The following is a 66,011-nucleotide window of genomic DNA, read 5'->3' as shown; positions in this document are numbered from 1 at the left end:
TTTGACCTGCTGGATCTCAGCCTCCTGACCATCAGGCCTCATGGCTCAAACTCATGCTGGGGCTGGAGCCTCTGAGAGGCTGCAGATCTTCCTGGGCTGCTGTTCTCGGCTGCCCAGGCCTGTGGCAACATCCAACAGGCCCAGTCCTGGGCATCTCCCCTTTTGCTGTGGGCCTCTGGCTTGTCTCCCTCTTTCCATCTGCTCCCTCCTCCCCTCTCTCCCTCGTGCCCGCCTCTGTCTCCCTCCTTTCCTTTTACACCCCCTTTCCTGCTTTCCTTAACTTTCCTCTTCTCTTAACCCAGTAACTAGCATTGCTATCTGTAGCCACCAGATGGCACCAGCGTACCATATGTCCCATCCTAGATGAGGGTACACCGTGTTCCATGTCCCTAGCCCAGGGTGATTAACCACCCTTAACCCTTCACAACATCCACACCTTGCCCAACACCTTCCTGAGACTTTAAACATGGAGGAAAACAGATGCAGCAAAATATGGGCAGGGCCAGGGTAGGGGCCAGGAGCTCCTTGGAGAGGCTCTAATGCCCCTTAGGGTAACACCTATCTCACAAAGGGTATTCGCACACATCACAGGGTTTCCGCCTCAAACCCGTGACCTCCTGGGTAGTGTGCACTGTATACACAAAGAGAATGAAACCCAAAAGAATGAAGTCAGTCACCCAGGGTGAGACGGCAAGTGTGTAGCGCAAGGGAGCTTGAACCTCAGCTTTGCAGGTTCCCAAACCTTGGGGTTCCTGGGCTGGCAGCAGTTGGGCAGGGGTCACCAAGAGCAGCTGGGCCCTTGAGCACTCTCTTCCATGCTGAGGCCCCTCCACTGTCTCTTTGGTGTCTCTTTCAAACCTGACACAGAACTTCACCAGGGAAGTACCCGCTTTTATTTTAGTCTCTGGGTCGTCTCAGAGTTTAGGCATCTTTACACGAACCAGTTTCTCCTTTTCCCTTTGGCCTCTCTATGTATGTTCACGCTCTGTCTCTTCTCGTAAGGCTGAAATGCAGAAGAGGCAGCCCCTCTCTGCCTTCGGGGAGCCCCCAGGATGGTGGGAAACACAACCTTACCCCAGGAGCCAATCGAAAGGTGGACACGGAGGGGCAGCTTTCTGGGAACCTCTCCTGCTATGGAGCCAGAGCCAGGTGAGGGTATTCAAGGCAGGCCTCCTGGAGGGGGCAGGGGTCAGGACGAGGGAAAGGTAGGCTGTGAAGGCAGCACCCTGGCAGCTGCTGAGTGATCCTCATGAATGAGGAGCAGCAGGGGTGGGCAGTCACAGCCCTGGAGTCAGGGGAGGGGACAGCACTGTCCCTAACTTGGGCTCAACTCCCCTACTGGCCCATCCCCCCACCACACCCCTCACCCCCCTGACCCACTGGGAGGCCTGTTGTGGGCTGGGGACAGGAGGCCCAGGGTGGGGTCCCTTCCCCGGGGCCGGAGCAGGATCCGGGGCCGGCTGTGGCAGTGCCCAGGAGCCAGAGAGGAGCCGCCGCCCCCCACCCCGTTGGGCCCCTCTGTAATTAGGGCTATTTTTAGGCCCTTCTTCCTTCCTATTTCAGGCCTCTGGACTGGGCCAGAGAGTGGGCTGTCCTGGGGCCGCGGGCTGGAGCCGCTAAACTGGGCCGTGGCGTGGGAGCTGCAGCCACAGCACAGACCACAGCCCGGGGCGGAGTCCTGGCAGGGGGAGGGAAGTGGGGACGTGGCCAGACCTGAGGCAGGGCTCAGTGGGGGCGTGTCCTTGGCTCATCTGACCCCTCCCCGGGGCCCCTCACTGATCTGTCCCCCCCCACCCCCCGGGTCCATCCTTCTGCCCCCTCCCTGCAGCCCTGCTGACTCGAGGCTGTTAGCCCTGGGCCTGTCCTACAGGGGAGCCCAGAGTGTGTATGATAGTTTACTGGGTGCTTACTGTGTACCAGGCACTGATCCAGCACTTTACCTGTATGAATTCACTTATTGTGTACAACAACACTACGCGGTCAGTGATGAATTATCCTTATTTTACAAATAGAAAGCCTGAGGCTTGGAAGGAGCCTGTTTTTTGTGTGCCGGGCTCAAGGAGCATCCTGTGGAAGGATGGGGGTTGGGGAAGGGTGCTTCATCCACTTCCTCGGATCCCAGTGCTCTCTCTGTCAGGCATGACTCCCAGGAAATGGCCTGCCGATCTACCGGTCCCAGCTCTGATGGCCCATGGCCTGTCCTGCAGGCGGAAGGGTGGGTCTTGCCCAGCTGGTTCCAGTTAGGCACAAGAAAGCTGGCGAGGGGTATATTTAGCCCTGGTTTCTGGAGGAGCCAGAGGTCTTTCATCCTTGGAGGCGCTGGCCACAGCGGGACTCAGCTTGCCAACACTGGGCTCCTGGGCTGCAGGGCAGACAGGCTTCGGGCAGGGAGCGGGGTCAGGGAGGAGAAGGGGTACATGTGACCCTGTGCATCTCTGTGGCTGGCGGGGGCAGTGTTAGTGCCAGTCAGGGCCTCTCAGTTCTGAATGCCACGCTCAGGATGTGTTTAGGTTTGCAGGCTCTGGAGACGTGGGCTACAGTCTATGGAGTCGCAAAGAATCGGACACGGCTTAGAAACAAAACAACAGCAGACATTGGAGGGCCGGCCTGGAGGTAGACCAGCTGCCTGCCCCCGTGAGCCTGGGTCCAGCTAAGGCCTCACGTGTCTGTGGCATGGGGTTAGCTGGGCCTGGGAGTCCAGGGGCCTGTACTTAAAATTAAGCAGCAGAGGTGTTCAGGGGGTAGAATTGCAGGGACAGGAGGAGGTGGCCCTTCCATTCTCTCTGAGGAGGCTGACATGTTTGGGCATTGATGTTTTGGAGAAGGTGGAGGGTTGTGGGGGCAGGTATATCTGTGTAAGAGAGAAACAGGCCCATGGAGAGGCAACTACATGGTGCCAAGTGGTGCTGGGGGTGAGGGTTTTGGGTGTGCGGAAGGGGTGCATGTGTTTGACTCACTGCCACGGGCTTTAGGCGGTGGGCACCCTCTGTGTGATGGGGCTGGTGGGCTGGGACCCGTGTGGTGTGGGTGACTGTGTTGCTGGGATCTGGTGGCGCCTGGGTGTGAGATGACACACCAGTGGCTATGGCATTGCTCCGCTGTAAGTGACTAGGACAACATGTGACCCCGTCGTGATGTTTCTGGGGGGCAGCCTATGAGGATGGTGGTAGATGAGGGCTGTTTTAAACTGTCCAACTTTGATCCTGTGGGGTTGTGTAATTATCCCCCTGCATGTTGGTCTCTGTGCGTGTGAGCCTGGGAGTAAACACATGTGTGGATGCAGAGTTTGGGACTCAGGCTGTGTGTGTGTGTGTGTGTGTGTGGGTGTGTGTGTAGGTTGTCATTCTGGGTGTGACTGGGTATATGAATGTAGCAGGGCTGCCAGCTTCCCACTCCACATGAGTCCTGCTCCCACTGCAGGTCATGGCCCACTGCCCTTCTGGGGACCCCTACCCCAAAGCCACAGGCCCTCTGGGCCGGAGGGAGGGAACCCTACAAGTCATAAGCGCCTGTCTCTCTCCTAATCCTCTCACCCCCGCTCCCTCCGACCATCCCCACAGACGGCAGGCTTCTACCTGCCCTGGGGCGGGAGGCAGGGGAGAGAAAGAGGAGCCTGCCCGCCTGCCCGCCGCCCCTCTGTCGTCTCTGCACTCAGACAAAGAGCTCACCCTGGTCTCTGTGGGCGTCTGGGAGACGCTGGGGGGATTAGCTGCCCGCGCCGCCCTCTCCCCACCTCATGCCAGCCCACCCGGCTGGCACCAACACACCTCAGAGCCCAGGGGCGGTGCCCTCACCATGGAAGCCTCTCCCGCCTGGAGTGTGTATGGGTGTATTTGTGTGTGTGTCCCCTGCCCCCACACCTTGGTGGGAGCAGAGGTGCACCCTGATGAGAAGTGGGGTACACACCTTCCATGCTGGTGGAGCCACCTTCTCCCCTGGGTTTCCACTTCTCTGTCACTGAGCATGTGCTTGGCAGGCCTACATCTGGGGCGTCACCCGTATGTCTTTGAACCTCTCATTCCTGGCTCTTGCACCCCTCCCCCACAGTTGACTGCAACTCCGACCTCCCATTCCTTCCCTCTGCATTCCTGGGGGAGGGTGTGATCTGGCCAGTAAGTGCTGAGAGCAAGAGAGAGAAGGCAGTGGGCGGTGGGCGCCCCTCTGGGGAGGGCTTGGCCCACCCTAGTGAGGTGAGAGCGAAAGTCACTCAGTTGTGTCCGACTCTTTGTGATGCCATGGACTATATAGTCCATGGAATTCTCCAGGCCAGAATCCTGGTGGTGTGGGTAGTCTTTCCCTCCTCCAGGGGATCTTCCCAACCCAGGGATCGAACCCAGGTCTCCTGCATTGCGGGTGGATTCTTTACCAGCTGAGCCACCAGGGAAGCCCAAGAATACGGGGGTGGGTAGCCTATCCTTTCTCCAGGGATCTTCCTGACCCAGGAATTGAACCGAGGTCTCCTGCATTGCAGGCGGATTCTTTACCAACTGAGCTACCAGGGAAGCCCTAGTGAGGCAAAACTGTGTTCAAAGGAGCTCAGTGCAGGAGACACGGGGATTACATTGGGTCTCCTCTTTCTGGAGAGCCACCTATGGCCTCTCCATCGGGAGGGTGACTGGTAGACTGGGCTGGTCGCACCACTTAATGTTGAGGCTTTAGGTCTAGCATTTTCTTTGTACTGTGCAAAATCAGAAATGATTTTCAAAGTTCTTCCACATTTACTCTCAAGGATTTTCTCAATAGGTAGGGCAGGTATTGGGGTTTCCCTGGTGGCTCAGTGGTAAAGAATTGGCCTGCCAATGCAGGAGATGTGGTTTCGATCCCTAGATTGGGAAGATCCCCTGGAGAAGGGCATGGCAACCCACTCCAGTATTCTTGCCTGGGAAATCTCATGGACAGAGGAGCCTGACTACAGGCTACAGTCGGGTTGTAAAGAGTCAGACTCAACTTAGTGACTAGACAATAACAGCAAAGGATGGCTATGGCTACGTTTCCCAATTCAGAGGTGTTTAGATTGAGGCTCTGAGAAGTTAAAGGATTTACTCAAAGTTACACAACTGGTGAGCAATAGATACAGCCAAGATCTTGGTCTGTAAGTGTCAAGGGAGACCCTTTGGATCCCTCCTAATCCCTGTGGCTGGGCCTCTGCCTCCTCAGTCCCTGCCATCCCTGAAGACTGCTGCTTCGGGAGACTCTGGAATGGGGGCAGGCCAGTGGGAGCTGGTTGAGCTGACCTGGCTCCGCCCTGAGTCACACCCCATCCTGAAGAAATCGGGGGCTTGTGGCATGGACAGTCCTTGCATCCATCCTGGGATTTGCAGGTATTTGCGGATGCTCTCTTCCTCCTTTTGCCAAATGGGTTGGGATCTACTTTGTCCCATATTCTTCTTTTCTATCCAAATATTATTCCAAGGTTTAGTCCCCTCCTATCTCTTTTTATTCAGTCTTTAGTGGAGACAATGAGGCACCAGCCCCATTCTGTCCTTGGAAGGGAAGCTGCCAAGCATACCAAGAAGCTGGGATTTCCCAATAACTGCAAATGGTCATGGAGGTTAGGGATCTGGCTCCATGCCTTCAATATAAGAGATGATCAGTGTATGAAGATGGACATATAGTGGTGAGTGGGTGGATAAATATATAGAAGAGGATGAATGCACAGGTGAGTTGGGTGGGGGATGCATGTGTCAATTGGCAGGTAAATGGATGGACGGATAAGTGACCAAGTGGAATATGTGGATGGGTGAGTGGGTGGTGTTAAGATGGATGGGTGGGCAGGTATTTAGATAAATGGATATATGAGTGAATGGTTGAATGGATGGATTATTAGGTGGGTGGAGGATAGTTGGATGGATAGATGGATGGGAAAAGTAGGTGAATGGATGGATGCATGGAAGGATGGATAAATGGATAGAAGAGTGGATGGATGGATGGATAAATAGATGAATGTATGAAAAGGTAGAGATGGGAAGGTGGGTAGATATGTGTGTGTGGATTTGTGGTGAGATTTGAGAGCCTGAAGGAGCTTTTGAAAGACAGGCTATACATAGAAAATGAATTTTTCACAAGTATTTTGGTTTCGGTCAGCCCTCAATCATCTGAACTGATGAAGAGAAATTATATTTAGAAAAATCTAGAATATGCTGGTTGGTTGCAACCTGATTTATATCACACTCAGGGGTAGGTTTTGTCTCCCTGCTCTGAAGTCTGAGGGTCTGAATGCTGGTGATGTGTCCGTCTTATGCACAGGTGTGGCTCAACTTGGGAGTCTAGACCTCACGTTCCTCTCAGCCTGCCATCATCTTTCTCCCTTCCTTGCTGGGCAGGACAGCATCTCCTCCCAGATGGTTACAGACTGCAGACAGGGTGGTGTGATTCTCCTGCACTCTCTGGGGGGCTCCTTCCTTCTCTAGGGACAGTGTCTGTACTTCCTGAGGGTCTAGGGCTGTTCCTCCCTGTTTCCCTGAGGTTTAGTCAGCACTGGAGGAGACCATGACCACAGAGATTAGCCTGGCATCTGCTGTGGTGGTGTGATGCTGACACGAACTTGACAGCGCAGTTCTGCTCTAACAATGGAAGGTGGACACTGACCCGCTTTCCCAAATGAGAGGAGGCAGACGGGAGCTGTAACAAGACATGTGTTAGTCAGATGCCAGGAGGGGGTGTGCTTGGTCGGGGGATAGGTGGAGTGGATGGTGCAATCATTTCTTTTCCCCTTCCCAGGTGTCAGGCCTCTTCTTGGCTTCAAGAGGATTCTCATTTGCCTTTCTCTTGGGGAAAATCTTCCCTCTGGGACCCTGGATGGCCTGACTTCCAGAATTATAGGAGCCTCATGCATCAAGTACCTGTTGGAGGCCAGGCACTTGACATACAGCATCATGTTCAATTCTCCCAGTGTGTTTTCAAGTGAGTATTTCTCGCATTTTATAGATGAGGAAACTGAGGTCCACAGAGATTAAAGAATGTGCCTGGTGTTGCCCATTTAGGAGGCTGTAAAATCAGGATTCCTATTCATGTTAGCCTGGCTTCTCTGCTTGGGCCACTTCTTATTCTGAGCCCACCACCACCCCCTGCATCCTGCTCTAGCTGGTTAGAACCAGTTTAAGGAACAGCAGCTGGGAAGACACACCAGAGGGATGTAGGTGATGCCCCAGAGAATGAGAAGGCTTGAGACCAAGGAGACGGTCTCTAGCAAGGACATTCATGTTGTGTGTCTAAGCCATTGTACAGAGACCTGCTAGCCTCTATCTGAAATATGAGGCAGCATGAAGGATTCGGGTGAGAACACCAGAAGGATTTTCTGGCCTAGAGGGCTGTAGAACTCTGGAAAAGAGCAGAAGAGAAAGGACAGAAACATACATTCTTTGGGGAAGGTGATGCATAGTGGTTCCAGCACAGCTGATTTGCTGACCTGAGACAAGGGGGTGGCCCAGAGGTCATTTTGGGACATCCTCTTGCAGCCAAAGAGGCCAGAATGACCTGGGTGGGCATTTCCCTGAGAGATTTCCCAGTTGAAGGTGAGACCAATCATGGAGACTGGTGCTGAGATGCCATAGCTGGCACGGTTTGGAACTCACCTTAGGATCCCAAAAGTGGGGGGCCCAAAAGATGCCAGGACATACTTTTTTGGGAGATAGGGAGGGGACAGCTGCAGGAGGAAGCCTGCCCCTCCCCAGTCCAGGCAGTCCCTGAGGCCAGAAACCTGCCCTGCCCCTGGGGATGCTGAGAAGGCAGCAGGGATTTGCAGGAGCCTGAGCCCCAGGCTGGTGACCAGGTGGTCGGACCTCTGGCCAGTCCTGAGCAGATGGGTGGCAGGGAGCTGGGGGCTGGGCAGGGCGGGGGGTGGAGACTGGGAGGTCCAGGTGGGCCCGAGCAGAGGGCGGCCCCTCCTGTGTCTCCCCCCCACCCCCCCCCCTCCCTGCTGGCCTCCCTCCTTTCCCTTTGATGCTTCTCACCACAGACTTCAAACAGGCTGCCCTCTGCTCCTGCCCGCCCGCCCATAATTAGAGCCTGGCTCAGGCTGCCTCTTGCCCTCACTCCCTTCCCTGCTCTCAGTCTGGCTCCAGCTCTCTGACTTGTCTTTTTCTCTCTTCTCTCTCTCTCTTTCTCCATCTCTCTTTTCCTGGTCCTCTGGCTCTCTGTGTCTCTGATCTTCTGTCCCAGGCTGGGTCCCCAGGTTGCAGTTCCCACGGATGCATGCTCTCTCCCTTGTGTGTGTGTGTGTGTGTGTGTGTGTGTGTGTGCACGTGTGAATTGACTTGGGTCTCTAATGTGAGAGGATCTATGTACACACATTTGTATATAAACGTGGTAAGAGCAGGAGGGAGCAGACAGGTGTGAGTCTGTGCACATGTGCATGTATGCGTGGGCTGCTGTGTGATCGGCGTCCTGCCTTCTCTGTCTCCTTCTGTGTGTTCTCACTCTGACTGGAGACTTGACTTCTCTGTCTTTATTGCCATGTCGTCTCTCCATCTCTATAAGCTCTGTTTCCATCTTTCTCTTTTTCCCTTCCTTCTTTTTTTTTTTTCTTTTTCCCTTCCTTCTAATGTGATCTGCATCCCCTCCCCACACTGAAGGCTGCCCTCCTCTGCGCCTTTCCCACCCGGAACCTGGGGTTCAGGCCCTACCCACTCGCTGGTGGAAACTGCTGCCAGGGCAAGACCACAGGGCAATGAGCTAGGTCAGTTCCAGGCTGCCCACCTCCTTCCTGGTCGTGCCCTCGGCTCCCAGCACAGTCTCCAGGCCTCCTGCCTCTCCCTGGACTTATCTCAGGCCTTCCCAGGGTCTGTTTGTTCTGGGCCGGGCTGACCTCCCACCCCATGAGCCCCCTTTGCAGCCCGGTGGCAGGTAGCACCATGTCATTCTCTTTCCCGGGGGGAAGGAGATCTTGCCAGGAGCCTCTCCATGACCTAATCTGGGAAGCAGGGGATCGAAACCCCTACAAGTCCCCGCCCCTCCAAGGCACTGGGCTCAGGCTGCACCTGGGCCCCTGCCAGAGCCTACAAATCTCAGTAGCATCTGCCCTCTGGTGTAAGGGCTTTATCCCCATCAGAGAAGAGGCCCTCTCCTCCCTGTTACCCCCGGGGCACCTGGTGGCACAGACCTGGGCCCTTTTGAAGAGACTGACCTTGAGCATTGAGTGGTCTGGGTGTGGATAGACCCCCAGGGCTGAGAAAGCCCTCCCTTCATGCTATAGCTCTGGACTAGCCTTGGGGCCTCTCTGGGCCTGTTTTGCAAGGATGCCATGAGGAGGGTGATACTACGAAAGAGATGACTAACCCGGAGGTTAAACTTGATGTTTTCCAGCTGACAGTGCCCTTTCCTGGTCACGTGGGAGCCTTGTGACTCCTGACAGGGGCGTGGAATGAGGTGACCCCATCTTTTTACAGGTGAGGACACTGAGGCACAAGGATGTTCTGTGCCCTAGCCAGGGTCCCTCCAGGGGGAGGCAAGTCTGCTGGGCTAGGGCTCAGGGCCCTGTGGGAGTCCAGGCTCCAGAGAGTCGGGGGAAAAGCAGGACACATGTCCCTGGCTGGGGCCTCACTTTCCTCTGGCCTCGGTAGTTCTGGCCAGTTTTAGGTTCTGGGCAAAGATGGGCACCCGTGGGTGGATGCGAGCTCGTGAGTCAAGGGCTTCAGCAGGGATTTCGATTTGGGGCATTTCTGGGCAGGACCCAGGAGATGCCATACCTCAGGGATGCTCAGGGGATCAGGAACTCCAGAGGCTGGGGGGCACCCCCTCTGAACTGACAGCCCAAGCATGTGTGATTGCGTGTGTGTGTGTGTGTGTGTGTACGCGCATGGCCGTGAGGGAGTGTGTGATGCTGAGTGTGTGTATGAGAGTGTGTACACAAGCTTGAGCGACTGTGGGTGTGTGTGCACACGTGGTGTGCCTGGGAGCGAGGGTTTGTGACTCTATAGACAAGTTTGTGAGAGGCTGTGGCTTGTGAGTGCCTGTAATCCTGTGAGGTCATTTCAAATGTGAATGAGGGAGAGGGTTGTGTCTGTGAGTCCTGAGCATGCGTGATGTGTGTGTGGATGTGAGAATTGACTTGGGTCTCTGATGTGAAAGGATCTATGTAGTTTCTATGTACACACATTTACACATAAACGTGAGCCAGAGCAGGAGGGAGCAGACAGGTATGAGTCCAGGCGCAAGTGTGTGTGGATGCGTGTGCCGCTGTGTAAGTGGTGTGATGCCCTGGCTTTCTCCGTCTTTAAGGTCGGCACCACCTCCTCCCTGCCTCCTCTGTCGTCCCTCCGTGTCCCCTTCTTTCTCCCTTTCCTACCTAGCCACCCTTTGGGGATCAAGTGCCAGGACCACTCCCTGATTCCAAAGGCACCTGGGGACACTCTTTTGTCCCTTTGCTGACAGGAAGTTGGTCCTCAGGGGCCAGGTGGGGGTGGTTGATTCACGATGGAGGACATGGCAGCCCCTGTCTCTAGGCCTGGTTCGAGGCAGAGTGGAGAAGCGCCTCCTGGCCTCTTCTCCCCACGTACCATCCCATGGGCCAGGGTGGGATGGGGATGAGAGTGATTGTCCAGTGTCAGCGTCTGGGTCCCAGTGGTTGGAGGTCGTGGAGGCAGCTCCCAGGCCTGGACACTGGCTCCAGCTCTGCCTGAGTGTCACCAGCCCGCGCGTCTCCGAGCCTCTGCTCCTCACCTGTGAATCTGCTCCTCCTGAGTTAGCACCTGGCTGCCTGGGTCTCACCCTCTCCCCCCCTGACAACTGTGGCCTGTTTCCCCAGCTCTGCCAACTTGGCAGAGCCCCCAGTCTGAGGTTCTTGGCTGAGGAGAAGCCTGGAGGAATGAGGGAGTTTTTTCTGCCCTAGAAACTGGAGATTTGGGCTGAGGTGGGCATGTTCTCCCGGGATAGACTTGTCCTAGCACACCTCTGCAGCAGGGAGGGACCCCGGGGGTGGCCATCTGAGGGAGACACTGCTGCACTGGCTCTGGGGAGCCCCAGTCTGAGAGGGGGGCCCTCAGTTTCATGGGAGCAACAAGATGCACTGGATACCCAGAGAGCTGGGCCCACACAGTGAAATAAGGACGCGATTCCCATCCACACAGAACTATAAGATCCACAGTACTTATGGAGGGCTGACTGAAGGCAGCCACTCCATTCTTTGAATAGATGAAAGGAGAGAAAGGAAGGAAGTGTGGGCCGACAGAGGACATCAGAGTGAGAGGGACGGAGGGACAGATGGAATTGAGCTCTGAGGCCCTGGGCAGCTTCCTGAAGGCTACAGGGATGCAGGGACAGCTGCGTCTTCACCCTGAAACTCTGGATGTTTAAAGCCTCTGGCATTTATTGTCAGCATCAAGGCCTCTCCAGGACCCTGGAGCCAGGACCTTGCTAGAGTCCCTGCTTCGTTCTTTTCCTGCTTCAGTCTCCCTCTAATACTCTGAAGAGACTCTCTCCTGGAAGTCCAGAATCAAAGGTTCCCTTTCTGCCCTTGCTAGGAAAGGAAGGGGGTCCATAGCAGGGGGTGGTGGGGTCAGCCTGGGTTCCCTACCTTCTCTGGGGCCGCTCACTCCCCCTGGCCCCACTCCCTCCCTCCCTCCTGAACCCAGGAAATCTCAGGGGCAGGCATCTCTGCCCTGACCCCCCACCGTGCCTGCCAGGGGGTGACTGCCAGGGGAAAGGGCCTCCAGCTCATCCCTGCAGGGGTCTCGTCTTGCAGAGCCCAGGAGGACAGAAGCCCCTGGGGTGTCTGGAACCCACTCATTCCCAGGTAGCCTGCTTGGTCACAGCCTCAAAAGCAGGCTCAGGGAACCCCAGAGATGAGTGGGAGGGTAGAAAGCAGGTCCCAGGCCACTCCCCGCCAGAACCATCCCACCCCCTATGCGGACCTGCTCTTTGCTTGGGGTCTGGTCTCCAGAATCAGGTGGTGGGAGCTAGTCCTGGGACCTGAGGCTGGCCCTGCCACATCAGCTAAGCATCTCGGAGAGCAGGGGTTGTGTGCCCTCATCTGACAGGTTCCAGTTTCAAGGAAGAGGAGGCGTGCGAGACCAAAGATAGGCAGATCTAGAACTGAATTGTGATGGCAGATCAGCCCGTTCTCTTCTTGATAGAAGATCAAAGTTCTGGAGGGCTGAGACTGGGCTCCCCTCCCCTTTGCCAATGTTGAAAGCTCTCCTGAAAAAAAAAAAGAAAGAAAGAAAGCTCTCCTGACCCAAACCAGCTTGTATAGCAGTAGCTCCAATAGCTATATTTGCAACTGACTGATGCAACCCATCTCAGACAGGAACTCCTTTAGTTTGTGATCATTTTACAGTCTGCACATTCACACACCTGATCTCATTTTGAGCCCCTGGCAACCCTGAGATGCAGGCAGGAGTTTTGTTGTGTCTCCCATTTTGCAGGTGAGGAAACGAGGAGGAGAGTCCTGCTCATTCAGAAAGTGTGCCAGGTTTTGGGAAGTCAGGCCCTCTCTTTCCCACTCTCTCATTACTTACCACGTTTGGGAAATAATTTGGTTCAGTCCTTGGAGCCAGGGAAGCCTTGGATCCCTTGTGGGTGGGCTGTGTATCTGGTTTAGGCCAGGGTGACAAGGCCAGGGGAGGTGGATGGGCTCACCCCCGCTGAGTGCAGACCCCTCCCATCCCAACACAGCTGTTAGCCCCTCAGAGCTGGGGCCACAGCAGTCTCAGAACTCAGGACCCCTTCTGGGGAAGTTGTGTGTGCTAGCTGCCCACTCTCCTCCAGGAACAGGGCCTTGTAGCCCCAGCCAGCATTCTGTGGGCTGCATCCTGGCTCTGGTCTTGCAGGGCTGGTGGGAGGCATGGGGTCCAGGCCTGGGCCCAGACTGGGTAGGCTGTTCCTCCTTGGGATTCGGTGCCTTCTTACCCTCGGAAAGGAATGCCAGAGTGGGTCCCTCCCCGACTGGCGGTGACCAGCCAGGCCACTGCAGAGCACCGGCTTTCTCTGGGTGATGTCCCTCTCTTTACCCCGGCCCCTGGCAAGAGACCCCTCCCCTTCACGCCCACCCAAGAGTCCAGCCACGTCAGCTCCCTCCCTCAGAACTCTCCGTCTTCCTCCTTCCTTCCTACTCTGGACGGAGCTCCTACCAGTGCCAGGCACCTAGTGGGTACATCATCCAGGTGGTCTCATTAACTCTGTCTGAGAAGAGATATCAGTAGCTCTCATTTTAGGGTTGAGGAGCTGAGGCCATAGAAGGTAGAGTGACTTGCCCAAGATCACACAGTTAGGGTGCTGGCAGAGATGGGATTCAGTTCTTCAAGCTCCACAGAGAGTGGAGGTGGAAGAAATGCTGCAGAGTGAGCTTGGAGCTTCAGAAGGGCTTGGACTACCTCTGTGGGGATCCCCAGCTTGATTTTGTGGGTGCAGGGCTTTTAAATAGGAAAGTTTCACAGAAGAGCAGAGACCCAGGCTTCCTGGGTCCAAATCCTGCTCTGAAACCTAGATGTGTGACTTTGGGCAAGTTACTTAACCTCTCTGTGCCGAGTTTTTCTCACTAGTACAAAGGAATTGGTAATAGTGCCTGTCTCGGAGGCTTGCTAGGAGGGTCGAGAGTCCCTGAACCTAAGGTTTTTTTGAGCAGAGAGCAGTGCAGGCTGCATGTTATGCACCGTGTGTTTGCATTAAAACAGGTAGCTCTTAGCTGGACCCCTTCCTTCTCCCTTTCTCACCACCTCGCCCTCCTCCCACCCATCATCCTCTCTGAGAACTGAGAGATGCTGCCCTGAGCAAAGAACTGAGCCCCTGACCTGCCATGGATACAGGCCACCGTGTGCCCTACCCATCTTTGCTATGGCTGCTAGGCGCCTGGTGGACAGAAGGTATGTGTACGTGACTCAGTTTGGGGAAGGGGAGCAACATGGAAGAGTCTGAAAGAGCCTCCCCAGTGACTGGGGGTGGCTGCCAGGGTATAGAAGGGGCTGCCTCCTTGTTCTGGCTGTGGGATGAGAGAGGGGCTTCAGGTGCTGGGTGAGGAGGACCTGGGGCTGGCTTCCAGCAGGAGGACAGGGGTAGCTGGGCTGAGAAGGAATGAAGTGGGGGTGAGGGAGAGGTGGGGCTGGGGTGGGAGATGGGGCAATGGAATAATGGGGGTGGCAGGGATCCGACTGAAACCCGCCCTGGAGCAAGGGGTTGAGGACAGGCCTGGAGGAGGAGGAGGCTTGGCGGAAGTGTCGGCCTGGTGTGTCCCCTGATTTCTGTTTGCGCCTCCAGAGGCTGGGGCATTCTCCCCAGAGCCTGACAGCTCCCTGGCAAGTCCTCTCTCATCTCTCAGGGGCACACCCCGCCCACCCCCAGCCGAAGCCAGGAATGGGGCTGTGGGCAAGGGGTTGGTCGTATGGGTGACACTGGCTGGAGAAGTGTCCCTGAGAGGCACCTGGCCTTTTCTGATGGTGGGCAGGGGCCACTGGGGTCAAGGGGTTTGGACACAACCTCAGCTGCAGAAAAAGTGTGCTCTCCTCAGTGGGAATCAATAGAAGAACACCTTTAGTTCAGTTCAGTAGCTTAGTAATGTCTGAGTCTTTGTGATTCCATGGATTGCAGCATGCCAGGCTTCCCTGTCCCTCACCAATTCCCGAGGCTTGCTCAAACTCATGTCCATTGAGCTGGTGATGCCATCCAACCATCTCATCCTCTGTTGTCCCCTTCTCCTGCCTTCAATCTTTCCCAGCATCAGGGTCTTTTCCAATGAGTCAGTTCTTAGCATTAGGTAGCCAAAGTATTGGAGCTTCAGCTTCAGCATCCATCCTTCCAATGTATATTCAGGATTGATTTCCTTTAGGATTGATTGCTTTGATCTCCTTGCAGTCCAAGGGACCCTTGTGCAAGTCTTCTCCAACACCACAGTTCAAAAGCATCAATTCTTCAGTGCTCAGCTTTCTTTATGGTCCAATTCTCACAACCATACATGACTACTGATAAAACCATAGCTTTGACTATACGGACCTTTTTTGGCAAAGTAATGTCTCTGCTTTTTAATATGCTATCTAAGTTTGTCATAGCTTTTCTTCCAAGGAGCAAGTGTCTTTTAATTTTATGGCTGCAGTCACCATAAGCAGTGATTTTGGAGCCCAAGAAACTAAAGTCTGTCACCGTATCCATTGTTTCCCCATCTATTTGCCATGAAGTGATGGGACCAGATGCCATGATCTTTGTTTTCTGAATGTTGAGTTTAAAGTCAGCTTTTCATTCTCTTTCACCTTCATCAAGAGGCTCTTCAGTCCCTCTTTGCTTTCTGTCATGAGGGTGGTGTCATCTGCATGTCTGAGGTTATTGATATTTTCCCCTGCAATCTTGATTCCAGCTTGTGCTTCATCCAGCCTGGCATTTCACATGATGTACTCTGCATGTAAGTTAAATAAGCAAGGTGACAATATACAGCCTTGATGTACTCCTTTCTCAATTTGGAACCAGTCCATTGTTCCATGTCCGGTTCTAACTGCTGCTTCTTGACCTGCATACAGATTTCTCAGAAGGCAGGTAAGGTGGTCTGGTATTCCCATCTCTAAGAATTTTCCAGTTTGTTGTGATCCATACAGTCAAAGGCTTTAGCATAGTCACTGAAACAGAAGTAGATGTTTTTATAGAATTCCCTTGCTTTTTCTATGATCCAACGGATGTTGGCAATTTGATCTCTGGTTCCTCTGCCTTTTTTAAGTGCAGCCTGAACATCTGGAAGTTCTTGGTTCACGTACTGCTGAAGCCTAGCTTAGAGAATTTTAAGCATTACTTTGCTAGTGTGTGAGATGAGTGAAATTGTGTGGTACTTTGAATGTTCTTTGACATTGCCTTTCTTTGGGATTGAAATGAAAACTGACTTTTTCTAGTCCTGTGGCAACTGTTGAGTTTTCCAAATTTACTGGCATATTGACTGTAGCACTTTCACAGCATCATCTTTTAGGATTTGAAATAGCTCAGCTGGAATTCCATCATCTCCACTAGCTTTGTTCATAGTGATGCTTCCTAAGGCCCACTTGACCTCACACTCCAGGATGTCTGGCTCCAGGTGAGTGATCACACCACTATGGCTATCTGGGTCATTAAGATCTTTTTTGTATAGTTCTTCTGTGTATTCTTGCCACCTCTTCTTAATATCTTCTGCTTCTGTTAGATCCGTATTGTTTCTGTCCTTTATTGTGCCCATATTTGTGTGAAATGTTTCCTTGGTATCTCTAATTTTCTTGAAGAGATGTCTAGTCTTTCCCATTTTATTGTTTTCCTTTATTTCTTTGCATTGATCACTGAGGAAGGCCTTCTTATGGCTCCTTGCTATTCTCTGAAACTCTGCATTCAGATGGGGTATATCTTTCCTTTTCTCCTTTGCTTTTAGCTTCTCTTCTTTTCTCATCTATTTGTAAGGCCTCCTCAGACAACTGTTTTGCTTTTTTGCATTTCTTTTTCTTGGGAATGGTTTTGATCACCACTTCCTGTACAATGTTACGAACCTCCGTCCATAGTTCTTCAGACATTCTATCAGATCTAATCCCTTGAATCTATTTGTCACTTCTACTGTATAATCGTAAAGGATTTGATTTAGATCATACCTGAATGGTCTAGTGGTTTTCCATATTTTCTTCAATTTAAGTCTGAATTTTGCAATAAGGAATTCATGATCTGAGCCACAGTCAGCTCCTGGTCTTGCTTTTGCTGACTGTATAGAGCTTCTCCATCTTCAGGGGCAAAGAATATAATCAATCTGATTTTGATATTGACCATCTGGTGATGTCCATGTGTAGAGTCATCTCTTGTGTTGTTGGAAGAGGGTGTTTGCTATGACCAGTGCATTCTCTTGGCAAAACTCTGTAAGCCTTTACCCTGCTTCACTTTGTACTCCAAGGCCAAATTTGCTTGTTACTCCAGGTATCTCCTGACTTCTTACTTTTGCATTCCAGTCCCTGATGATGAAAAGGACATCTTTTTTGGTGTTAGTTCTAAAATATCTTGTAGGTCATCATAGAACAGTTCAACTTCAGCTTCTTTGGCATTAGTGGTTGGGGCATAGACTTGGATTACTGTGATACTGAATGGTTTGTCTTGGAAACAAACAGAGATCAATCTGTTGTTTTTGAGATTACACCTAGGTACTGAATTTTGGACTCTTGTTGACTATGAGGACTACTCCATTTCTTGTAAGGGATTCTTGCCCACTGTAGTAGATATAATAGCCATCTGAATTAAATTCACCCATTCCGGCCCATTTTAGTTCACTGATTCCTAAAGTGTTGATGTTCACTCTTGTCATGTCCGGTTTGACCACTTCCAATTTACCTTGATTCATAGACCTAACATTCCAGGTTCCTATGCAATCCTATGCAATATTGTTCTTTATAGTAATGGACTTTACTTCCATCACCAGTCACACCCACAACTGGGCATTGTTTTTGCTTTAGCTCCATCTCTTCATTCTTTCTGGAATTATTTCTCCATTCTTCTCCAGTAGCACATTGGGCACCTACAGACCTGGGGAGTTCATCTTTCGGTGTCATATCTTTTTGCCTTTTCACACTGTGAATGAAACATGGATCACAGCATTGTCTAACTCAAAGAAACTATGAGCCATGACGTGTAGGGTCATCCAAGACAATGGGTCATGGTGGAGAGCTGACAAAATGTGGCCCACTGGAGAAGGGAATGGCAAACCATTTCAGTATTCTTGCCTTGAGAACCCCATGAACGGTATGAAAAGAAGAGCACCTGTCCTTCTCTTCTTCCCTCCCTCTCCCTCCTCCCTATATATTCTTGCTCTAGCTCTGGCATTCAGTAATTGTTTGAATTCATAAGCAGAGCTAAGGATGTGAATTCTATGGTTTCTGCTAATGACCTAATGCCAGGATCCAGTTCCTTGCGCTGTGAGGAAGGAAGTCAGGACAGGAATGGGGATGGAATTGCTGATGGGGAGGTAGGGATGTAGGAGTGAACTCTGGTTTGAGACCCAGCAAAAATGAATCACCTGTCCTGGATCTTTTCTCATCATCTGGGACTGGGCAGAGGAAAGCAAGGGACATGGGTGGAGATATGAATAAAAACATTCATTTATTTTTAAATTAATCTTCACAAACAATTAAACAGATACGTAATTGGACATAAAATCCCAATTATGTCCCTTGAATTCAGTGCTTCCCACACCTCAGCTGTGGGAATACTAGTGGCCTGACCTCTGCAGTGAGATCTTTCAAGTTGACTGATTTGATAACAACCCGCGTTTTAAACGTAGCTTCTCCACCAATTCCTAGCTTTGTGATTTGGGCAAGTCCCTTCTCTGTGCATTTTGTTTCCTCACCTGTGAAATGGGATAACAATGCACTTATCTCATGGGGTTATTGTGAGGATTAAATGAGTTAGTGTTTACAAAGCAATTGGAAGGGTGCCTGGCTCATGGAAAGCGCTGTTTGTCAAATAGAATGAGTAAATAAATACTTCTGAGCAATAACAGCTGTGAAGTGGTGACTTGGTGAGTTAGATTTTCTCACGTACATTAAAACAGAGAACTAACTTGAGTTCCCTGGCTGTCTGATAGTTAGAGGTTGGTGCTGTCACTGCTGAGGCACTGAGTTCAATCCCTGCTCAGGAAACTAAGATCCCGCAAGCTGCCAGCTGGGCCAAAATAAAAAAAGAAAAACCAACTAGAGAAAGCTAGGAACTGTTACTATAAAATTGTCTTTCATACTGCCAATGGGAAATTGTCCCAGGTGAATCTTCCACACTCTCTTGGTGCAAGTTCATTTTCCATGGTTTAATTCAATTCCAGTTGCAGCCCAGACTCTCTTCCTGGGGGCAGTGTCATTGGATCCGTATCAGCCTCTTTGTCACCATGGCTTTGCCAGAGCACCTCTGCCATGAGATGCCAGAGCTGTTTGGATCCCATGCTCACTGTGGCCCGGCTCCTCCACGGGAAGGCGCTGTTCCCAAGGAGGCACCGAAGCAGGTGGGCCATCTGTGTTGGGGACCTTTCCCAGGAGTACCTACTCTAGACCTCAGGATTCCATGTTCTGTCCCAACCGAGCTCCTCATTTCAACCTTCTACTTTTTATGAACCTGGGAGAAAAGGGAGCCTGGGAGTTGGGAAGGGAACAGGATAATTCTGAGGCCTGGGCAGGTTGCCTTCAATTTACCCTCTGGGCGCCTCCTATTTGATCAGCTTCAGGACTTTAATTTGCTTGTTGTTTGAGGTTAACCACCTTCTTTAATGAAGCTGGGGATGGAGAGAGCAGGTGGGGAGAGAAACCCCTGAAGGTGTGAGGGTGCGAGGGCTTCTCTTGGAGGCCCCCCGGTGGCTGTTGGGCTGTGAAGCAAGAGACGGTGCCTGCCAGCCCCCAACTTGTCCTCCCAGGTGTGATCCACGGAGGCACATCCTGACTCTCCTGGGGTGGGGAGGGGAGAAGGTCCTCTATCTTCTGGAAGCTCTGCCCAGTTGCACCAGGAAGATTCAGGGAAGACGTCCCACCAGACCAGGGTGGGCAGAGCGGTTGAGGAGGATTCTGAGGGGATGGGAATGTCTGTGTTGCTCAGACCTGGGTGGGAGTCTAGGTGGCCAGTCACACAGTGAGTCCTCAGGCTCTGCTGAGGCTTCAAGTCAGGAACTCAGAGTGGACGAGGGGACATCCGGGCTGCCTTCCTCAATCCGCAGCTGGAGGTCTGAGGCCCTGGTGTACAGGAGAGTCAGTTTCCACACTCAGGTCTACGTGTCCTGGTGTCTGTGTGTGTGTGGAGGGAGGAGAGAGCTGCCTCTTCCATCAGACCAGGGGCTCCCACGGCAGGGCGGTATTTCATCGGAAGATGGGGGCTTTCTGAGGGCAGAAGCGGTGCTGCCTCAGTGATCCGTTCCTGATTCCAGAGGGTGCTCACTGGCCCTGAGGCCCCCCACCAGCCATTCTCTGCCTGCCCACTCCCATCCCCCCCCTCCCTCCCTCCCAGCACACACACCATCAAGAGACTCCTTTGAAGTGCTGAGTGTGTTGTTCCTAGGACAGAGTAAACAGGCAGGCAGATCCGGGTGTGGAGCCCTGGTAATGAGGCTTTTCCGGGGAGAGGGGGCTCCCCTGGAGTGGAGCTCCCATCAGATAAGCAGTCCTTCATGGCTTTCCACTTACTATTCTAACGAGGGACGCTGCTGAGGGACAGGTGGGTCCAGGTCCCACGTGGCACCTGCCTTCTCACCTTGGCTGAGTTGAGCCCTGGGACTGTACGACCTCTGGGATCCCATGATGTCCTGTGTCCAAGAAGGCCTTTGGACAGTTCCTCTCACCTCCAAATGGAGGCAGGGACTGTGGTTGCCTTTCTTACCCCATGTAGAGCCTCAGCCATACTGTTCGAAAAGGCTTTGGGTCAGACGCCGGGAAGAACCTCCCAGGTCACAGAGGTACATGAAAATAAACCTACCAGGTTCGGGTCCGCGGGGAGGTAGAGTTAGAGAGTCAATCCCCTGCTTCAGGTTTTGGAGGGCCACCCTGCTGTTTGTGGCACTGGGTGATGTATGGGACAGGCAGGCAGTTGACAGCAGAGGGAAGGAGGCGCCCACGTTAGCGCCAAAAAAGACCCGAGGGTCATATACACACAGGAAAAGGAAGCCATTGGTCCTCTTCTGGCTTATTTTCCTCTCCCAGACATAAAAATCAGGTTCTGGAAAACACTGGGGAGAAAAAGGTCAATAGTGTGGTGAGCTGAGGCCTGGCACCTGCAGCAACGATTAGCTAGGTCCCCTCCAGACCTTGATGCTGGGAAAGATGGAATGCAAAAGGAGAAGAGGGTGGCAGAGGATGACTTGGCTGGATGGCATCACTGATTCAATGGACATGAACTTGGGCAAACTCCAGGAGATGGTGAGGGACAGGGAGGGCTGGTGTGATGCAGTCCATGGGGTCACAAAGAGTAGGACCGGACAGCAACTAAACCACCCTCCCCTCGATGGACACCTAAAGGTCATTCTACTGGCTCCTCCGGGAGGACTGACCGGAGGTCGCCCCAGGCATGCTTCTGCCTCCAGACTGACTGCTCTGTTGTTCCACCAAGAGGCTGCCCCTCACTCCCCCTTACTGAGCGGTCTCAGACAAGTGGTTGCCTCAGTTTCCCCATCTGTAAAGTGAGGATAAGAGAGTGGGAGAAGGGATGACATAGTCCCCATAAAGCTCTTGACACAGAATCTGGCATTCACTGGGTTTCTCCAAAGGCCCCTTTCAAGTGCCCTCCTGGAGGTTCTTTCTGCTGTCTGCCTGTTACCCCTCCCTGGCGAATGGAGTACGACATGGTGTCCCCTTCCCAGCCTACGTGGGGACACAGGGTAGGGGGCATGTTGGTCCCTTCTGTCCTCAGTTTCTCTTTCTTAAATGTGGCTCCCCCCTCTCCCCCCACTACCCACGGCGCCCCCCTCCCAGGCCTGCATGGTGAGATAATGTCTAAGAGATACTTGGAGTTACTTGGAGGAAGAGGCCAGACAGTGAGTGACCAGAGGTGATTATCTGGCGTGACTAAAGCAGCGGTTTCCCTCCCCCCCCCACCCCCAGCCCAGGCAGAAGGGAGGGGGACATCCAAGGTCACGCTCCAGAAGGAACTTCCCAAGAAGGGCTAGACCTGGGGAAGGCGACCTTGGGATAGGGGATACTCATCCCTTTTGGGAGGGGTTTTGAGGCAGGGGGCTGGCCAAAATGGCTCCATTCTCCCCTTGAACAACCACCCTATCTCCAGCTCTCAGCCTGTCTCCTCCATGGATGACACTGTTCACCCTGGCCCTTGGCTCCTGCCCTTCTCCTCTCTACCTCTCAAGGGGACCTGGCTCCCTCCTAGGACCTCCTCCTCATCCTGCCCGGGGTCCCCACTATGGCAGTCCAAGTTCAGACGCCTCTCTGAGCAGCAGAGCTTCCTCTGCAGGAGGAAGATCCATGTTCCTCTCTCCCTTCATCTCCTCTGCCCGCCCCAACCCCAGAGGCCTGCAGAGGACCCAAAGGCTGCCCACGGATAGTGGGGTTGGGCAGCAGGACTCCCATCCGTTCCCCCAGTCTCCTGTCCGTGGAGTGAGCCAGCAGGCAGGAGGGCTGCAGTTCCCGCCCAGACCTCTGGGTGCTGCCCAACTGCTGTGGTTGGCCCTCCCCTGAAGGACCTGGCAGGTACTCACCTTCACTCCAACCTTCCTCCTGCCCCCCCCCAAAAGGGGCCGCCTTCATTTGGAAAAGAGAAGCAGTCACTAATATGAAATATTTTCATAAACATCATCTCTTTGATCCTAGTTATTAGTATGGCCGACTCCCATTTTACACATGGGAAAACTGAGGCACAGCGAGGCCAAGTGGCTCACCCTGGGTCCCACGGAAGCGTGAGGAATCCTGACAAAGCCTTGGGAAGACAAGAATGAGCCTGCAGAGCCAGGCAGCCTCCAATGCCTGTGTGTGGGAAGCAGATACTCTGGCTTGCTCTGGTCTCCCAGTGCCGCAGAAAGGAGAGAGGAGGGTGTGCCTAGGGGACTGAGCCCAGTTGGGGGGTTCCAGTATAGCCTTTGCTGTGGTCTTACTGCTAAATACATACTTAGAATACAGAATTTCTGTAAGCAGTACCGAAGTCTGTAGAATACAAAGCGTGCCATAAACACATCAGGTAACTCTGGTTAACGGTGGTGTGTTTCCAGAACTTTGTAGCATTAAAAAAATTTTTTTCAACACAAATGGGACTTTATTAACAAAGAGTAAAGAACAAACAGTTCCCTGATTGGGTTTTCCATCATTCCTATCTCCATACACAAACAGCGATCTTTCAAACAGAGCGCCCACTGTGGACGAAATCTAACTTGGTGAACCTTTCTTGTCTGGAGGCATTGGGCAGTCCCATCACAGGAACAATCATCAAGGATGTCGGTCCCTTCACGTTGGTGGGAGCATACTGCTACAAAGCATTCGCTCCAGCCTGGGGTTCCTGAGAGATGCTCCCGAACGTGCTGTGTATGCATCACCATCCCTAGAGGAAGGCATCCTGGTCTCCTCCTTGGTGGTTTGATCCTGGGAGCAGGGTCTGCCTTTCAGGCAAGTCTGACCCAAATCCCGGTGGATGGATTGAGCTGTTTCCTCCTCGCATCTCCTGGGCAGGGCCTTCCTTGGCAGCCTGGCTCCCAGCTGGCTGGGGGCTAGGGCAGGCTCTGTTCCCCTATACAGCAGAGTGAGTGCACCGGCAGGAAAGAGCATTCCTTTCCTCTCCTTGTTGGAAGCTTCTTGCAGAAAAGAGGAGAAAGACCAAGGAAAGTCTGAGGAATCACTCCTGGTGTGTTCACTGAGAGCTGGGGTTGGTGGGCCCACGAGGCACCTTTTCACCTGCCAGTCTTCATGTCTGGGAAGTGCACAGAAGTCCTTTTAAGGCTAGAAATTTCAAAGCACTTCTCAGATACATACAAAAGCTTCTCTTGTGAGATGGGGTTGGGGGTGCTGACTGTCGCTTCCACAGTGGGGAGGTGGAAGGAAGCAGACCCAGGTATCCCTCTCTCCTTAGTTGTTTCTGGCGTTGGCTCCTGCCCCACCCCCTCTGGTCCAGCTGGAAGATTGGAGTCATCCTGTATGGTGTGTCTGTCTGAACACTCACCTGGCAACTTAGAATACGTGGCTCCTTGGGACTAAGCAGGTCAGAGGAGTCAGCATTAACCCTTCACATGTTAACCTGATCCACAGGTCTGTGAATTCTCAGTGAAAAACCTGCCGATAGATCTAATCAAAGGCAGAACCTTCGTGGCAACGCCCAACTCCTTCCAGAGGCTGTTGCTAATTTCACTCTTCGCACCCAGCACTCATTCACACAGCAAGCTCTTACTGCACACCCAGGTGCTGAGATCCAGTCTCATGTATGAGTTGTGTGTGTGTGTGCCCCAGAGACCACGCTCTCATGATGTGATAAGCGCTTTGACTGGAGAAGCTGCAACAGGAGAAATCAATGATTAGAAACTCACTCACTGATGTGCTATTAGCTCAATTATCCCTAATTGACACTGTTCCTGGCTCTCTAACAAGCCAGGGGAAGTCCCAGGTGGAAGAGCCAAAGCGCGCTGGCTGGTTTTCCCCAGGGAGCCAGAAGGCTGGATTTGAACTGCAGACCATCTGACTGCAAAGCCTTTGCTCTTTGCATCCTTCTACTGCAGGCAACAAAGCCAGCAGGTGGAAACAGTCAGGACCTTGTGAATGGTACATAGGTGGGTGAATGATTAACTGCCTGAACACCCTGGATCACAAGTGTGTTTCATGTGAGCCTCTCTTGATGGCACAGATTATGTCTTATCTGTGCTATAAGTCTGTTTGAGTCCTAGACTGGGACTGGAGCCTGGTGTATAAGTGAACGTGTGAATGGATGATGAAGCCATCAGTGAGTTCCACTTTGGTAGGAACATATCAGTGGGATATCAGACTACAGAGCCAGAGGCCCCTTCCCCTCCATGAGTCTCAGCACCTTCAGGAAATGTCACTTTTGTCTGGATGGGGCAGTGCTATGATGAGGCAGAGAGAAGACTGGCCCATCCTGAAAGCCGTTGTGGGAAAGCTGGGCAAGTATGCTTCTGGGTCTCCAGGGAATCTTAAGTGGTCATCTATTCATCCTCCAGCCTTACCCCTCCTTTGCCCCTCAGGCAAGCGAGCAGGACCTCTTCTGAGATGACCACTTAGTAGCTGACAACAGAGATTATTAAGTGAATATCAAGTGAAAGGACAGAGACACTGGGAAAAGGTCTTTCTTACTCAGGTCACCTGTCATGAGGAAATTTCTGCTCCAGTCACACTGTTCTCCCTGGGACAACAGAAGGCTTGAAGGCTACTGCCTACCTACTCTGAGTTCCCCCAAGTTCCACTCTCTAGGAACTGCTCATTGGGCTGGTCCTTTGCAGGAAGTTTTAAACTTCTCAGAATCATTGATGGACTTGGGGGTGGGGACCTTGATGGGGAAAGCATATAAAATACAAGTTCCTGGTCCAGTGAATTTCAGTGGGGAGATTGTGGGAACATTTTGAACAAGTTCTCCTTGATTCTGAGGCGGGTGGATGATCTGTGGCCTACACTCAGGAAAGGACCTTGAGCAGAAATTTGGTCTTTTTCACTCCAAGAGGGGCTGGGCTGGAAACCTCGGGCGCTTGGCCGTGGTCCATTAAAGCCCCCCCGACCCCACACACACACTGGGACTGCTCTGCCCCAGCATCACAACAGGCCTGAGGAAGGAAGGAGGTGGGGCTCCCACAGCCCAGACAGGGCTTGACATGTCCCTGGGCCAATCTGGGGACTTCGCTTTGGTCACCAGTTTCCCTCTCTGGGTCTACAGTAAATCTTTTGCTGCGAAGGATATTCTTAAAGAGGTAGTGCCAGGGGCTGGAGTTTTTCTTAGGTCTAATATGGTCTAGGGAGTGGCAGAAATCCATGAGGACAGTAGGACAGCCCCCCTACCCCATGGTAAGGAAGGAGTTGGTGAGGAGCCAGTCAGCTCATCCTCAGGTTGCACTTCCTGGGTTCATCCCAGGCTGAAAGCCATTCTCTCCTTTTCTTCTTAGAGAATACTTCACTCCTCTCTCACCACTATCCAGTTCATTCAGCGGGGAAGTTCTTGATGTCTATCCTCAAGCTCTCCTGCTTATAAGCAGGACATCTCCCCTGTCAGGCCGGGAGAGGGAAAGCCATCTAACCCTCATCCCATCCTGCTTTTGAATCTATTAAAATTGCCCCCACCATCCCATCAAGCCATGTTCCTCACAGGCGAGAAGGTCCTCTCATGCCCTCCCTGGTCCACAAGTGTGGAAAGGAGGAAAGCTCCAGTTCCTGTGACCCCCCTCTCCTGAATCCTCGAACTCCAGACTGGTGTGTGTTGGGGTTGGGGGGAGCAGGAAGACCAGTTTTTCCAGCCCTGAGACCAGCCTGCCCCTGGGGGTGCATGCGAGCCCAGTAGGACGGCAGCCTGGGCCTCTGTGGAATGTGGCCCATCCGGCTCTTGCTGCCTAAGTAAGGGAGGTCGGTGTAGCTGGAGTCCAGGGCTGGCTGGTCCAGAGACATCCCCTCCCACTCAGGCCAGGAATGAGTGCCAACAGCATCCCTCCCAGCAGCCTTTCAGATCCTATTCCATTTGGCCAGGCCATTCCCCCTTCCCTTCCCCCTGGTTGGGGGAGGTGCTCAGATTGGCCTGCTCTGCCCTCCCACATTACCTTCTCCAGCCCCTGCCTCCTTACTCTTCCTGTGTGTAGGAGGGCTTCTCTTCTCGGATTGAGGGGTCACTGCTCCCTCCAGGTTACAGGCTCCCCAGGCTCAGGGACCCTGACTGTCTCAGTCATTGCCTATACTTAGAACCTGGCAATCAGCGTTCAGTAAATAATGCCCACTTCCTTGCCAAACTGCTGAATTAAATGCATGGAGATGAATACACTCTGTAGAGGCAGAGGTTGCTTGAGAAGCCAGGCTTCCCCAACCTGACGCTAACATGGCTCATTGGTACCCAGCCTGTCCTAGCCAGTGTGGGGCCTGGAAAGAGCCAGGGTGAGGTGCTCTCCCCGCTCCCCTGTTTGCTGATCTCATCTCTCTATCCCCTTACACCCTGTTGTATTCCCCCAGCCCTCCCCGCTCCTAACCTTCTTTGTCTCCATCCTATCTCTGGCCCAGGATACACAGAACCACTTCCCTCCATTTATTCCCCCTGCTCTGGGAAGCTTTCTCCTCCTTGAGGCCTTCCTGGAACTTGATTGGCTAAGACTCTCTCTCCAGTGGCCTTTTCTCCCTCTGTGAGTCTTCACCATATGTAGCCCATAGCCACATGCCCCCACCGACCATTCCTGCCTCTGCCTGGGGCCTTGGAGGCCCTTCTGGTAGATAGCAGGGTCAGTCTGAATCCTGAGGGTTGTTACTCTGAGATGAGCTGCAGGTGGAATGGCAGTGCCGGGGCAAACACTGATTTGCACAAGGCCAGAACCCACTCAGCTGCAGAAGTCCAGACTGGCATATGTGGTTCTCCATGTGGTCTCCCCGAGTCCTGTTAATACTCATAGCAATGACACCTGCCATTTATTGAGCACTTACTCTATGCCAGGCTCTAAGAACTTTTACATGGTATTTCATCTACTTCTCACAACAGCCTTATGGTATGTACTATTATTATTTCCATTTTACTGATCAGCAAACTGAGGCTATTAGCTTCCTACAGGAGGGGAAAAAACCTTAGCCTTTTTTAAGCCCTTGCCCTAGATGGTCCTGAGCACCTGGTACTGAGCATAGGAAAGTGCAGATGTTCATCTGACATATAGTCTGGTTAGGCGGCGGAGGGCGCCATGAGAGGGTGTGTCTAGGACTTCTGTCTCAGGTTCAAGGGCCCCATAGTCCAGAGGAGCTGGTGCCAGCCTGGGGACTGTCCTACTCTGTGTTCATTTCCTCAGAATTTCAAACAAAGGATACACAGCTGGAAGTATTTTTGGACAAAGCTAAGTGTAGCCTCTGAGGCCCTGGACCTCATCTCTGTCCCTCTGTAGCCAAGAGCTCGGTGGGTGTGCACATGGGTGAATGGGTGTGTGGAGGCTCAGGGCGCTGGGGTGGGAGGATAGCTAGGATGACCTGCCAGGCCTCTGTGCCTCGAATCCGGGATCTTGTGTCTCAGGTCTTTTTCTCGGGAGGCCCTGGGGGAGTCTCTGATGGGTGGAGCTGCTGTCAGGTCTGTGTCGTGATGTTCTGGACAGAGGGCGGGGTGCAGTGCAAGCCCTGACCTGGTTGGGCAGGTTGGCCCACCCTGAGTGGCACCTGTGACCAGGCGCCAACCCCACCTACCGCCCTTTGAAGTCATCCAGCCTGCATTTAAGGCCCAGCCCCTCTTCTGGGTCAACTCCCTGAAAAGAATTGGGGTCCTCTTAGGAGAAAGCTCCTCTTGCCTGGGGCCAGCTCCAGCGAGGGAGGGGGAGACTTGCAGGCCTGGGCCTGGCTGGAGGAGGTGTTAGCCTCCTTGGATGGGTCTCTGCAGGGACCGGCAGGGGCCAGGGCAGAAGGGGCCATGTGAGGGGAGGCTGAGGCAGAGGGAGGGGATTGGTGGTGGGTGTGGTAATGAATGGAGAAGGCTTAAAGTAGGGGAAAGCTCAGTGAGGGGCAGGGGATTCTGCCAGCAGAGATGGGGGCCTGTGGAGGAGGCAACCCTCTCCCAGGCTCAACCCATGGAAAAGTCCTCTCCAGCAGGCATTGGGGTAGTTTAGTCTCCCACACCCTACCCCATGCATTGCTCTGCACTTGGCATTTCTGTCTTACATAAGGTACCCCCTCGCACACCACCCCAACCCCCACCAGCACCTTCACTTGGGTAGATCTTCGTTCCTCCCCAGGGAGCCAGCATCTGTCTGTGCAGCCACTGGGCGCTGGGTTAGCACGAAAAGCCACCCCAACTTCTGGCCCCACTGGGCACGTGCAGGCCCCACTGGGCACATGCAGGCCCTGGCACTATCCCATTCCAAAAACCGGGGTCCCTCTCGCCAGCACGGCCCAGGGGCTCCTGCCCGACCTCTCCCCCGGCCCCGCCCTGCTCAGAGCAGACCTCTAATCCGCCAGGAACCTCCTCAGAAAACCATTAGGCAGCCAGGCCCTGCGGGCCTCCGACAGGCCCTCTCCCCCACCCTCCACCTCCCACTTCCCACCTCCTGTCTCCGCCACGCCCACCCTGCAGTTCTGGGTGCACGCCCCAAGCGGACCCCTCGTTTTTTGCTCCACTGCTGCAGGCGGCTCTGTCCTTAGACCCGGCCGGGCCTGAGGCTGGCCCCGTGCCTTCTGGCCCTCATGCCAGCCTCTTCCCGGGGGCCCCCAACTCGCCAGGGAACGCTGGAGGAGGGAGCTTACCCTTACATCTAGGCTCCCGGGCTCTGCCATGTCCTCCCCCAGTCCTGCCAGTCTAGGGGTGGCCGGGGACGCGCTGTGGGCCGGGCGGTGGCAGGGCTGGCCGAGGGCCCCTCCCGAGTTGGGCTCACTCCACCCCGCCTTCGAATCCCAGGATCGTGCTGTCCAGGCCACACCCGACCCCAGCCGTCTTCCTCTCTGCTCCTGGCCGCCCCTTTCCCAGCCCTGAGCCTCTCCTCCTCCTCCAAGTCTGCCCAGAAGGCTGTACCTCCTCTCCTGGGGCCCACGCTGCAGTGATGGAAGCAACGGAAGCGCCTCACGTTCAGCCCTAGTCACGGGGACTTGGCTTTGGTTCTGGTCTTGGGCGAGTCGCCTGACCTCTCCGAGGCTGTTTGCTCAGCCGAAATAGGGCTATTAACCCCACCTGTCGCATTCGGGTGGTAGATGAGAGACTGGTCCAGTAAGTGGTGAATTTATGGTAGAGCCGCGAAGGGCTGGGACCTGTCTCTCCCTTCAAACTGGTCAGGAATTGTCACCTTCAAGCTTTAGCCCCCCCCCCCCCCCCCAGGGCCCACTGTGAGAGTGGGGAGGACCATGGGGACCCATTTGTCTCCAGGTCATACCAGACATTGAAAGCAGGTGCTTCCCCTTCTGTCCTCAACTGGCCAAGACAAAGAAAGGCCTCGTGTGGGGTTGGTGGTGATGGGCTTCTCAGCATGGGAGGGAGGGAAAGGGCATCCTCCTTTCCAGAGCTCTAGGTTGAGGGGACTCCAGGCTGGGAGGGGCAGTGGGGACTCCCAGTGAGAGGCAGGAGACCCCTCATGGGGCCTCGTCCATGGCCCTTTCTTTACTGAGGGCCCCAGCCAGGAAGAGAAGTGGCTCCGTTTGGTCACAGTCATCGCCGTCTCAGCTCTGTGATCACTTAGCAGCGTTGCATGGGGGGAGGGGCTCGGTCCCCCTCCAGGCCCAGGTGGCCATAGAAGAGACATCTTGCTGATTTCTTCCAAATCACACCCTCAAAAGTTGGATAACAGGTGCTTAAAGAAGATGAAGAATTAGTGATTCTTCATTAGCAGGCTGAATTTTTGGAGTGTCGGGAGTAAACCATTTTCTAATCGAGATGGATGACACAAATGGCAACAGAAGTGTTTATTGCATGAAGTAATATATGTAATTTTGGCTGAATTTTGTTTTTCTCCTCATGAAATTCCAGTCCCTTTCAGTCAGGCTGTTGGTGTGTGTTTAATATTAACAGTTCCCATTAGTATCGCTCACCCTGTTCCAGAGACGGGGCAGCACTTTACCAGCTTTACCTTGGTTTACTTCCCACATCTCCACTATTCATTTATTCAAGATTCAGTCAAGGAAACATTTATTGAGCATCTACTATCTGCCAGGCATTATTCTGGATACTGGGGCTGGGGATACAGTGAATTAAAATAAGAAGTCAGATTAAAAACTCTGCCCTTTTGGCACTTACATTCTAAAGAGGGAGGGAAAAAATAAACAAGGGAGAAAACAGATATATAATGTCAGGTAAGTGCTCTGAAGAAAACTGGAGCAACATGAGGGGACATAGAGCGGTGGGATGGGCCTCCAGGAGAGAGCCAGCCGTTTGAATACTGGGGACCCAGCAGTGGAGGAAAGAGGAACAGCAAGTTTAAGGGCCCTGAGTTGGGTGTTTGCCTGGCATGTGGTGCAGCAAGAAGGCCAGCGCGTGGGAGCAGAGAGGGCTCGGGGACTGAGCAGGGGCGGCAGGAGGCTGGATGGGGTGAGGCGCACAGCAGGAGAGGAGTCTGCGGGGAAGTACTATCATCAAGTTCAGGTTACATGGGGAAACTGGGGTCTGGAGAGATTCAGTAGTGAGTGCCGAGACTGGATACAAACCAGGCTGCCTCCACGGAAACCTGAGTGCTGACTCACGGCGCTCTCCTGTGGCACAGTGTGGGGTCTTCCTCTGTACAGGGGCAGGACCAGGGCTGGGTCGCCACCTTCGGTTTCCTGAGGCTCTGGTACTTTAAGATTTGTTAAGTGATGAAAAAAGGAAGGCAGGCTTCCCACGTCATGCTCATCCCCACATTTGAGTGTTGTGTGGGCAGGAACCGTGCTTTATCTGCAGCCCTGGTACCTTGCATGGATCCGGGCGTATGGTAGTGGCTCAATAGATGTTAGTGGAATGAATGGAAGAATACTAGTTTTGAAGTAAAGAGACTGATTTTTTAGTGAAGCCTACGGTTTCTATAAGGAGATTAAGATTCGTGCTGTAGGAAGATCCTCAGAGAGCAAAATTCAACTCCACCAGTTTGCAGATAAGGAAACTGAGGCGTGGAGTGATGGAAGAGGAAGAACGCTGTTGTGTGTGAGGGTGTCAGAGAGACTGCTGGGATGGGAGGATGTGCTTTGCTGCTCCCCCAGAATTGGAACTGCCAAGGGCTCTTCTCTGGATCAGAGCAAAGATTTGGCTTGGCTGGAATTGGGAATGGTGAGCCTTGGGGGAAATCCCACTGCAGAAAAATTTGAGATAAATGGGGCATGTTTGGGACTTACGGCTGGAGAACTTGGTTTCAGATAAGGTCAGTTTAGCAACGGAAGGGAAGAAAATAATGTTCTGTTCAGCCTCAAGGATCAGGGGCCAGAATTTCCTGCAACATTCCCTGACTGCTTGTTCACCGGCTTCATCCAAATCTCCTCCTCCCTGTTCCCTCAGCCTGAACCTCTCTGGCAGAGGCACTGATATGCCCTGTACTACATGGGCTGTGCCAGGAGATACCCAGACATTGCATGTCTTTCTGATATGTCTATTTGACCTAAAGATTTTTCGAGAAAAAAATAATTCAACTATATATTTTAGAGCATCCTTTTTATTTTTTTTACTTTTTATTAGCCACACAGCTTGTGGGATTTTAGTTCTTCAACCACGGATGGAACCCCGGATCCTCAGCAGTGAGAGCGTGGAGTCCTAACCACTGGACCGCCCAGGAATTCCCAAGAGCATGCTTTTTATATGAAAGCAAACTTGGACATAATATAGAGTAAAACGTGCATGTACATATGTACCGATCTATTACAAGTAAACCAGAGGCCAGAAATCAAAGTGTTTATGAGTGAGTTGTTCTGAATGGCCTTCCCACTGGCCGGTGGACCCTGCTCTTACAGATCCCCCACAGGGAACTTTGAGAAATACTGTTTGCCCATAATCACCATACTTCCTCTCTGTCATTTGCAATAGGGCCCACTTCAGAATGGGGGCAAGTCAGTTACAGTGAGGAAGGACTGTCTAGAGAGGACCAGAGCCCAGGCAAAGGGCATAGGTCCCACCTGAGGTGACAAGCTGGCAGAACCATCCCAGGACAGGATCTGAAAGGCGGGAGTGTTGGTTTCTAGGCAAAGGTGTTTGGAGCTCACTTCCTGGGGGCGGCAGAAGGGGATGAGTGTGTGTCCACAGGGGCTGGGAGGTGGCAGGTTTCAGCAAGAGGAGGCCTGAGCCACCGGCCCAGGCTGGTTCTGGCACCCCTCGCTCCTCCCAAGACCTGCTGCAGATTCAGTCTACACACAACCACCACCCACCACTGGGAGATGGAGGCCCAGGTGCCAGGCAGAGGGGCAACGGGGAGGAGGGTTCAGAGGGAGGTCACTGGTTGAAAGCAGGGCAGGGACATGGGAAGGATCCGTCCTGGAGACAGGGAGGGAGGGAAGGGCAGGTGGCCCAAACTGGGTCCTGGGTGGGGCAGGGAGGGCACTGAGGAAGTGGAACTTGTCTGGAGTTTTTTTAGTCTTGGGGAGAATATTTCTGAGAGAAGGCGTTTAATGAAGAAAGGATTTTCTGATCTCCAAGGTGGGAGGACTGGGCTGGGTGGGGGCAACAAGATGATAAAGGGAAGAAGAAGAGTCCTGTGGCATCTTGTTCCTTAGCTGTTTAAAGACAGAGTGGTATGGGCTGAAGGGAAGGCCCTCCTCTGTGTTGGGGAAGAGACAAAATAGCCTTTAGCGGACCAACACCTACTGAACTCTTGCTAAGTACCAGGTTCTGCTGGAAGGTCTTTACCTGGACTTACGCATCAAGCCTCACAATAACCCCAGGAGGCAGGGAGGCTCATTACCACCTATTTTACTGCTGAGGACCCTGGGACACAAGAGCTTAATCCCTGTTGGAAATCCAGATGGTGCCCATGAATCTGTAAGGAAATCAAGCAAAAGACATAAACAGAGAGCTCTTCTGTCCATCTGCCCATCCATCCACGCATCCAAGGATACTTACCCAGTAGCTCTGTCTTCCAGGTACCATGAAGCCAAAGGCTTCTGTGATCTGCAACAGCCCTTACAGAATCCTCTGTGGTAGGTTTCCAACTTCACAGATGAGAAACCTGAGTCTCTAAGGGGGTTACATAATAGCTCCAAGTTATGTAATAATAGATCATGGTCACAGAGCAAGTAAGTAGCAGAACTAGAATTCATACCTGGGTCAGGGTGACTCTTTGGGTAGGAGCAAGAGCTCTTGGTCTGAGGGAAGATAAGCCCACAAGTCAACTAGGAACTGTGTGAGTGAGAAAACAGAAGGTAGAGTGTGTTTCTAAAAGAAACCAAGGGACTTTCCTGTATTACTTCCTGTTTGGGCTCTGCTCTCTGGAAGTCAGGTTGACAACCCTGCCAGGAGGGGGCGCTCCGCTTAGCTGGGAAGAACTAAGGAGTCAGAGGAGGTAGGGAGGAGTAGGAATTATCGATAAATAAAATTAAGTTGCCGATGGAGCAGGGTGGACTCCGATCAGTCCTATGCTCCTTTCTCCCCAGGATGCCCCCTGACTTCACCGACAGTGTTTGGCTGCCATCTTTGTCTATCTCCTAAGCCCCCTTCTTCCAACTCTGTCTTGTTCCTTCCTGCAGGAGCAGGCCACACCTGGTCCCACAGGTTATCACACCAGGTGACCTCCCTGCCTTCCAAGAACCTGGTGGCCCATCTCCCCCTCAGGGCTGGCCCCACCCCCCTGGTTTCCTGAGTGGAATTCCCCTCAAGGGGGTAGCACTGATTACAACAGGATTGGGCCTTGGAAACGTTGGGGTTTGGGGTGAAAGTTGACCTAGGAAAGTTCTTAAGGGCCATGCCCAGGGGCTGCAATTGCTTAGCCTAGAGGAGGCCAGAGAAAAAGGAAGGAAAGGGGCCTGGGAATGGGAGCTGTCCTCTTCCCCAGAGCTAGCCGGGCTGGGGTGCCTGGATGCCCTTCATCTTCACCCCAGCCCTCAGGCAGGAAGCATGGGCCAGCAGCTGTACTACTCTTGGGCTGGGCATGGGAGGCCCCTGTCTTAGACCTCAAGGTTACCAGCCCTGTTCTGGCCCTCTTCTAACTGGATCTCCCTTCTCAAGAGTGAGGACTCCATGAAACCAAGGGGAAGACTTGGCACAATCTCCTTTCTAGACCACAGAATGTCAGAATTCCCTGCCCAAGCAGCCCTGAGCCTGCTGTCCAGGTCTACACAGGCTTTCCCCTTGACTCCCACCTTTCCTGGCCTGGGCCCCCTGAAACTCATAGGCCCCAGTGGCTGTTTGGGTGGGGGTGGGGTGATGGCAGGGGGGCAGGGGGAGGATGGACCCTAGATGGCGGGCTACAGCACCCAGAGCCGCATGCAGGGCAGGGAAGAGAGAGTTCCAGGGGCTGGGGCCTCCATTTATGCCCCTGCCCTGGCTGACCCCTCATCATTGCCCCATCCCACCTCTTGGAACCCCCAAACCCCGTAGATGTCCATCTCATTATCTCCTGGAGCCCACAAACCTCTGTAGAGGCCCATCTCATTATCACCTCTTGATCTGCACTGGAGAAAGAGAGGCCCCAGTGAAGTGGAAGGTGATGAAGTTCTTCCCAGAGTCTCACTGGCAGCTCTCCTGCTAGTCCCACCTTCAGGACATGGTTTTTGGCAGATGCATTTAAGGGGTCAGTTTTCCTCAGAGCTGGAGAGAGGGGCCAAGGGCTCTCCTTAGCCTCCCCTCAACACCATGCTCAGAGTTTGTGGCCCTAATGGGACCTGGGAAACGTTGCTGCCTCCAAGAAGTGACATCATCTTGTTTGCAGTGATCCCCTAGACCTTCTCAAGACCCCTCCCTGCTTTTCCCAAGAATATCTCCAATTCCCTAGTTCCTGCCTATGATACCTGTTTCCCAGGGAGCAGAAGCCTTAACCCCCTTCTCTTGCTCACCCCCTTCCCCAGGGTCCCTAAACTCAGCACCCAGGGCCTCATGGATTGGCAGAGATGGAGGGGAGGCCAGCCCCAGCCAACTTCTGGGCTCCCACAGGGAGGGGTGTGTATAAATCTGGCCTCATCTCCTTCCCCCCCGGCCTGCTGTCAGCTGGCCAGCCTCATCCCTAGAGCAAAAGCACTTCCATGCGGGAGGGAGGGAGACTGCTCAGTGGGAGAAAGATGAAGCCAGTCCCCCCACGTGTCAGTGAACAAATTGGGCCAATTTGGTGTGATTAGTGAAGAATTCACATCTGGCCAGCAGAGTCCTCCCCCCAGCCCCAGCCCAGGCTGGCTCCTGCTCCCCATTAGAAGCGATTTTCTCTGACGGCTCCATTTGTCTCTGTAGTGGGGGGTTTGACAGCTCCCTGGCCAGCCTGGGGGGCCTGGCTCTGAGTGAGAGGCCCAAGGCCAGGCTGCCTGCCCACCACCCCCTTAACCTGCTTCCATGGGTGATGGCATGCGCCAAACAGGGCCCAGGCACCTGTACGCCCTGTGTGTGTGTGTGTGTGTGTGTGTGTGTGTATGCACAGCTGGGTGGGGCCTGGGGAGCAGCATTCTCTAAGCTTTCCACCAGGTTTCCTTTGGCCCATAGTTGCTCATCTTACACAGTGATGGTGATGCTATGAGATCAACAGAGATTCATGTATGTGTGTGTGTGTGTGTGTCTGTGTGTGTGGTGGAGGAGGCAGGGTCTGGTGTTTCCTAAAAGAAAACAGCTAGGCGTGTATAAGGGAGGGCCTGCCCCCACTTCCTTCGCCCCTTCCCTGCCCCTCCCAGAGACTGCTGCCGCAGCTACCCCTCAGGAATGCTTATGGATGACTGTTGCACAGCTGGAAGGCTTGCCCCTAGAAGTAGTTTCAAGGTAGTACCACTGGGGGTGTGGCCTTCAAAGTCTTGGGTCTTCCTCCCCCAGCAGTGACCCTAGGTTGCCTGTGTCAAAGGCAATTTGGGGCTATTTAAAGGAGCCTGACCTAGAGGTCACCTGGGCAAATCTCTTCCCTGGGGAATTACCACCAGATGGCAACCTGGGGCTTGTCTCCTCAAAGATTCTCCCTGGTTGCCAGGGAGCACCAGGGCTCTGCTGTTGCCTGAAGTATGTGAAGGGGAGTCCTGGGAGGACCACAGTCCCTGGATGAGAATTCTCCTGGAAGAGAGATGACTGGTGAAAGGGGTCCTAGCCTGCAGCATTGGGGAGGACTGCTTTCCATTGTGATGTCATATAGTTTTGGGGTGGAAGCTTCTCAGGCTTCCAGCATTTTTCCATTGCTACCTGGATACCTAAAGAAAACCAGGAGGAGTAAAGGGAATCAGACATCTGTGATCTCTCCAACCTCCAAAGCCCCCTGAAAAAGGGTGACCAATTGTCCCAGTTTTTCCCAAACTAAGAGGTCTTCAGGGATGTGGTCTTTCTGTGCTGAAGCCAGAAGAGTCTTGGGCAGACTGGGACAGCTGGTCACGCTATCTAAGCATCAGCCCCAGCAACCAGGCAGAAAGTTGGTTCTTCTGAGATCTGCTGCCTGATTTCTCATTTGACTTTATTTTGTCCTTACCTGATTTTGCCTTATGCCTTATTATTATTTGTGGGTTCCTCAGATTTCTTTTCAAGGTAGTGCCTGGGGTGTTGGAAGGATACCCTGACTTGGGGGGCCACTGGGGCAGGCAGTGGGTAACTTAGTGATTCATCTCATTCATGCTGAGGACCACGGGCTTGGGGTGTGATCACAGCAGCCAAGCTGGCCTGCTCTCCCAGGGCACCGGCCACCCAGCACCCATCTCTAATTAAGAGAGGAACCTTCAGAACAACCGCTGTGTGTGGTTTCTGGAGTTATTATCCCATTTCAGAGATGGGAGAACTGAGATGCAGTCATTGGCCCCAGGGCGGAGTTGTGGCAGTGCAAAGCAAGATCTCCTGGATATCTGCCCCCTCTATCCCCTTACTCCATCTCCTGTTCAGACAAAGACTGCTGTTTTCTTGAGGTCAGGAATAAGCCCTTTGCCCTATGTTGGGTGGGGGGGTCTTCCCTGGTGGCTCAGATGGTAAAGAATCTGCCTGCAATGTGGGAGACCCGGGTTTGATTCCTGGGTCGGGAAGATCCCCAGGAGAAGGGAATGGCTACCCACTCCAGTATTCTTGCCTGGATAATTCCATGGACAGAGAAGCCTGATGGGCTACAGTTGGTGGGGTCACAGAGAGTCAGACTAACACTTTCACTCTCACTTTCTTTCCCAAGTCAGGGAGTCAGTTGCTCCTCCCCTGAAAGCCTGAAAGCGGCCTCAACCCCACTCCCCAGGCATTAATTACATAATTAACTGAGGACAGAGAAGGGAGAGAAGGCCATCCTGGCAGGATTCCAAAGGCCGAGAAGACTTCTGAAAATCTAGATATCAGACCAACTTCTACCTGCTCAGCAGCAACTGGCCTCCCTGAGACAGAACTGAAAGAGGCCAAGATGTAAAGAAGATGGCCGAGAATCTTGGAGCGGGGAGGGAGACCAGTGGGCAAAGTAGTGCTTCCATGGTCCTGGAGTAGGGCTGCTCAGGGGCTGGCCCCCACCTGCTCCTGCCCTGACCCACCTCCCCTCCACATGCCTCTTCCCGCCAAACCCCTCCCTCCCTCTCCCCTGCACATAAGCCCAGGGCCCTTGGAAGCCAAACAGAGAGAGAAGCTGGAGACAAGGGCTGAGCTTGCACTTCAAACTGTGCTTGAAGTGCCAATTTGAAGAGGGATGTGGAAAGTTCTCTGGAGTCTCTGCTAGTTTCCTGGGTCTGATGACCCTGGGGCTACTAAGGCATTTGGGGAGCTGCAGAGCTCCTTTTTCTGGGCAACCCTAGATGCCACCGGGGGGAGTTCCTCTCCAGGAGTGGTGCCTTGTGCTCTAGTCTGGAGGAGGGGTGCTGTGCCTTGGGCTGAACCCTACTTCAGGGAGAGGCTTTTCCTGAAGACAAGGACCCATCTACGAAGCCCCTCTCTAGTCCATTTGGCCTTCGTGGAGAACCCCAGGCCTAGGGTGAAGGGAGCGCATTTCTGCCTCTGTGTCAGAGCAAAGACGCACCTCACTGTCTTGACACTTGGTCTCCACCTTGGGGAAGCTTGCAGGTGGGGTCCTTGCCTGTTTACACCCTGTCTGAGTTTGCTTCAAGCCAAAGGCAACTTCCTGTTTCCACCAACAGGCCCCAAGAGGAGATCAAAGGCGAGAGCCCTGAGTTCAGGGAAGGGAACTGAGGCTGGCCCACGCCGCCACTGTGTAATAGGAGGGTTGAAACCTATGTGGAGAGCTGAAGCAGGAGAAGGATACAGGGAACAAAGGTAGAAATCCCAGGGACCCGGGCCTAGGACTTGGCTGTGCCTGTCCTGTCCTGACCCTTTCTCCAGGAAGCCCAGGTCATCTCTCCATCCCTGAATCCTGACCCCTGCCTCTGCTGTGTCCGCAGCAGCCTTTTCTTGGTCTCTCCCCACTCTGGGACTCACTCCAGAGCACTGGTCACAGCAAGAGGAGAGAAGAGGGGGCGCGGTGGGGGTGCGGGTGGGGGCGGGGTGGTGGTGGCAGGGGAGAGGGGGTGTCCTCCCCTCCCCTCCCCTGGGGCCCGCCCCTACCTCTGCCCCGCGCTAGGCAGGAGGGCGGGGCGGCCGGCGAGGGGCTCAGGCGGCGGCTGTCACTCACGCACTCACGCGGGAGGAATGCAGACGGCAGGGCTGCTCTGTGGTCACGTCTCCGCCCCACCGACGGAGGTAGGCGCCCAGGTACCCAGCCTGTGGGCCTTGGGAGCCCGCCAAGCTGCTGATGAAAGGCTCCACAGATTAACCCTTTCTTGGCCGCACCCCTTCGCTGCCGCCAGCTGCCGGGTGGTCGCCAGCCACGAGGGGCAGAGGGGCGGGATGCTGGAGCGGCGGTTGGGCGGGAGGCTGGGCGCGCCGGCTGAGTGGGCGTCTGGGCGCTGGTGGGGGGGGGGCCCACCTCCACCCCACTGGCCTCGGGCCCCTTTGGTCCTAGGGCTGACACAGCTGAGAGCCAGGTCTCCTGTGACAGATGATGCCGTCTCCCCCGCAAGGCTCTCCGCGGGGCGGGCCAACCTCCCATGATGCTGTGCCCTCTCCTGGAAAGTCCCTTGAAGCTCTGAGCACTGGACGGAGAGTCCAGAAATCCATATATTCATGTTGTCGTGCAGACATCCGAAGCTCTAAGAGGGTCAGCTCAGCTGTTAGAGTCAGGGAAAGTGGGCTTTAAGACCGAGTTTCTCCAATGTAAAGAATTAGTAATTAAAAATGTGGGATTATGTATTTGTATGTTTTTGTAGCAACCTACATTTCCGCCCCTCCCCTCCCATACCCCCCAGGCAGGAGTCTCAGGCGGATGCCTAGTATATAAATCAAACAAAGTGGACAGTTTCTGGTTGGAGTAGAGGGTAAGTCCCCTTTCCCTCCCACCCATTTGATGGAAACACCTAGGGAGGATTCCAGGGAATGCGGTTTGGAAAGCTGTGAGGTCTAGGTGTGGGTGATGCAGAATGCATCTCTTTTCATCGGGGGTCTTGCCAACCAGGCATTTGCTCTCTGTCCAGGGCTCACCCTGGGGCATACTGGGATGCCCTGAAGTCTGGGCTCCTGCTTCCAGAGTCTGAGAACTGAGTCCTGAGCCCTCCACAGAGGACTGCAAGTTCAACCTTGGGTTTATGGTTCAGGGTCCATGTCTGGGGCCTGCACTCCCTCTTAGTACTCTGCATGTGGCTGGACCCAATGCCTCCCCACAACCCTATGTTTTTCCCAGACCCTCCTCTTTATCTCTTCTGCTAAGAGTTCCAAGAATCCAGGTGTGCACAGGGGTATCTAGTGGGCAGGGGTGAGGAGGGCAAAGTGCTAGGAGCTAAATTTGCCTCAGAGTTCAGATCTTTCCTTCTCGATCTCTTCCCCATCTTAGCCAGCCTCCCTGGGGAGTTCCTCTTGGAGGGGTGCTCCAAGAGGAGCAGGAAGTCAGAGGTCCAGTCAAAAGGCAGTGCCAAGCAAGGGCAGGAAGAGAGGAGGACCAGTGCCCAGCTCCAACTCTTACCTGCCCACCCCCACACTCCCCCCTGGTGTCTATGAGCATCACCACCCTGGGGGAAGCTATGCCACCCTGAAGCCTGTGTGGAGGGGTAAGAGAACGCTGACTTTGGCTATAGTAGGAGAATGGAGAGTGGCCATCAGGAGTATGTCCAAATATAGCTCAGTTCAGATCAGTTCAGTCACTTAGTCTTGTCTATTTGCGACCCCATGGACTGTAGCATGCCAGGCTTCCCTGTCCATCACCAACTCCTGGAGCCTCCTCAAACTTATATCCATTAAGTCGGTGATGCCATCCAACCATCTCATCCTCTGTTGTCCCCTTCTCCTCCCGCCTTCAATCTTTCAAATATAGCTCATCTTCCTCAACAACTGCTGCCTTGGGTGTGCCTTATCCAGCTTGAAGGCATCACCATCTCCAAAGCAGTATGACTAGAATTTGCAAGTCATCCTTAATGTCCACTCTTTTACCATCCAACTGGTCACCAAACCCCATCCTTTCTGTAGTATTAGTAGTTCGAACTTGCCCACTTTTCTTTCCACTGTGATTGCTCCAGATGCAAAACTGAGGCCTTTTAAAACCAGTCCCTGAGACTATTGCAACAAAGGCTGGTTCCCCTGCTCCAGGGGGGCACACCCCAACCCCCCATCCCTCCTCCGCACTGTACTAAGGGATCCTGGAATCTCAGAACACAGGTTGGAACATGCCACTCTCATGCTCAAAAACCTTTGATGGCTCCCCACTGCCAGCAGGATAAAGTCCCAACGTTAGCTGGCATTTACAGCCTGCCCTGATCTGGTGCCAATTTCCCCTGCCAGTCTGGGCCGCCACTATGCACTTTACCCCCTTAACTCCAGCCACATCTAGTGGCTTGTTTCACCCTAGTCATGCTGCATGCTTTCATGGCCCACCACCTTGGCTCACAGACAAGCTTGTTCCTGGCACTTACAGTGCTGTGGGGGAGAAGAATTAATCACATAATCCCATAAATAAACATATCCTTACAAACTGTGATAAGTTCAGGGTATCTTTAGGAACTCAAGGAGAACTTATAATGGGGGTGGGACAGATTTAGACTGAGGACTCAAAGAAGGCTTCTAGGCAGAAGAGGCACTTCAGGGTATTGGATCCGAATTACCTTCTGCATTACCCTTTGGATGCTTGGGAAGGTTATCTTTGATCTTTTGTCAGGATGAATTTCCCTGTCTGTACACCCAGATTTCTTGGCGTCTCTGCCTAGCTTATATTTCACTCTGTCTTGAACTGGAATCTGCCTTGTGTGTTACAGTCCCTAGACTGAGCTAGTGAGGGAGGGGAGTGTTGCTCATTCATGCTTAGAACACCACCCTTCAGCACACAGGAGGTCTGGAACATAGTAGGCCTTTAATGAACATGGTTTAATTTTTGAGGTGAGGATGTGGAGACTTCTGTATTGCATGCACATGGTGTGTGTGTATGTGTGTTAGTCGCTCAGTCATGTATGACTCTTTGCGACCCCATGGAGTGTAGCCCATCAAACTCCTCTGCCCATGGAATTATCCGGGCAAGAATACTGGAGTGGGTTTACCATTTCCTTCTCCAGCATGCACATGAAGATAGACCTGAAAACAGGAGACATTCTCTGAGAGGTATTCAGCAAGGATTGGCGTGGAAGGGAGGCATGGGCAAGATGGTCTTCTAGTCTTTTCCTCTCTCCAAAGCTCTGTCCTCTCTCTGTCTAAATGACTCCCAACTGATACTTCCCACCGTGCCTCGGAATCCTCCCAGTTCCTTGGACAGAGCATCAAGCCCAGATGATCCATATTTGGAGTGAGTAGGGAATGGTGGGAAAGGGGCTCTCTTTTCTCCTGGGAGAGTGGGTGCTGACATCTGAAGGTATAAGTGTCATTGGCTCTGAATCTGGGCTTTTCCATCCTCAAGGTCTCAGCCACCCAGGAGCGGCCCCCAGAGGCTGCTATGTTGGCCTGACTGCAGGCCTGGGAGATAAAGATTCCTTCTTCCCCTTGGCTGCACCCCCACCACTAAACGCCAACCAGTCCCTTCCAGCTCTAGCTCAGTGGGGACAGAGCACAGAGGGAGAGGAGGGGTTAGCCTGGCTAGCTTTGAGGAGGGAAAGGAGGAAGGAGACTGACTTGGGAATGACCCTAATGTAGAGTCTGCCTCTCCACAGGCCCTGTCCTTCCCCCTGACCTCAGCCACTTCCAGATCACAGGGCAGCAGACAGTCTCCCAGATTTTCTAGTTCTTTCTGGCTTTACTGCAGACTTTGCCAGCAATGGAGAATTTTGGCTGTGAATAAGGAGTGCGATAAGACTGTTGAGCCCAGAGAGGGGCTAGGCCCATCAAATCCCAGTCCAGTCCCCATGGGCCAGGTTCTTTGGGTGAGCTCCCCTTCACGAATCCTTTGTTCTGATTGTGCGGGTCCAGTCCCTGCCTCAGGGGGATCCCAGTCTGAGTGTGGGGATCCAGCCTTGTTGTGAGTGTCCTCCCAGGGTGCTAAGGGTTCCAAGGTGAAACCGGCCGAGAGACCCTTAGTCCCTCTAGCAGAGCAAGCAGCTAAGGTGCCCCAGAAGGCTGTCCAGATGGGGCTGCTCCCTCACTTCATTGCTTCCCTCGGAGCAGCTGTGTCTGCTAGCTAGTCTCACTGCACTCTCTCTTGCTGTAGAAGCCAGGTGAGCAGTGGCGCTGACATCACAGGTGGCAGCTGGCAGGTGGGGAGAGCGGGGGAGGAGGAATGTGCCCCAGGCCCCAGCAGGTGCCACTGGACAGTCCAGTAACCCCACCCCTTCCCCATGACCTGCTCACCTCACTGCCTGCCTGCCACAGTCCTGGTCCCTATGCCAGGGGTCACAGCCAGGTCCTGGGTTCCAGGTAGCCATTCCTGGGAGGAGGATTACCCTCTGGACACAGGGGACATCTTGTTGGGCATTAATCATTGCCACAACTGCCACTTTAAGAATGCGGACCCTGGCTGGCTTCCTTAATCCTCAGAGTTAATACTGTATTGCTTATATTTCACATGTAGGGAAACCAAAGCTCAGGGCGGTGAAGTCACTAATAGTTTACCCCGTGCAGCCTGAGTGGAGAAGCAGTGGACAGGTGATCCTGAGGGTTAGAAGAAGAGGTCGTCTCGTGGATTCGCAGCTCCCGTGAGGCTGAGACAGGGGCAGGGATTCAATCAGAGGGCCCTTCTCAGTCCAGGAAGGAATTGTTCCTTGCAGTGAGAGGGATCAGACAAGGGCTGGGAGTGGGGACAGGGGCAGTAGGCCAGCACTACACCTCATGCCAGGGACCCTGCATTGAACCACCTCCGCCAGCCTCCTCCCCTCTCCCCCTGAAGCTGAGGGAGCAGGTGGGGAGATGGTGGCTTCCTAGAGCCATGATCTCAGCAGAGAGCTCGCCAGGCCCCCTCCCCCAACCCCATCCTCTCCTCAACACCCCTACCCCATGTGGTGGCCCAGGTGGCCCACTGCTGCAGGCCACGGGCAAGTATCCCTGAGACCCCCAGGTGCCTCATGGGACTCTCCTTGGTGATGCCTCAGAACAGGGGTGGGGGTCCAGACCAGTGAGTCCAGGGAGAGACGACCCAGCTTTGCTCTACCCTCCGCCTGCTCCCTCCCCTCTCTCTGCTCCCCCCCACCAGCTTCCCTCCCAAACACTCACTCATTCATTCCCCAGACCACCTACAAACCACCCATTTGCCCAGACCACACAGCTCCTCTGCCCAGCTCAGCTCCCGGGGATAATGGCCGCCCCACCCCCATCCTTTCAGGGCCCACCCCCAAGCCTAATTACCACCTTGGCACCTCCGGGGCGGGTGGGGGGGGGGCATTGACCTCCACTTCTGCTTGGAAGTCTCTTGGGCACAGAAGGCCTGTTTTCTTCTGGACATCAAGGGGCAGGAGCAAATTAGAGACCCTCAACTGAGCCGCACTCTGGTCCTTTCCACCCCACCACCCATCTTCGGGCCCAGGCTACTGGGGCAGGGCAGGAGGCAAGATGGTGGAGACACTCTTTGCTCCTCAGTTCTCCAGGGCACAGTAAAGGGATGGAGGAAGGGGCAGACCCAAACTGCCCTCAGGTGCAGGTCAAGAAGGACTCCCCAGGAAGAGCACTGGGCCAGGAGTCAGAAGACCAGGATTTCATTCGGTTGTGCTGACTGCCTGCACTCGCCCCGCCACCCGTCCTGGCCTCAGATTCTGTGTGCGTGTGGGAAAGAGAGAGGACAGCTGTTCTCTGAGGTGTCTAAGGCTCTGAACCCCGTGTGTGCTGACTGAGGGTCTCCACGTGCTAGGGCGCCACTGAGCAAAGAAGCAAGGAGAACAGAAGGGGATGGAAGAGGCCGCCAGAGGAGGGCAGCGGCAGGACAGGAAGATGGAGCTGGGCTGGCCTGACATCTGTCAACACCGGGTGGGGGGCGGGACTGGGTGGCCTGCCAGGTTAGAAGTGCGGAGTCAGGAAGCCCTCACTGCTTCTGGAGCTGACGGTCTCTGTCCCCCAAGCCCCCTCAGCATCAGCAAGACGGTGGTGAGGGGAGGGCCTCCCTGAAACGGCCTGTGCCTCTGGAGGGGGCCCTCTGCCTTCCCCCCTGCAGAGTCAACACTGACCCACGTCCCAGGGCAGGCAGCAGTCACTTCAGTGCCCAGCGTGGGCCCTGGCTCAGAGAAGGTGCCCAGTAAGTGCGGGATGAACGAATGAGGATGGAAGACCTGGGGGCCAACTGAGGGGAGCCCAGATGTGTGAGCTTACCTGCGGCTGCGGGCTTGGGTCGGCAGGGAGAGAGGGGAGCGAGCCGTGGGCAGGGATGCCATTGTTGGCTTCACTCTCACCAGGAGGAGCTGAGCGAGGCCTAGGCCCCGGGGGCCAGGGCCACCACGGCTGGGCCAGGGCGGATGAGGTGGTCTCTGTGGGGTCCCTCTAAGGACCCCTCCTTCCCCATAATTACTTCTGATTAGCTTCACCACAAAAGTCAGGCTGGAAAGAGAGGGGTGTTTGGGACATGGGGGAGGGGACAAGGTGGCGCAGAGCACTCAGGACAAGCAGGGCCCCCAGCTGTGCTCCTTCAACACACCACACACACACACACACACACACACACACACACACACACTCACATATATGATCTGGAAAATTCCAGTGGAGCCCCATCTACTGAGTGTAGCAGTGATCCAGGGACATCAGGCACTTTAGACAGTTCACTCATATGTACTAACTCAAAATGCCCCCTCCAGAATTCTCAGAAGGGAGGTTGGGTGGGCAGAGCTCCCAGGCCGAGGGGAGCAGGAAACAGAATACACACTTCAGGCCAGAAGGGAGCTTTGGCAGGCATGTCCACCATCCCAACACAGAGCCCTACCTGGAGAAGCCCCCGGAGCTCCCTGCCAGTTCTCAAAAGTTCTTCCTGGTGTCCAGCTGGCCTTTCTGCCTGACCTGTGCTAAGGTGAGGATCTGCAGATAGATTCCCCATGTCCGTGGCTCTTACCCACCTACCCCTTTGAGACAATCCATTCTGGGTCCTTCCCTGGAGGCCCAGAGGCTGGGGTCCCCTCCTCTTTAACCTGGGGGCAGGACCCTCCCTTCCACTTCCTCAGAGGCAAGTAGGAAGTCCAGCTCAGGTCACTTAGACTCATCTTCCAAGAAGGTCCCTGGGGAGGGGGCAGCATGAGATGTGTCCTCTCTTTCCTGACTGTTCTGGGTAGGCACTTGTGGGTTGGGGGAAACGGACGAAAGGTGGGACATGCCTGCTTCCCGGGAGCCTTAGCTTTGGGGAAACTGTAACCAGTAGTAGTATTAACTAACAAGCAAAGCACAAAAATTTACTTTAGGTCTGAGCACCAGGCTTCCATGCTTTCAGACATTCTTTCACTGAGTCCCTTTCTTTTAGGGAGACCCCAAGCCTTTGCCATCCAAGATCTCCCCAGTCTGCTGGGGGAAGCATTGACCCAACACCTTCCCTTACAAGCCCCTAGTCTGAAGAGAACGAACCCCTGCCCTCAGGGAGCCTCTAGTCCTTCAGAATGGGTACTCCTGACCCGGTTTCCTCCCTCAAAGGGAGTTGGGTTTTTAGAGATGCGAGGGATGGGTTTTTAGAGACGCAGCGATGGGGGCAGGCGCGCAGGCTTCCTGGTGGCGTTGGGCTGCGTGGAGGAGGCGGCGGGGCCAGGCTGGGCCCTCGGAGGAGGCCGCCCCAGCGGCGCTCCCACGACCCGGGCAAGGCCGTCTGGGCGCCGTCTCCGGTCTCGGGGCCTGCGGTCGGGGCACCGCGGGGCCGTGTTTGAGCCGGTCAGCTCCCCGCGGAAATTACAGGGGCGCTCGGCGCTGCGGTCGCGCCCCCCGGGGCAGCGCCCGCTGGTTGGAGGCGTTTAAATTGAAAGCAGCTTTGGGGAGAGGGGGCGGGCGCGGGGCGCCGAGCAAGGGGAGGGGGCGACTAGGCACAGCGACCCCTTTGTCTGCGCCCGCCGAGGGGCGGAACCTTGCGGTGAGCGCGGCGCCCCCTCCCCTCGCTCCAGCCTGGCGGGTTCCCACGCCGCCCAGCAGACCGAGGCCCGCGCCGATTTTCCACCTGGGTCTCTGCCTTCCCTCCCGAGGCAGCGCGCGGTACACCTCCTCCAGGAGGCCCTCCCAGACTAACAAGCAGTGCCAGTCCGCTCGGGCGTCCCGGAGTCACGGAGGGTCAGGAGGCCTGAGTCCTCTAATAGGTTCCGTGACCTTGGTCAAATCTCCTCTTTCTCTGGGCCCCAGTGTCCTCTGTAGAAAGATAGATACGTAGCCCTTTCTGCCTACCTTAGTAATGTTAAAGATGATTTGAGTCAGTTGTCAGGGAAAGTGTTATGAAAACTGTAAATCGTCTGAGGAGTAATGCTGTGTGCTGTGCTTATTCGCTCAAGCTGTGTTTTTGCGACTCTTTGCGACCCTATGGACTGTAGCCCACCAGGCTCCTTTGTCCATGGGAATTCTCCAGGCAAGAATACTGGAGTGGATTGTCATGCCCTTCTCCAGGTGACCTTCCTAATCCAGGGATTGAACCCAGGTCTCCCGTATTGCAGGCGGATTCTTTACAGTCTAAGCCACCAGGGAAGCCCATGAATACTGGAGTGGGTAGCCTGTCCCTTCTCCAAGGGATCTTCCCAACTCAGGAATCAAACCCGGGACTCCTGTGTTGCAGGTGGATTCTTTACCAGCTGAGCTACCAGTGAAGCCCCTGAGTAATAATAAATACCAAGAATAACTCCCTGCCACCCCTGCAGCTCTTCCATGTGAGCTAACATTTGTACACAGGGGTACTTGTGCTGGGGATAGGATGGGGGAGGAGTTAAGTAGCCAACAGCTTGGAGCAGGGGAGAAACCATGGTGGACTTCTTGGAGGAGGGGAATGTGGAGCAAGCAGGGCTAGGAAGGAGTGAAGGGAGCAGTACTAGAAAAAGGAGAGGGTGTCTCTGTTCCTGGGGATAAGATCAGGGGAAGGAGAGGTAAGAGCCAGGAAGGAGGAGGCCCTCTATATGATGAACTTGTCTTGCCTGCGGGTTGCAGTCAAAGAAGTAGCTTGGGGTGAGTGGCCGTTTGCTCCATTGGTGGGTGGCATGTCTCCCCGGATGGCAGATTGGTGGCAGAGCCTGGCCCAGCCCAATGGTTGAGAAGGAATGCCTGTTGCCTCCAGGGGTGTGCTCCCCTTGGCCCTTCACTCTTCTTTTTCCTGACGGCTCTGGGCGCCTGGAGGATCCTCCCTGGGCTCTGGGCACCAGGTGCAGGGAGCTGGGCTTGTTGTTTCCTTTGCTTCCAGCAGCAGCAGTGGAAGGTTGTTTGCCAGGTCTGGTGCCCAGGGACGTACCCAGTTGCTCCACACCTGGCAGAGCTGCATGTTTCTGCTTTACTTCCTGGAGGTCCTTAGTGGGCAGCCAGGGATGGGGGCAAAGCCCACAGTTCCAGGTACCTGACACTTGGGGCAAAATGAAGAGCTGAGCCTGGCCAGAGCGGGGAGGAATCTGTAAGGGCTCCCGAAGAGGAAGTTGAGGAGCAGCTCTGGAAGGGAAGGAGAGAAGAGGGTGAGGCCTAGTGGGGAAGGAGGGCTGACGGGCTGCACCAGGTGTTTCCACCAGAGGAGCTTCCTTCCCCATCCTCTATGACACCCCCTCGGGGCCCAACACCTCCTCAAGAGCCCAAAGCCCCTCAAAGGCCTACAAGCAAGGGCTTGGGTCTGGTAAGTGGGATGAGATCTACAAGTGGGCTTTGGGGCACAGACTGGAGGGTGCATCTTGCCAGCTCTGCCTATCCCCTTTTACCTCTTCCCCTGGCCCAAGCAGCTGCTAAACCCACCCAGCTCACTGACCCCCCTGGCACGACCCAGGCTTGTGCCAGTGGGGCACAGGGCAGAAATGCCGCAGGAAAAGAACAAAGGAGCCCACCAAGGCGGGTGATGGCCCAGAGTGACCTGACTGGTTAGGGTAGGGCCACACCTGTCTGGAGAGCTGGCCAGACTCAAGGGACGTCCCTGACCCCAAGCCTGGGATCCACCAGACACGACCTCTCCCAGGGGCAGGGCTGGAGGCTTCCTGGACACCACACTCTGCACTAGCAGCCAGACACCAACAGGTCTCCAACCTCATCCAGGCTGAGGGCTCCATCAGAAGCCCTCTGGGGGTGTCTCTCCTGCCCCTTTCCCTCCCCATCTGCATGCAGACTGCCCATTGCCATGCCTCCATCTCCTTAGAGCTCAGACTATCTTCTGCATATGGTGCCTACCTCTCAGATCATGAACAAGCTTTTCCCAAGCCCAGTTCTTGCAGGCTGGGCCAGGATTGGGAAGGAGAGGGCCAGGTACCCATAGGTCTTGGCCTGCAGCTACATCATGGGCTAGGTCTGAAACAGGCAGTGTTGGGTTTTATCCTTGCCCACTCTGCCCAGCCCCAGAGTCCTAGAGATCATGAGCTTTGAGCAGGAGGGTCCTGAGGCTGAGGCCTCTATAGGCCCTGAGCCCCAGCTGACAGGCTCAGCATGGAGTTGGGGGTGATCCTCCTGGTTCAAACACTTCCTTGGGGCCAGGGATGGAACTTTTGGGAGAGGGAGCAGGACAGGAAGAGGCTTACTCATCCACCTGGGTCACCCCTGTCATCAAAGTACCCGTGGGAAGGTGCCAAGGGTGTGACCATCACAGAGGAGACTTCTATCTCAAGACTGCAGGTCTGATGCTTCTAGAAAGGCAGGCTGGGGGGAAGGGACCCAGAAGGTGAATTGCCCCACATGACCTCCAAGGCTCCTTTTTTTAAAAATTAATTTATTTTTAATTGAAGGATAAGTGCTTTACAATATTGTGTTGGTTTCTGCCATACATCAACATGCATCAGTGCTACATATACATGTGTCTCCTCCCTCTTGACCCTCCCTCCCACCTCCCACCCCTCTAGGTTGTCACAGAACTCCCCTTTGAGTTCCCCGAGTCATAGAGCAAATTCCCACTAGCTAGCTATTTTATATATGGTAGAGTATATGTTTCCATGCTGTTCTCTCCATTTGTCCTGTCCTGTCCTTCCCCTGCTGTGTCTATAAGCCTGTTCTCTATGTTTGCTTCTCCATTTTTGCCCTGCAAATAGGATCATCAGTACTGTCTTTCTAGATTCCATATTTATGCGTTAGTATATGATACTTGGGGTTTTTTTTTTTCTGTCTTACTTCACTTTGTATAATAGGCTCTTGGTTCATCCACCTCATTAGAACTGACTCAAATGTGTTCCTTGTTATGGCTGAGTAATATTCCATTGTATATATGTACCAGAGCTTCTTTATCCGTTTATCTGTTAATGGACATCTAGGTTGCTTCCATATTCTAGCTATTGTAAATAGTGCTGCAATGCACATTGGGGTATATGTTTCTTTTTCAATGAAAAAATATGGAATGCTTCACAAATTTGCATGTAATCCTTGCACAGGGCCATGCTAATATTTGTGTCGTATCTGTATTAGTATATGTGCTGCTGAAGTGATCACCCAAGCCTCCTTCTGACCCAAGCCTCTGTGGTCCTATGATCCTTGTTGTGGTTGCTCAGTCGTGTCTGGCTCTGTGACCCCATGGACGGCAGCACGCCAGGCTTCCCTGTCCTTCACTAGCTCCCTGAGCTTGCTCAAATTCTTGTCCATTGAGTCGGTGATGCCATCCAACCATCTCATCCTCTGTCGTCCCCTTCTCCTCCTGCCTTCAATCTTTCCCAGCATCAGGGTCTTTTCCAATGAGTCGGTTCTTCGCATCAGGTGGCCAAAGTATTGGAGCTTCAGCTTCAGCGTCTGTCCTTCCAATGAATGTTCAGGGCTAATTTCCTTTAGGATTGACTGGTTTGATATCTTTGCACTCCAAAGGACTCTCAAGAGTCTTCTCCAGCACCACAGATCGAAAGCATCAATTCTTCAGCACTTAGCCTTTTTTATTTATTGTCCATCTCTCACACCTGTCATGACTACTGGAAAAACCATAGCTTTGACTATACAGACCTTTGCCAGCAGTGATGTCTCTGCCTTTTTGCATACTGTCTCGGTTTGTCATAGCTTTTCTTCCAAGGAGCAAGCATCTTTTAATTTCATGGCTGCAGTCACTGTCCGCAGTGATTTTGGAGCCCAAGAAAATAAAATCTGTCACTGTTCCTGAGCTGATGTGGTCCTGAGATATTGTGATTGGAATAATTGCCATCACAATAATAGTGCCAGGCACTGTTATAAAACTTTTCACACATGGTCTCATGTACTGCTCCACAGTGAGGGAATTGAGGCACAGAGAGGGTAAGTTTGCTCATCCCCAAGAGCCCTGGGACAGGCAGCCCAGCCTGGATCTGTCCGACGTCAGAGCCTGCTCATTTACCTGCTTCATGCAGCTTTTGTGACTCTGAACCCTGCTCTCACAGGGTCCAGAACTCAGCCAATCACCAAGTTCGGCATCAAGTCATGACTCAGCATCTTTGTTGGGGAAGCAGCAGGTGGGAGGGGTGGATCCTAGCCGGAGAGCTGAGAGGACAACAGTCCTCTGTCCTCTTCTGGGTCCTGGAAAGCTTCCTAGAGGAGGAGGATGGACAAGAGAAGGAAGAAGAGGGGGAGGAGGGGAAGAGTGTATTTCAAGGTGTTTAGGAGGTATGGCCATTCCAGACAGCAGGGTGGGCACTTAGAGGGATATGACCTTGTCTGAGAATAGAGGATTGGAGGGACCCAGAGGGACAGGACAGAGGAAGGGAGTCAGGTCTGGCTGCATTCCCTTCCTCCACCAGCCCGAGGACTCAGACCCCAAGGGGCAGATAAGCCTGTGCCACATGGCCCTCTGAGAAAGCCTCCTGTTCCTCGCCCCCTCCCCTAGCTACTTAGCCCTCTGCTCCAGGCTGGAGGCCACTTTCAGTCACTCACAGGCTGAACCCTTAGGGGAAGGGCCTCTGTTGATCTCCCCCAAGGCTGATTAACAGCAAAGAGCTGGAGGCAAACACTTGCTCTTCTCCTAGGAGAAGGCTGTCTTTGTTTCCCCAAGGGTATGGCACCTACAGACCTCTCCCCTCCCCACTAAGGAGACAGGGCTGCCTTTGCAGGCATCTGAGAAGGATGGATAAAGGAGAGAAAATCAACAGGCAGTGCTAGCCTCTGGGCCAGTGGGAACACCCTCACTTTTCAGAGGGAGACACACTGGCAGGTGCAGGCACTTACTCAAAGTGACACCGAGGAAAAAGTCTGCCTGCTGGTTGGTCTGGTTCTCTCCTGGCTTCAAGGTGCTAGGGGTCTGTGCCTAGCTGGTGCATGTTGCTTCCCCCCAACTCCCACTTCCCCCGGCCCCAGTCCACGGGTTTGTCCACGAAGAAACTGCAGTGGTGACTAGCTCCTTCCCAGGAGGCAGGGCACAAATCACCCCCAGTGCAGGCCGCTTCCCTCTTCTTCTGGGTATTGCAGCTTTTCTGCTGGCTGAACTTGACCTAGGTTTAGCCTCCTACATTTTAGGCACGGGGCTAAACATTTGAGCAGATGATATATTTAATCCTTATAACTGCCCGATGAAATAGGTCCTGTTACTTTCTCCCTTTCACAGATGAGGAAACTAAGGCTCAGAAAGGTGAAGAAATGTATCAAGACTACACAGCTGTGAGCAATGGAGGCAAGATTTGTATCCAGGATCCTCTCTTAGGCTCCCCATGACTCCCTGTGGTGATGTGATTGCTGGGTGTGTGTCATCTCCCCTAATTGGAGTCCAGGTCGATGGAAGAGCAGTCTGCCTTCTGACCTCCTCTCAACTGGCCGAGAAGGAGGGGCCTCGGGCTCTGCCTCTAAAAAATGAGGCCATCTCTCCCAGCCCAGGGTGCAGGGCTGAAGAAGGAAATCAGACAAGTTGTGAATCCAGCTTCCTCTCTGCTCACCCTTGTTGTCAGCTGGGGTTCCAGCTCCCTCCAGGATCAGAAGGAAATGACTCCTTTTGGAAAGTGGATAAGGGTGCAGGCTCACATCCTGTTACTTGCTTGCTGTGGGACCTTGGGGAAATTACGTCTCTGTGCCTCAGTGTTGGCATCTGTAAAATGAGGAAATCAGAATACCAGGTTCATAAGGCTAATCAGAGGATTGCATTGGGGAGAGTTTGCAACACTTCTTAGCACACGGATAAATGTCCTCAAGAGAGGACTATTTTAAAAGAGGGGCCATCAAATATGGGGCTGTCTATAAAAAGGATATGGTTGGTTTTTAGGTGGGGTTGTTAGATTTCCTAATTTTTCAAGGCTGAGAATTCCTGAGAGGGGAGGAAAGGGTGGATGGCTTCCAGGTGACATTCCTCCCTTCCCCCCACCTCCCCAGGAGGATAAAAATTCCTCCCAGGTTTCTGTGCACTTTCATGTGGAACCTGCTGAGCCCTGCCAGCATTCCTCTGCCCCTCCTGTCAGCTGGGGGCCAGCGGAAGGGGTCATTAGCCCCTTTTACAGCTTTGTAAAGTGTGATGGTAGACGCCTCGACCTGAGATCCCAACTGGGACCTGCTTGAAGCAGATGACCCGCCCCCCAGAGGAGGGGCTTTAAGACTGAGGACAGGAGGAAGTCCATCGGGCAGGTGCTCAGGGCTGCCTGCAATGTGCACTGATGCCTGCCATGGGGACCAAGTCTGGTTACTTCCCTGCCACCATTCCTATCCTGAGGTCCCCTGGAGATGGGTTCTATGTGGACACCAGGGGACACGAACCTCAGTTCTGTCCCTGTCCCTGCAGCTCCCAGGCTACAGCCCTAGAGTGACGTATGATCCAACTAATCTGAGCTGGGGGAACCAGGGAGATGGAGAGGAAAGCTGCCTGGGTACGATGTAAGGGCAGGCTTCCTGCAGGAGAGGGCAGGAAAGATCAGGAAGATGAGGACTGGAGCTACGAGGGTTGGCATGGGGGATATCAAGATGTGCTCTTTTCACCTTTGTTTGTGTGTTCTTGCATCCATTCATCCATCTATCCATCCATTCATCCATCTATTGACCTACTTTCTATTTCAACAGGACTCCAGAAGCCCTTTTCCATAGCTCCTGGAGCTGTTCTACCATAGGACAGGTTAATGATGGGGAGGGGGCGTCCCTTCACTGAAGTTCTCTGAGCAGCTATTGCAGGAAGGAGTTTTGCACAGGGTGGAGGCTCCCTTAAGTCTCCAAGATATCCTTCCTGCTTGAAATGTTGTGACGCCCTCCACCTCACTTCATCCTCTGATAGCCTGGCTGCTGCTGCTGCTGCTAAGTCGCTCAGTCGTGTCCGACTCTGTGCGACCCCATAGATGGCAGCCCACCAGGCTCCCCCGATCCCTGGTATTCTCCAGGCAAGATGATAGCATGGAGTTCATGCCTTTTTCCCTCAAGCCAGTTGCTTTACCCACTTTTCCTGTCTCCTTCCCTGCCACTTCCAACCCGCCCCTCCTCCCTGTTCAGCCTGGCCCCACCATACCCTAGGTGGACTTTTATGTCCCTCTCCTCCCTTACTTCTCTACCTCTAGCCTGGCCTCTTTGTGGCAGCCAGGGCTATTTCCAAAGGACCTTGCTGAAAATGTGGACTCCCTTGCTCAAAAGCCTTCCATGGCTCCCCGTTACCTACAGAGAAATAATTCTCTGCCAGTGGGCCCCAGACTCTCCCACTTTTTCACATGACATGTGCTCCCCCACTTTTACACATGGCATGTACTCCCCTTGCTAACCAAGTCACCCCCAGTCTAGGCTGAGAAACTGCCTCCTTGATGAAGACTGGCTGGCACACCCACTGAGGCAGTGATGGAATTGCCCTGGTGGTTTCCTGGAGGGCAGGGACACACCTTGTCATGTCTGTCCCCCCAGTGCCCAGCAGGGGCTCAAGAAACATCAACCAGCAGTTTGAATGAGTCAGTGAGTGAATGACTCTTCACCCTTCTGTTCTGAGGACTTCCCATCGCCCCATCCCTGCTTGTTAGAACAATTCCCATCCTTCGAGGGCATGTCAGTGCCTCCCTGTCCTTAAGGTCGTCCCCAGGCCCTCTCCGGGGAAGCTCCACTCTTCTCTGAACCACTTTCCAATCATCTTTGTGCTCAATGAACAGAGGCTTCTTGAGAGCATGGCCTGAGTCCTCCTTCACACTGGATTGTTAATCATGTTGATATAACCTCTAATATAAAAAACTTTCCCCCACACTGTGTTCAAAATTAATTCACCAGACAGTTCATGAGCTCCCAAGGCTAGCACATGCCAGGCATGTTCCAAGCCAGGGCTCCTGACTGTGGGGCCGGGCACTCCTGTGGGGGAGGCAGAGGCTGACCAGTCCACTGAGGTCAGGCTGCTCTGGCTTCTGGCCCCTCTTCAGAGCTGAGTTACTGAGCCCAGAGAAGGTGACTCTCCTGCCGGGTCACCCAGCCTGAGCAGGGTCCAGGGTACCCTTTTCCCCCTTGTGCCCCAGCAGGTGTCCTTTGACATAGCCCTGGACAGTTTCGCTCAGGTGGGTGCTCCATAGAGTGATGAAGTCTACAGTATTGAATTTCTTCTTCCTCTTCTTCTTTTTTATTGAAATATAGTTGGTTACAATGTTGTGTTAGTTCCAGGTATACAACAAGGTGATTCAGATATATACATATATATATATATATATGAAACATGTATATAATGTATTTTCCTGATTCTTTTCCATTTTAGGTTTTCTGACTCTTCCATAAATTCCTTCTGCTGTATAGCATAGGTTCATATGGTCAAAGCCATGGTTTTTCCAGTAGACATGTATGGATATGAGAGTTGGACTATAAAGAAGACTGAGTGCCAAAAATTGATGCTTTCAAACTGTGATGCTGGAGAAGACTCTTGAGAGTCCTTTGGACAGCAAGGAGTCCTTTGGACAGCAAGGAGGTCAAGCCAGTCAGTCTTAAGGGAAATCCACCCTGAATGTTCATTGGAAGGACTGGTGCTGAAGCTGAAGCTCCAATACTTTGGCCAACTGATGTGAAGAACTGACTCATTGGAAAAGACCCTGATGCTGGGAAAGGCTGAGGGCAAGAAGAATAATATTCCACTGTATAGAAATGTGACATCTTCTTTATCCATTCATCTGTTGATGGACCTTCAGTTTGCTTTCATGTCCTGGCTACTCTAAATAGTGCTTCTGTGAATATTGAGATGTATCTATCTTTTAAAATAGTTTTTGTCTTTTCCAGATGTATGCCCAGGAGTGGGATTGCTGGGTTGTATGGTAACTCTATTTTTAGCTTTTTAAGGAACCTCCATACTGATTTCCATAGTGGCTGAACCAATTTACATTCCTACCAAGAGTGTAAGGGGCTCCCTTTTCTTTACACCTTCTCCAGCTGAATTTCTTCTTAAAATTATAGCAAATGTAGCTTCTTATTTGAGGTCTTGTTGATTGGAAATCCAGTAGATGCCCCAAGTAGGTAATGAGGCATTTCTGTTTCTGACACGGAAAGCCATGTCAGACTTGTACTTTTTGGATAAAACCAAGGTATGTGTCACTCTTAGTCCTCCACCTGCTTCCTCTGTTGCTTCTCTGCTAAAGGAAAGGGTTAGTCCTCATCTCTTGGGCTCTTCTTCCCACACCAGCAGCTCCTGTAATCAGGGGTTAGGTCCTTGTTACTCCCGTGCTCCCTCTCAGAGCAGAGAAGTGCTCCATCCAATCAGGGAAGTGAGTTCCCTGCCCCACCCAGAAGTCTGACCCCAGTCCCTTCTGCTGTGGCCACCACTATCTCCGTGCTCTGGTCTCCAAAGGAAACCTCTGCCCCCCTGGACCTCTTGCTCCATCCCTGAGGTCCTGCCTCTCTTGCTGTAGAGCAGGCTCCCAACCCCCACCAGGCTCACCTGCTTGGCGCCTGTCCCAGGGGACACAGAGATGTTATCCCCGGGGGTATGGGCATCAATGGGGGCATTGTTCCCACCCTGTCCAAGCAGAATCAGGGAGGGACAGGACAGAGACTGGGAATGTCCCAGGTGCCACACAGGCTGGCTTTGTCCTCCTCTTCCTCCCCCTCCCACCCTGCCCCCACCCAAAACACAGACCTTTCCCTGCCCCCTTCACAGGCTCCTCCATCGCCTGGGGCAATGCAGCTGTTGCAGGGGTGGGGTCAGGATAGCTTTGGGCAGCTCTGTGGGAGCAAGGTGTCCCCCTACCTGATGGCTTTGGAGCTGGGCTTCTGTGCAGGGAGGCCCAGCCCTTCTGCCCAACTTGTCTGCCTGTGGCACCCCTGTCTGGGGAGCATTGTCTGGGTCCTTGCCCTGGGCCTGCCCTCTCCATGTGCCATCCAGACCCAGCCCCAACTTGGCTGCCCCATAGAGACTTCCCAGCCCCAATCACACGGATTTAGGCCCCCAGGAGACAGAACAGGTTGTATATAAAAATCAGGTCCCAAGAGCTGACCCCATTGTGGGGACTCCTGGATTCAGGTCCCAGCTCTGCTAGTAGCTGTGTGGCCTGGGTGAGTCATTGCACCTGGAGGTCTCTTTGGTCCCATCTATAAAATGACAGTGTTGGCCCATCTTCCCTAAGCTCCATGGTCTCCTCGCTCAGCTGCCTCCTGGGAAGTGGTGACATGACCGCCCCGGGGAGAAAACAGCCCCCATCCCCAGGCTTCTGGCTCTCCTTAACCTCCAGCCGTAGCTTTGTCCCTGAAGCGTGAGTGACAGCCACAGAAAGCTAATGGAAACCTGCAGTGCTGTGAGTGAAACTGATCTCCAGATCCAGATCCAGTTTCTCCTCTCAGCGGGCCCCAGGCCTCCCTTGCACCTGCTCTGGCCTCTTTGTACATTAGGCCAGGAGCGCTGGCTGTCTTTCATCCGCCTCCCGCCCCATTCATGCCTTAAGCCTGGGGCACCGCCTCCCGCCTCCTGGCTGGGGCACGATTGCTGTAGGCTGGCCAGGAGGGCACCCGGGAGCCCGGCCCTCTCCCCCTTCCTCTCACTGGAAAGATCACAGGCTGGAGAGCAGAGGACAGGAGGGAGGCACTGTGTCCCATGGGATGTAGCAAGGAGAGTCAGCACTGGGGATTTGGGGGCTCTTTTGCTGAAAAAAGTGTAAATTCAAGAGGGCTTTTTGGAGGAGGGACAACTTCCCACATGGATTTAGCACATGTTTAAGCCTAGCAGTGCCCGTGAGCAGGGCCTATCTTTCTGGTCAGGAATGATCATGGTTGTTTATTTGTTTTTAAACTTTTAATTTTGTATTGGTATAGCAGATTAACAATGTTGTTATAATTTCAGGTGGACAGCAAAGGAACTCAGCCACGCATATACATGTATCCATTCTCCCTCAAACTCCCCTCCTATCCAGGCTGCCACATAACATTGAGCAGAGTTCCATGTGCTACACCCTATGTCCTTGTTGGCTATCCAGTTAAAATATAGCAATGTGTACACGTCCATGCCAAACTTCCTGACTATCCCTTCTCTACAACCTTCCCCACCAGGAACCATAAGTTCATTATACTGAGGGAAGTCAGACAGAAAAGAAGAAATATCGCGTGACATCCCTTATATGTGGAATCTAAAGGAAATGATACAAATGAACTCCCAAAACAGAAAGACTCACAGACTTAGAGAACGAACTCAGCAAATATTTATTGACATTGACTGTACAAGTTATCGTTTTAGGTGCTTCGTATATAGCTATAAACAAAACAAAGCCTTCATTTTCACTGAGTTCATATTCCTGATTGGGGGTGAGGGAGACAGACCAAACAGAAGAGATGCTAGTTGGTTAGGAGAACACTCCTATTTAGGAGAAAAATTAAAATGGATAAGGGAATAGGGAGTGACCAGATGATAGTTTTGATCTGGAATAGCAGGCCTCTCCGAGGATGTGACATCTGAGCAGAGAACTGGGTGGACAGCTGATGGAAGGTATCTCGGGCAGAGGGAACAGTCAGTACAAAGGCACTGAGATGGGGAGAGCTTGGCGTGTTGAGAAAATAGCAAGGAGCCCACTGCGGCTGGAGCAGATGAGTGGAGGGGAGGATGGTAGGAGATGAGGCTGAAATCGGATCCCACAGAGCCTCGTGGCAGTGACTCTGGATTTTATTGAGTGAAATAGGGGAAAACAGCCAGGGTGCCTCTCCTTTGGAGCCCCTGAAAGGCTCTAGCAATCTTCTCTTCCTTACTGCCTCCCAGGATTAGGGAGAAGTTAAGAGATAAATTTGGGGATCAGGCATGTTTACTAGGTTTATTCATCCATCCATCCACCCACCTAAGCATCTATCCATCTGTCCATCCATCCATCCTCCACCCCCCCATTTACCCATCTACCATCTGTCCATCCATTCACCTCACTCTCCATCTATTTCTTTGACAAATATTTATTGCATACCTACTCTATATTACCACTTTCTTTGGACAAATAGCTTATCTCCTATATCTGTAAAGGGAGGCTGTGATAATGTGTTCTAACTTCAGAGACTTGGGAGGACTAAGCAAGACAGAGCACTTATATTGTTTAGCACAATGCTGGGCATGCAGTGAGCCCTTCATACACACCCAGTTGCTATGTGACTAGTGGCTGGTATTTGCAAGCTCCCTCCACCTGCCTTTTCCAGCTCACTCCAGGGTGTCTGTGCCCACCCCGCCTGGGGGAGCTCTCCCAGAGAGGGCATCCTGTTCCATTCTCAGAGTTTCCCTGTGCTCCTCTCCCTTCCCAAACTGCCCCACCCCTGCGGCCTGCCCTCCGTCTCCTGTCCCAGGTATGGTGTCAGAGCTCCACAGAATGTTCTCTCTGGGCCTCATGTTCTAATTTGCCCTCTTTACTCATCAGCCGGCCTCTGTTTGCCCCAGCCCGTGGGCCACCCACTCGCCACCTCCTCCAGAAACATGTTGCATTGTCTAATGTTGAGCTCCAACTAGGGGTTCAAAAGCCTGAGACAAAAGCTTAACTTCTAGGGAGCAAAACCTAGTAAAAGCCCAGGCCTTGAAGCCCTTTGGAGTCACAGATGCTGAACAAATCCTGGCTGTTTTTCTTCGCTTTTGTTCCCTGAAAGTCTCTCTATGTCTCTGGACCTCAGTTACTATATCTGTAAAAGAGAACAGTAACACTCACATAAAGCTCCTTTAAGAAGAACATGCTTCACAAGTCACTATTAACAGCACACACACACCCCACTGAAGCTGGGGCCTAGGGTGTGAATCCTGAAGATTGTGTTCAAATATGCATAGACTTTTATCTGGGGTGAGGGTTCATTGCTTTCATCAGATTCTCCAAGGAGACCTGAGCCAAAAAGGTGAGAACATGGCCAAAACTTAAAGACATTGAGGAAGTCAAGTTTGTCATTTATTCATTCATTTTGTAAAAATTCAATCACTCAGATATGTTTTTGGTACCTACTCTGTGCCAGGCCCTGTGGGAGAGTTGAAGACACACAGGGACTCTCCCACCCTTCAAGGTGTCCCCATCTTAGCAATGGGGACAAGCCTAGTGGGGGCACTGCTCTTTACAGTTTATAGATCACCTCCTTGAGGTCATCTTCAGTGATCCTTTCTGCTCCCCTGTGGGAGAGGTCATTTTACAGGTGATAAATTGAGACCCAGAGACGTGAAGTGACCAGCCAGAGGTCACACAGCTGACATGCCAAGACTGAGAGCCCTGAACCCATGCCTCCCTCCTGGCATGTCCCCTGGCCACTGGAGATGGGACAGCTGCTTCCCTGGCCTGGGGTGCAGGGGCTCCCTCTTCTTTCAGCATTTAGCACCATGTTGGCTGCTTCATCCTCTTCCTTCTCCTCATTTTCCTCCTCCTCCTGGCCTCAGCTGCTTGACACAGCCCACCCTCTGCCCTCTACTATGGGAATCTGCAGGGCCCTGGCCTATTAACCGTTCCCTTCCCATAACACTTATCTGTTTTTCTTTTTCCCCCTGTTGAGGGATGCAATCGAACTCGTTGGAAGAGGCAGGCTGGCTCTGGAGTCAAAGATGTTGAAGGAGGGGTGGCTTGTGCATGAGGTAGAATGGGTGGGGTTGTGAGAGACGGAGGGCACCAGCTGAGGGACCCTCCCTCCCCACACAGCTTCCCGGGCCCCCACAACATGCAGTCTTTTTGATGCTGCTGAGGATAAGCCAGGCCTCAGCCCACGCGAAACTGTTCACACACACCTCCAGCTCCAGGCGGTCCCTGAGACCTCATCAGGGCTGGCTCTGTGCCTAGGTCCCAGCCCAGGGCGCCGGGCAGCAGTGAGGGGTGGGAGGCCCAGCGTGCTCCAGTATTTATTTATTTGAAAGGCCCAGCATTTACATACACGGGTTCTGATTACCCCCAGGGCCGGGAGGAGGGGGACGCTGCTGCCTGGGCCTTTGATGTTCCAGAGCAGAGATGATGAGATGGCGCTGGGAGTCACTGCTGCTGTGGGGTGTGTGCTTTGGGGGAACCCTGTGATGTCACTTCAGGTGCCCAGGGATGGCAGGTATGGGGGCCAGGCCCAGGGGTGACTAGAAGCGGCCAGAAAGTGGGAAAGAGGAGGGAGGCCCCTCTTGGGCTGGACGCTTGACCCACAGCTGCATAGCACCCACCAAGACCATAGCCATTGCCTGGGATTTGGGAGCACTTATGCCCTCCAAAGGCAGCAGGTTGAAGAGGAAGGGAGGAAGGAGGCGCCAAAGGTCTGTGGGCAGGGCCTCACCTCTAAAAACTCCATCCAGTACCTCCCATTCCCCATCCCCAGAGAGGCCTGGAAGATGAGGACAATCTCAAGGAGATCAATGTCTGGGTCAGGGGCATTGAGGTATAGGCCTGAGACCCACACAGAACCACAGAGACCCACCAAAATGGGCTCTGTAAGTTTGTCCCCAGCTCTCCCATACATGCAGAGGAACCTGGCAGGCTACAGTCCATGGGGTTGCAAAGAGTTGGACACGATTGAGTGACAAGCTCCTATACACCTCTAGGGAAACCAAGAGGATGTGTGCTGAGTGATGCAGAGTGTTTACTCCTAAGTCAATGAATGAAGGGACAAATGCAAAGACAGAAAGACAAGAATGCCTCAAGTGTGTCAACCATGCTTACTTCTGAGAGTGTTCTATGGACTGGGCCCTGAAGTATGAATGAGTGAATGAGACACAGGATCCCTCATCCGAGGGCTTTACAGGAGGAGTGCAGAGATAAGGAAGAGTTAGACACGGGGGAGTCATTCTTTTTAGCTCTGTCATTGGAAAAAATGTCAACTATTGTTAAAATTTAATCCCCTTTGCTTTCTCTCTCAATGTAGATATTTTTCCCTGAACAATTTGAGGGTAAGTTACACATATCGTGGCCTCTACCCCTAAATAATTTCAGCCTGTGTTTCCTAAGAATAAGGACATTCTCTTTCTTAACCACAGTATGGTTATCAATTTCATAATTTAGCATCAATTCAATATTTTATCTAATCTACCATCCGTATATATCCATGTTCCAATTTTAATTAGAACTAATTCAGTTGAGTTAATAACATCTTTTCCAGGATCTTTTGCCCTACAGGAACCAAGGAGGTCACAGAGCTAGGGAGGAGACACCCACCCAGAGCTGGGTGACAGCAGCCCAGGAGGGCAAGCTCCCGAGAGGGATGGAGGTGAGCACTGGCAGGGATGAGGGGGGAGGGTCCCAGGTCTCAGCTTCTGGGTGAGCTCCCAGGTATCTGAGGAAGCTTCCTTCCCCAGTAGACATCTGGGGACCGTCAGCCCAGGAGACAGAAAACCCTGCGTTTCAAGGAGGTTTACCAACCTGCACAGCCAGCACCCCATCAGTCGCACCTGCCACCCTCCCCAACACACAGCCAGTGGGTGGAGATGAGTGGGTCAAACATCGCGTCAGTTATTCCAGATGTTCCAGCCAGCGGGTCCCTGGCTCAGACAGGACCATAGAGGGCCAGTGGGAAGGTGATGGCCTGAGTTGAGGGAGCCTCTGGGATTTATGGTGGGTGGAGTTTCTACCCAGAGTTTCCCTGGAGAGCCCACACCCACCTCTCCCCTGAGGCCTCCTCTAGAAACAGGCCCCCCAGCCCTGATACATCCCTATGCCTAGAACAGGGCTCGGCACCCAGTAGATATCAATCAATATCTGGAACAAATGAATGGCTCTTCTTTCTATTCAGGAGACCAGATTAGTACTTGGATTTTGTGCTCTGGGTTGTTAATCCTGGGGTCTGAGACTCTGCCCACACGCTCCATCCATTGGCTAAATCCAGCTATCTCCATGCACCAGCTATTGGAAACAAACGGAACTAGAGAGAGAAAGCCTGATGGGGCAGAGAAGAGTCCCAGGAAAAGCAGTGATCACCTGGTCTTTACGCCAGATGAAGGCCCAATGGGTATGGCTTGTAGCGAGAAGATGCATGATTTCACATCAAGAAGGATTTCCTAATATATATTTTGTTGAATCTTGGATGGTTTCCTTGTTGACCTGTCCAGAGGCAGAGGGATGCCAGAGATGACTTCTTGACCCTCCCAGATGGCCCTTTGGGGCCTCCCAGGCCCAGCCCAAGGCTTTGCCCACCAGGCGTGGGTGGCGGGACTGTGGATGGTTGGCTTTAGCCTGCATCCTTGGTGTGCGCCAACCAGGCCAAAGGTGCCCCACGCACTGTCTGGCCTGGGATAGTGTCCAGACTTGGTCCCCAGGGTCCTCCCACCCCTGCTGGACAGCGGCCTCTCCCAGTGACTCAGCCCTGACGTCGTGGGGCGAGCGGAAAGGCCAAGGGCGTGGGAGGTGGTGGCTCCCTCCCTCCTGTCCTCACCTCCCTGGGCTCAGTCCCCATAACCTTCCCTCCCACCACCCCTACCCTCTCTCACCTCCTCGTGAGCTTCCCATGAGCCCATGCACCCAGGGTTGTTGTCCTTCCTGTGGACACACGCCTTGTGCGTCTTGGTATGTGCCGGGCCACTGTGGCTCATGAAATAAAAGAAGCACAGTGTGAGAACTCCTGGTCTAGATCCCAAGGCCCCTCTCCTTACCTATTAGGGGTGGGAATGGGTCACCTTTCTTGGGTGATTTGGGCATTCTTGGTTTCACACTGGGGCTTCTCTGTGCCCTCAGGCCTTGGATCTGCTTGTCTATCCCATGCCCTCCAGGACCTACCTTAGGTGTGTAAGCTTAGCTTTCTGTGTTCCTTCAGACGGGAGAGAGTCCCTGAATTCGTACCTGTCCCCTCTGCAGGATGCCGCACGCAGGCCTCCGACTCTGTCCTGCCTACACGCCTCCCAGCCAGCCCCCACTTCAAAGTCCAGAGCCAGCAGGAGCTAATTACATGCCCCCCACCCCCCTTGCTCGTTAAGTGTCATTAGCCCCAGTTTACAGATGAGGAAACTGAGACTGGGGAGTTGGAGGACGTCACCCCCTACATCCCCACCCTGGTCCCTGAGTCAGGACTGGCACGAGGTCTGGGGACCTTGCCAAGACCCTTCCTTGGAGAAGCTGGGGGTCCATTGCGTATTCTAGCTCCCACTTCCTGCCTCTCCTCAGCCCTGCTCTCCTTCCCTTGAAGCCAGCTGTGGGTTTGAACAGACATCTGTGGAGCCCCTGGAATGGGGTGGCAGGAAGCCTCTCTGAAGTCTCGCAAAGGCAAAATGCAAATGAGCCCCCCAATTAGTATAGAGTCAGGGCGGTGGCACTTTAGGTAATAGGACTTGGGGAGCAGAGGGACCCCCCACCCTCCTGCTCATGAGCTTGCCAGAGGCCCCCGCTCTGGGAAGAGGTTGGTGATGTTGTCACCCTGAGCGGAGCTGGCTGGGTGGGGCTGGGTGGGATGAGATGGGGTGGGGAGGGGGAGAGTGCTGACACTGGCAGGACTTCGGAGGGCACCAAGCTGATGCTGTCAGCAAGGACCGCCCTGCCCTCAGGGGTGAGGAAGAAGCCTGCATCTCAGCCCTCCTGGGGCAGGCAGAGACTCCCTCTGTGGTCTGGGAGCATAGCCAGCTCCTTGACCCGGTTTGACTCAGCCAACTGGGGCCTAGTGGGCTGTGAGATCTTTGAGACACCCCCCGACAAAGGGGAATAAGGCCCTTCTTTTTATAGACAGGGAGAAGAGGTCCAGAGAGGGGAGCGATTTGTCCAGCTGGTTCTGCACAGTGCATGGGGAACAGCAGAGACTTTGGAGAATACAGTCAGCGGAATCGGGGCTCCTGAGGGAAAGTGAAGGCTGGGAGTGGAGAAGTGTGGAGGCTGTAGCAGGGAAATGTGTTGCTCATGAAGCTGTAACCTCCTCAAGTGCTGGGATTTATGGTCAGTTTCTTCCACGGCTCCTATGGACAGACGGTATGCTGGGTCTATGGCAGAAGATAAATACTTAGCTGATCACTAGCTGAGCTTTGTAGTGCTGACACGAATGTTCAGGGAGGGCGACGTACTGCAGCCAGAGCGATGGAGGGCAGACTTCAGGAAGAACTTTGTACTTTTGTGGATGAGGCCCTCTGAGATAAGTGCCTAACTAACACAGGAGCTGGCATTTGGCCCTGTCCGCTACCCTGGATCCTTCTCTGGGGTGGTATGCGGGGCTGCCTCTGATATCCACTCAACAGGCTCCCCCCTCCACTCTGTCCTCACCATGGAATGAAAAGCCCGTGGACTTTGTCTGCCATCCTGGGAAGATCCCACATCCAGGAAGATTAGGCATGGTGACGTCACCGCAGCTTTGGACCAGGTGTACGGGTGTCCCTGGTTGAGCCTTCACCCCTGCAACTGCGGGGGGTCTCAGCTGAGGTCTCACAGGGGAGCTGTGGGGAGAGGCAGAGTCAGGAAGCAGAAGGAACCAGAATAGAAGAGCCTGGCTCCCCACTTCTCCCGTCTATCCCTACCTTGTCACCCTAACAGGCCTCCCCAGCATATGATGTGTCTCTTCAGGCTCCTTTTGGCTTGATGACTCCTCGTCAGTGGTGAGAGCTGGAGGATGTGACCTGGGGAGGAGAAAGCTCAGGGCAACTGGCTCTGTGAGCTCAGTGTGGGTATCACAGCCCTTCTTAGCCCAAATGAAGAGCTTGGACCTGAGCAGTGGCTTTGACAGGGATAAAGGATCCCACCTACTCCAAACCTGAGTAGAAGGACAATTCGGGAGACAGAGTTAACTTGTTGCAGGTAAATCAACGGGGCGTCCAGTGTGGGCCTGCTTCTGGCCTCTGTGTCCCCTCCCCCGGGGACAGCTTCTCCCTCCTCAGTCCTTAGCAGCAGATGCTCAGGCTCTCCCTGGGACATGGCTTATGCACCTTGTATTATTGTCCATGGGCTACTACCCACCTCCTTTCTTAGAATTTAAAACCTTTAAGGCAGGGACCAACTTCTCTGAGACTGGCTGCCTTAGGTATAGATGTGTCAGAGGTTGAGTCTCATGTGGCCTGAGCTGCCACAACTCTCTTAACTGTCCCAGTCTGGGGGAGTTTGGAGACTTCCCCCCTGAAGGCTCAGCTTCTTCCATTTGGCCTGGTGCACAGAGCTCGGGCTCTGGTCCCAAAGCCAACCTATGTGCCACAGGCCTCCAGTGGAGGCATATCTCCTCCCTGGGCCCCACCTTCACCACATCATCTCCAGTGTCCCATCCAGTTTGAACATTACATC

At 53.5% G+C, this 66,011-nt stretch overlaps 1 long non-coding RNA gene and 1 other non-coding gene across 2 annotated transcripts; one reads left to right on the top strand and one right to left on the bottom strand.

Annotated features, from left to right (window-relative positions):
• The first annotated feature begins 6,726 nt into the window (after positions 1-6,726).
• Positions 6,727-55,809, top strand: LOC133056021 (uncharacterized). The gene is made up of 3 exons (XR_009692727.1): positions 6,727-6,903; positions 9,304-9,386; positions 55,154-55,809. It is a non-coding gene; the product is annotated as an uncharacterized LOC133056021 (long non-coding RNA).
• Positions 49,911-50,013, bottom strand: LOC133058118 (U6 spliceosomal RNA). The gene has a single exon (XR_009693235.1). It is a non-coding gene; the product is annotated as a U6 spliceosomal RNA (small nuclear RNA).
• Positions 55,810-66,011: the final 10,202 nt, after the last annotated feature.

Source organism: Dama dama, chromosome 5 (genome assembly GCF_033118175.1).
Source record: "Dama dama isolate Ldn47 chromosome 5, ASM3311817v1, whole genome shotgun sequence".
Classification (NCBI taxonomy): domain Eukaryota; kingdom Metazoa; phylum Chordata; class Mammalia; order Artiodactyla; family Cervidae; genus Dama; species Dama dama.
Note: the sequence above shows the minus strand (reverse complement) of the source record. Positions and strands in the feature narration are given on the sequence as shown.